This window comes from Helianthus annuus, chromosome 17 (assembly GCF_002127325.2).
Source record: "Helianthus annuus cultivar XRQ/B chromosome 17, HanXRQr2.0-SUNRISE, whole genome shotgun sequence".
NCBI lineage: Eukaryota > Viridiplantae > Streptophyta > Magnoliopsida > Asterales > Asteraceae > Helianthus > Helianthus annuus.
Genome location: NC_035449.2, coordinates 148462499 through 148534587, shown reverse-complemented (window position 1 = coordinate 148534587; position 72089 = coordinate 148462499). Strand labels below are relative to the sequence as shown.

At 36.3% G+C, this 72089-nt stretch overlaps 1 protein-coding gene and 4 long non-coding RNA genes across 8 annotated transcripts; 3 read left to right on the top strand and 2 right to left on the bottom strand.

The window, feature by feature from the left end:
* Positions 1–30444: 30444 nt before the first annotated feature.
* On the bottom strand, positions 30445–43167 carry LOC110920963. Of its 3 annotated transcripts, none has more exons than XR_004886782.1 (4): positions 43002–43167; positions 42080–42145; positions 41314–41507; positions 30445–30501 (listed from the first exon to the last, which is right to left on the bottom strand). It is a non-coding gene; the product is annotated as an uncharacterized LOC110920963 (long non-coding RNA). The 3 variants fall into 3 exon arrangements; XR_002582044.2 differs by lacking the exon at positions 30445–30501 and adding an exon at positions 32042–32235 and having other exon boundaries at positions 43002–43165; XR_002582045.2 differs by lacking the exon at positions 30445–30501 and adding an exon at positions 35819–36240 and having other exon boundaries at positions 43002–43161.
* Positions 37181–39388, top strand: LOC110920962 (cytochrome P450 76T24). The gene is made up of 2 exons (XM_022165214.2): positions 37181–38173; positions 38668–39388. The coding sequence occupies exons 1-2, from the start codon at positions 37259–37261 to the stop codon at positions 39274–39276; spliced, it is 1524 nt and encodes a 507-aa protein (XP_022020906.1). The 5' UTR covers positions 37181–37258; the 3' UTR covers positions 39277–39388.
* LOC110920964 lies at positions 40229–42187 on the top strand. Of its 2 annotated transcripts, XR_002582047.2 has the most exons (3): positions 40229–40495; positions 41322–41651; positions 41812–42187. It is a non-coding gene; the product is annotated as an uncharacterized LOC110920964 (long non-coding RNA). The 2 variants fall into 2 exon arrangements; XR_002582046.2 differs by lacking the exon at positions 41812–42187 and having other exon boundaries at positions 41322–41696.
* A 1931-nt stretch (positions 43168–45098) lies between the features above and the next one.
* Positions 45099–45538, bottom strand: LOC110923195. The gene is made up of 3 exons (XR_002583825.2): positions 45446–45538; positions 45312–45359; positions 45099–45196 (listed from the first exon to the last, which is right to left on the bottom strand). It is a non-coding gene; the product is annotated as an uncharacterized LOC110923195 (long non-coding RNA).
* Positions 45539–49156: 3618 nt separating this feature from the next.
* Positions 49157–50768, top strand: LOC118489211. The gene is made up of 3 exons (XR_004886781.1): positions 49157–49438; positions 50125–50205; positions 50689–50768. It is a non-coding gene; the product is annotated as an uncharacterized LOC118489211 (long non-coding RNA).
* Positions 50769–72089: the final 21321 nt, after the last annotated feature.

Here is a 72089-nt window from a genome sequence, read left to right as displayed (position 1 = left end):
ATCTCTTGACCCTGAAGTACCCTGATCCGGATAATCCACCTTGGCTTTCTTTTTGGCCTCTCTATCCCTTTTTACACAAGCAAGTGCTTCTGCAAATGCATTTGTCGTCACATCAATTTTCTTAGTGCCATCTGGCAAAGGAATCTGTTTGGTCATATTTGAATTTTCTGGTGCGAGGTAGAGACCATCTGTTATTCCTTTTCTTCTCCATTCCTGAAGTTTCTCCCCCGTTTTGGCATTATCTTCGGGGAGTTGATCAATGAAGAATACTGGTGGAGAAGCAGTGCCAGTGGAGTGCAAGATCTGAGTTTTGAGAGCCTTTAGATCGGCCTGAGTGTCTTTGAACCTTGACTCCATTGCATTTCTCAGCTGTTGAACATGTTTTTCATGTTGCTGATCTGCTAGTTGTGCCTGATGATGGAGATAAGGTTGAAAGAGATTCCAGAGCTCATTTGTAGCAGGTGCTTGTTGTAGTGCATGTGCTTGAGGTGGAACAGCAGTGGATTGTAACTTTTGTACCTGTAACAACTGCTGGAGCATATTTTTGAGCTCTGTAACAGAGTTATCAAGTTTCTCAACACGATCCGTCAATTTCTGGTACTTTAAATCATCACCCAATTTAATGGGATCATCTGATTTCCCACTAACAGTGGTTTTATCAGTGGTAGATGTGGGGAGTTTACTCCAAACACTAACCACTGATGCCCCTTTTTCTTGGTACTGGGGTCTTCTTCCTTCAACACTTGACAACCTTTTGATGTTGCCAGTTGGATAAATAAATCCACTGGTGGTTGGCAGAGGTGCTATGTAAGGAATTGCCTCCAAGGAAGTCTTATTAATGAAACCACTGCCCAACTGTAAACCAGTGGGTTCAACGGTTGTAGTGGTTGCTTCACTTGGAATACCACAAAGAGTTACTTGTAACTCAATGGGTGTAACCTCCTCAGGTTTTGTTGTTGGGTTAGCAAAGGATGATACAGCAGGCTCAGTCATTTGTTGAGGCATATTCTCATTGACAGGTGATTGAGAAGGACTGGAAAATGCCTGGTTCAAGTCAATTGCATCCAACAGTAGTTGTGTTTTTGGTGGAATTGAGGATGTGATGGTGGGTTTAGAAGGCGGAGTTGCTCCGGGCATTGAGCTGTGGATGATGGAGACGAGTGTATCCAGAGCATCATGATGTGGTGGCCCTTTGTGTACAACCTGTCCTTTTTGTGAAGAAGCAGGAGGAGTTATGGTTATGGGTTGAGATATTTGGACCAACTGTTGTGAGGAAGAAGCAACAGTGGTTTCATGTGACATTTGTGTTGTCACAGGCATTAACTCTGGTATCTCATCTGCCAGAGTTGCCTTTTTGATTGGTTTGGAGGGTTTTTGATTTTTCTTTCTGGGTGGCCTTTTTGGTTTGATAGGTGTGGGTTTCAAAACAGTTGTTCTGCTGCTTTGATCACCTAGAGCAGTAGGCTCAGCAGCAGATGCCTGAGGAGCAGTGGTAGCTGCTAAAGTCTGCTCAGGCACCTCTACTTGTGTTTTGCAAGGTGTCAACATTCTTGAAAATGTTTCAGCAGTTAAGCTATTTATTTGAGAATATTCACCTTGGTTTATTACTGCAATATCATCCTTACTGAACTCTTTCTCAAAATAATAACTTAAAAATCTTGGGAACAGTAAGAATGATTTTGTTTCAACATTTTTAACCAAATCATTGAAAATTGCCTTGGAGTAGTTAAGGTTTTCTCCCTGTAAAATAGCATACCCCAAGTTTTGAATTTTCAATGGTATTTCATTAAAGGAATTGGTTTTGTTTGAAACACACATGAGAAGGGTATGAAATAAAAATCTGGTTGCAGAAGGAAAGAAACCTTTTTCTAAGGTATCTTTCGTCATCATTGTGTCTGCATACCCTCTCTCAATGAAGTCAATTTTTAACTCGTTTTTAGGGAAAGAATCTTTACCTTGCAGATCATTGAGTTGAAAGACTTCAGATATTGATTGCGGTGTTATTTGGACTGCTTTCTTCTGCAGAGTTGAGTTAATGGCTATTACAACTTTTCCTTGTTTTTCAAGGGTGCAGTTTTTCCAAAACTCTCTCTGAGTTTGCAGATAGATCGGTGCATCAGCGGTTAACAAAGTTTTGTACTTTGAGGCGTTAAGCATATCAAGGATGGAGTCAAATGTATCGATGTTGCTGGGTTTTGTGAGAAGACCCAGTAGATTGTGTGATTTTTTGAATGGAATTTCAGTGAAGATTGCCTCTTTGGAGGCTGTTTTCGATGATTTTGATGTGGGTTTTGAAGATGACTTCGATTTTGTTATTTTTGAAACGAACGATCGAAGGAATTTGTGATAGATGAGAAGAAAAACTGCTTTGAGAAGAGAATTTTTTATGAATTCAATTCGACAGTAAAACCCTGTTTGGATGGTGAGTGGGGAGTTTTATAGGAAAGAGAGTGAATGCTGACGTGGCAGCCGTTACAAAAAGTCTGACAACTATGTACTGCCCACGTGACAACCACTGGTGAAGATGGAGGACAGTACTTTGGATGAAAGCAACTGATGAAAGCAGTGGAAAGGGGACAGTGGAAGATTTTCACTATCAGTGGATAGCATATCAGTGGATAGGATACTGCTTTTGAACAACAGTGGTTATCAAGAACTGAGAGAACAGATGTTGCCTTTCAGCAGTGGGCAGCTGTTGTAGCAGTAGAGCAGACTTTTGAACAATCAGTGGTTATGGCAGACTTTTAAGGATTTTAATGACATTTTTATTTTTAGCTATTTTTAAGGATGAATTTTTGATTTTCTGAAAACATTTTGTTGCTTTTATTCATAGAAAAACAAGATGTTACTTGTTATTCCATGTTTAGCATCCCAATCCTAGAGACCAGACTTTCAAAAGTGGCTGTATCAAGTGCTTTTGTGAGCACATCTGCCAGCTGGTCTTTAGTTGGGACATGATGCAGAGAAATCAAACCTTTTTCATAGCAATCCCTCACAAAGTGATGTCTGATGTCGATGTGTTTGGTGGTAGAATGGGAAACTGGATTTTTGATGATATTTCAGCTACTTGACATCCCTGCATAAAAGAAGTCTTTTGAGCAATTTATATCAAAATCAAATAACATAATTTGGCATTACAATCGGTTGGACTTTTCAGCAACAACAGCAGCATCATAATATTCTTCAATCAATGTTGTGGAAACATCTGCTACATGTGTACAGTCAAATCACTAAGCTTATTGCCTAGGAATTGATATCCCCCTGATGTAATCTTTTCACACTCTTGGTGTCTGTACTTGTTTAAGTATGATTAATCTTGACAATCATGCTCCTAGTATATGCAATGTTCTTTGAGGACCAACTTTTTGCCAAAAGGATTCTCATCATTTGGCTGTGGCACAAGTTTTTCAATCTTGTTATCACTGAACTGCTGAAGCTCTTCTTAGAAGACAACTACCCAACTTTTTGTCTTTCAGTGCATTATGGCATTTTGACTTGTTGATGGAGTGGTAGAGAGTCAGCAAGAAGACACATGTTTTAGGATAGCCTTTTTGAAAGAATCCTTTTCATTGATGTTGCCAAGAAAATGGTGAAATGTTTGAGTTTTAAAGAAGATAGATGTTTTTAACAGGTGGAGCTGCAGATGTGAATCATCTGAGCTAACCACTGCTGGTGACTTTGATGATCCATGTAACACCTCGAAAAATTTCGTCCAATAATGTATTGACACGTGTCATAAGGTTCCGGTATGTGAAAACAAACTTTAGCGGGACTAAAAGTGACAAACAGTGAAAACTATGGAACGTAAGGGTTCAAAGTGTCAACAATGGATAAATAGACTCTATGATAACCCTACATAATGTTCATAACCTTTAACGGATGGTTCATGGATCATACGACGCGGAAATTGCACAAAAGTGAGGAATTACAAACTATAGGGGCCAAAAGTGTCAACATGTTTAATTTATACCTCTGATTGAACTTTTGGCAGACCCGAAGATTTTTAATGCTAAAATATACTCAATAGAATATGTGGTTAAAATTTCATGAAGTTTCGTCAACGTATGAGAAAGTTATGGCCAAAACCGTACTTGAGGGACTAAAAGTGTCAACGTCGAATTTCATGGCTTTTCGGTTGAGCGCAAAGTTATCCGGGGACATTACCATGTTGGTAAATGTCCCAAGGTTCTTAAAACCAAGTTTGGGGGTTTACGGGTCAAGATAAGCATCAAAACATCGCGTACGAAGGTCAGGGGCCATTTCTGCCAACAATTGAAACTTGCTGATCTGACCAGGTCCCTTGCGGACCGTATGGGAGGGACCTTACGGTCCGTAAAGGTTGCCCAGTACCACAGTTTCGCGAATTCAGCTGATTTGGCCTGAATTTTTAGTTGATACCAGCTCATAGCACCTCCAAAAGCTCCAATTAAATCCCATGCATGCCTAGTGCAACAGTGTGCTACCTCCAACCTCTGAATTCATCTTTAAATCTGATCAAAAACGCATTTCCTTGGCATTTGCATTGTGATCAAGAAACACTCAAATTGCAAGAACACTCTCAAGACTTTCTGGAGCAAATCTGAACGACAAGGCCACCCCTAAGTGTTAACTAAGCTTCAATAGGACCTTTGTAAGCTTCTATTTCAGTCTCTAATTCGTTCTTGCATTGATTATTAGTAAAAGTCAAAACCGTTGTTCTTGTAGTTTGACTTTTCGATTAAACGAGTTTTACTCAGTCATTTCTCAAATTGAAACCACCTATATGTTGGTATTTATGTGGGAAACAAACCCTCAAAAGGGTGTTCTCTGATTCTCGCTTTATGCATGCTAATTGTCGAGTCAAACTTGTTTCTAAAAAGTCAACAGAAGTTGTTTTTGCAAAAATAAGCTTAAATGGTAATGTAGATGACATGCAATCCGTTTGATCATCAAAAATAACTTATAATGGATATAAGAATGTGTTTTATCATCATCAACTCGACAATCTTTAGTATAAATACGAATCGGAACCGAAAGTCTTGTAAAACGACTTTTTCGTAGACTATCGATTCGGATTCGTACATGCATGTTTGAGATCTGTATTAGAGAGTATTTTTGACTATTTTTATTTTAGTTAAACTCTCTGGAATTTTGTTGCTTGAGTCTATGCTTAGCCGATTCATTTGCATGTTTCCGATTTATGCTTAAAAGTTGACTATTTTGCCCTTTTTGATATAAAACATGATTTTTGGAAAAGTGAAAGAGTAGAAATCTTTATTTCTAATATATAAACTTGCACCGAAAATTTGAGACCAGTTGGTGGTCCAGATTTTGAGTTATGGCCAATAGCGTAAAACTATATCTTATTATTACATAATCGGCGCATTTCGCGTATAACCCATTTCAGGCCACGTTTTGATATCAAACTTTTTACCAAATGATGTAATATAATATTTTGGGATTTTTGATGATTTTTATTTAATTTTTGGCTGATCGGATCATAGATCGCTAAGTCGATTCGGTTTATGCCGGTTTTGACCGTTTAAGCCATAAAATGAGTTTTATACATTCTTTTCACCCGAAACCTTTTTCTACTGATTTTATATGTTAAATAAAATATTTTGAGCCTGCTGGAAATATAAAAATCTCAGCTTTCCTTTGAAAACCCGGAAACGGCTCTAAATCGCATTTTAGCGTTTTAAGCGCATAGTAAGCGTTATACTCGTTTTAAACATATAAGACTCATACCTACTGATGTAATTAGTATGTTTTCATATAATAACAGTAAGTATAAGTATATGAACTCAGATTTCCAGTTTTGGCATTTTTAGCCCTTGTGAATTTACTAAAATACCCCTACGGTGCATAGTTTGATTTTAAATGTTAAGTTTGGTACATGGGTCATACCCTACTGTTATAATAAGTTAAATGAAGTATATTTACTGTATAAACCAGACCCGAAACTCAGATTTCTAAATTGACTCTTTTATAATCTTTTAAATGACCAAAATGCACTTATAAGGCATAAATTGAGTTTTAAATTATTCCGGGCAATATAGGACTTAACTTACTGATATTATATCATATTTAAAGCATATTATCTCAGGGAACTTGCATTTGACTCATTTGCCTACCCGTAACGCCCTTTTTGCGTTCGGTTCGGTTTACGTAACTAGTTTGCGTAAATTGACCGAAACGGGTCAAACGTTATCGTTTTTATCTCAAAATCCAGAATGTATTTAGTATACCCATATTATACAAGTATTCAAACTTGTCGGGTCTAAATCACATTCTATCCGGTCTTTCGCTTAATCGTGCGCTTGTACCATATCCTCCTTAAAACTAACCGGTCAAAGCTTAGGCTTAAATAAAAGACCCGTTAGGAATCTAATAGGTTATTATAAACCTTTGTTCCAGATTAGGAGGCCCAGTAAAAGCTACCACACTTACCGTTTGTGATTCATACTTGCTCAGGTAAATACATTTTGACTTATTTTCCCTATACGGGCTTGGGGTACGGTATATAGTATACCGCTTGATCGAGCGCACAATTCCTGCGCCCTATGGGTGTACAGTCTTGAATAGTTTGTGTGACTCGTTTAAACAGTCTTGTCTTACTTTAGGCTTTGGGGGGTTATTGACCGTGTCCCGGATATCCTTGGCATTATCTTACGAGATGGCCACGACCAGAGCACGGGGTGTAGGCGTACACTCGGCGTGTATAACTCTTTAATGTGGTGTGTCATTTAATATTTAGCCCGGACAGCAGATCCCGGGCCACCAAATGTACGAGTGCATGTAAATCGTTCACAAATTTATATTGCATAAATATCCCAAGTTAATAAAAATATTTATGCCTTGTGCATTTAAATAAATTTTCAATCATTTTTAAAATGAGTCAGTCGATTTGTATTTACCAGTGTAAACTGACGTATTTTTCCCAAAAGGTTAAGTGCAGGTACTATACGAACTAGGCTGGCTGTTTCCTAAGAGCGTCCACTATAGTCTCGCAAGCTCGGACGACAAAATAAACTGTTGAACAAATTTTATCTTATTTTTATTTGATCCGCCTGTGGATCCGTTTCAACTACTTATGATGTTATTATGTCATTTTAATTAAAGTTGAAATGAATCTATTCTGCTTCCGCTGTGCATTATTATATTGTGTTGTTTGTCTATGACGACGCCAACTACGTCACTGTACCCCACACCGGGCCCACCGGTGACACGTGGAGGTCGGGGTGTGACAGGTTGGTATCAGAGCCAACGCTGAGTGAATTAAAAACTAGTCCTTTGTGTTTAATCTCAGTTACACAATTGCACATTCCTCGATTTTCGAGTCTAGACAAAGAACTTAGGAAATGTTCAACATTTCGTTTAATTTATGTTTTTATTTATTATTAGCTTTGTCTCATATATTTTGTTGTGCAAACTTGTTTGATTTTTGACAGGATCATCATGCCGCCACGTATGCGAGGACGAGGAGGATTCGCCACGTCTCATGACCACGAGGCAGGACCCTCACACAGGCGAGCCCCATCAGCTTCGCACAACACTGCAGCCAATGATCTTTGGAGATCATTCGCCGAGCCGGCCAGGCACTCGGTATCTTTGAGCACTTCGCCATCCATACCCCACTCATATGGGCCCCACTCTGAAAATGGGCCCCATGATTCCCATGGATCTTTCATACCTCTTCATCAGTCACCTCACCAATACCCAGCACCAGTTTATCAGGGTCTGTATAACCCTGATGCTTTCTTGGATGAACCAGTGAGTCATAACCCACTAGGACCGGAAGACCACTTCTCTGGTGGTCACGAGATGGAGGTCGACGAGGACACGGACCCTTCACTGCCACCGTCCGGCACCCCCAACCATCCCATTGAGATATCGGATGGGTCACCATTTAGGGGATCACCCTACAATGGTGTTGACAGCTATGAGGAGAGGTTCAGGCAGCACGATTGGTATTACACCCCCAGCCACCACAACTCTCCGATGCACCAGTCTTACCATGGTTCGCCAGTGCACTCGCAGCACCACTCTCAGCAGCAGCAGCTTCAGCAGCCGCCTCTGCAGCAGGACCTATCTGAGGCCTTCTGGCGCGACGTGATCACTCCGTCGCCACCACCACCTCCAGTTTTGCCTCCTCCGCCTCAGAGGCCAAGGAGGAACGCGCGTATGTCTACGCGCGGAGGGATTCGCATTGGCACCCCTCCACATGTTGGTAGCAGCCGCTACTCGCCTCTTCACGAGGAGTCCGAGATGGGAGAGTCTCCGCATCCCGTCTCAGAGGTTACTTCGGCACCTATTCCGCCTCTGCCGCCGCAGAACTATGGAGAGCCGATTCCGGCTTACGCTAGCGCAGCGCAGTTCAACCCGTTTGAGCAGATTTACCCTCAGGGCTATGACTACACAGGAGACCCTTATTGGCAAGCTGCAAACTACAGCTCTCTCCCGCCTGAAGTCCCATTTGGAGGCACTTGGGCCGCTGGGCAGTCTACTTTTGGATTCCCGCCTCAGGGATATCAGCAGCCGCAGCCGTCTCAGCCGCAGCAGTATCAGCCACCACCGCCGGCGCCAATGATGTCGCCGCCGCAGGTCCAAGAAATTCTGCAAGAAATAAACAACGTGCGGCGTGAGTTGCAACATGAGATGCGAGCTGATCGCCGACACAACAGTGGTATGTTCAAGAAGATGTTTGACTTGCTCAAGGGTAAGAGTAAGAAGGATCATTAAATCCTTTTGATTGTTATCTCATTTACTCATGTCCCTGCGTGGACATTTATCCCTGTATTCTACCCCTGCGTGGGTATATTCCTCTTGTTCTACCCCTGCGTGGGTATGTTGTTCTGTTAACCCCTGCGTGGGTTTGTTTTGCTTGTTTGTTGTTGTTATTTTTAGCCCCTGCGTGGGCATGTTATTCATATTGTTTGAATTAAAGTCCCGTTTAGGGCAAAGATGTACTAGTTACTTTATTTAAATTTAAAATGGTTAATTTGAATTTCTCATTTTATTTATGTGCATGAATTTAATATTCAAATAATGGAAAATATCAAATTTTATTTGATTTGCCATTTAATGAGAATCTTAGTAAGGTAGAACCTAGCTTGAATGTCTTATTAACAGACCTGGCCAATATGGTAAAACCTGGTTGAAAAGATTCAATTCTCTGTTAACATCTGCAAACATGTTAACATTCCTGGCTAAGCGTGATCTGAAAAATCACACAAGCCACCCTTTTTAATAAATTATCTACAGATTATATTTGTATACAAGTCTATTAATGACTTGATACCTACGGGTTATGACTATGTCATATAGTGGCAGTTGTGGTTTATGACTCTCTGCCTAGTAAAGGATTATTTGTTTAATTATACAATGCTAATCCTATAAAAATCTAAATTTATAATTTAGTAGCTGTCCGTAGTGACTAGGCCTATGGTGCCAATATATATATTCCATTCCATGATATAGTTGCTATTAAAAGTGCTGAATGAAATTTATTAAATTAACTGCTAAGGTTCTTGATACCATGGTTAATGAATCGTCTAGAACGATAATACTGTTAGGTTTCTAAATAAGACCTTGTCCTTTATGTAGCTTAGAGCTACATGGCTAAATCGGAGGAAACCAACAGTCATACTGGGGAGCACCCAGATAATACCAGGATTCACGTAACTGGTGAAGAATTGCAAGCGCTGATAGATAACGCTGTTGCCAAGGCTATGGATAGGCAGTTCAGGGAATCTAGCGGTACTCAGAGTAGGACCCGAACAGTATCGCACGTCAAGCCTAAGACTCATTCAGGGGCTCATAGTAAGCCGCCTTCTAAAAAGAGTGAGCCGAGAAAGGACGATGAGGATAATCACTCCTCCAACCACAGCAGCATCCCAAAGCAAGAAGTCAAACTGAAGCATGATACGTACAGCAAGTCCTGTACGTACAAATATTTCGTATCTTGCAAACCCAGAGATTTCACTGGGGAGAAGGGAGCCGTCGATTGTATGACGTGGATTGATGAAATGGATACTGTGGTTGATATCAGCGGGTGTGCTGATAGGGACGTTGTGAAGTACGCATCCCAGTCGTTCAAGGGAGATGCGTTAGCATGGTGGAAGTCACTCCTACAAGCTGCCGGTAAGGCCACACTGTACGGTATGTCGTGGGAACAGTTTGTGGCCCTGATAAAGGAAAATTTCTGTCCGCAGCACGAAGTCGAAAGGATCGAATCGGATTTCGTATCTCTGGTTATGAAGAACCTCGATTGTCAAGAGTATCTTACTACATTCAACACCTTATCCCGATTAGTGCCTTATCTGGTGACCCCGGAGCCGAGAAGGATTGCTCGATTTATTGGGGGTCTGGCACCGGAGATAAAGGCAAGCGTCAAGGCTTCAAGGCCTACGACATTTAGATCCGTAGCTGATCTATCCCTCTCCCTCACTCAAGATGTGGTCAGATTGAGAGCTATTAAGAGCTCCGAGGAAAACAAAAGGGAACGTGAGGATGACACCTCACGAAGATCTGAGAAACAACACAGAGGGAACAACGACCATAGGAAAGGGTCGGGATCCAAGAAAGGGGATCATCAGTCGGGTGAGAGACCCAGATGCAAGATCTGCAAGAGACACCATTTTGGGAGGTGTCGTTTAGAAGCAAAATCCCAGTCTTTCGAGAAGCGATGTGGAATCTGCAAGTCCACAGACCATAAGGCAGTGGATTGCAAAAAGATGAAGGATGCAACTTGTTTTGGTTGCAACGAGAAAGGGCATATCCGGCCAAACTGCCCAAAGAATACGAAGAAAGCCGAGGAAGGAAAGAAGACTAATGCGAGAGTCTTCAGGATGGACGCAAAGGAAGCAGTCCTTGACGATAACGTCATTACAGGTACTTTTCTTGTAAATGATGTTTTTGCTAGAGTCCTATTTGATTCAGGAGCTGATAAATCCTTTGTAGATGATAAGTTTTGTAAATTGTTAAACCTTCCTGTTAAAACCTTAAGTGTGAAATATGAGGTGGAACTAGCCGATGGAACCATAGAAACCGCCTCGACTGTTCTAGATGGATGTGTTATATCCATTAGGAATCATTCCTTCCCGTTATCCTTGCTTCCCTTTAAGCTAGCTGGATTCGATATAGTGATAGGCATGGATTGGTTGTCAAGTAACCAAGCCCAGATTTTGTGCAGCAGGAAGCAAGTGATAGTGAAGACTCCGTCAGGTGAGTCACTCACTATCCAAGGAGATACCCAGCATGGATTGCCTGAGAAAGTGTCCATGCTCAAGGCATCCAGATGCATGCAGAAGGGATGTGTCATTTATATGGCACAAGTTGCCATTGATGAGCCGAAGCCGAAGATTGAGGATATCCCTGTTATTTCATAATATCCTGAAGTGTTTCCTGAAGAACTACCCGGTTTGCCACCGGATAGGCAAGTGGAGTTTCGGATAGACATCATCCCAGGTGCAGCACCTGTAGCCAGAGCACCATATAGGTTGGTACCAACGGAGATGAAGGAGTTGAGAACGCAGTTGGATGATTTATTAGCTAAAGGTTTTATTAGACCTAGCTCATCTCCTTGGGGAGCGCCAATCTTGTTCGTTAAAAAGAAGGATGGATCGATGCGTCTGTGCATCGATTACCGTGAGCTTAACAAGGTCACTATCAAGAATAGGTACCCATTACCCAGGATCGACGATCTGTTCGATCAGTTGCAAGGAGCAAGCTATTTCTCTAAGATCGACCTCAGGTCAGGTTATCATCAGTTGAAGGTCAAAGACGAAGATGTGCACAAGACAGCATTTAGGACTCGATATGGTCATTACGAGTTCCTAGTGATGCCTTTTGGACTCACTAACGCACCAGCCGCATTCATGGATCTCATGAATCGCGTCTGCAAGCCTTATTTAGATAAATTCGTCATCGTCTTTATTGACGACATCCTTATCTATTCGAAAAGCCAAGCTGACCATGAGAAACACCTTCGTTGTATTCTCAAACTTTTGCATCAGGAGAAACTTTATGCCAAATTTTCAAAGTGTGAATTTTGGCTTCGAGAAGTCCAGTTCCTTGGACATGTAGTAAGCGAGCGTGGTATCCAAGTAGATCCCGCTAAAGTAGAAGCAGTCATGAATTGGCAGGAGCCGAAGACTCCTACTGAGATTCGCAGTTTCCTCGGATTGGCAGGATATTATAGGCGATTTATCGAGAACTTCTCAAGAATTATTGCGCCCCTAACTTCGTTGACTCGTAAGAAGATTAAGTTCGATTGGGGCCCTAAGCAGCAGGAATCCTTCGACATCCTGAAGAAGAAGTTGAGCAATGCGCCAGTGTTGACATTGCCCGATGGCATAGAGGAATTTGTGGTATATTGTGATGCATCACATACTGGCATGGGCTGTGTACTCATGCAGAGAGGCAAAGTCATTGCCTACGCTTCTCGACAATTAAAGGTACATGAGAAGAACTACACCACCCACGATTTGGAATTGGGTGCGGTTGTATTTGCTTTAAAGCTATGGAGACATTACTTGTATGGAACCAAGTGTATAATTTATTCGGATCACAAGAGTCTTCAGCACTTGTTCAATCAGAAGGAATTGAACATGCGTCAGAGGCGATGGATGGAAACTCTAAATGATTATGACTGTGAGATAAGATACCATCCAGGCAAGGCAAATGTGGTTGCCGACGCCTTAAGCAGGAAAGAAAGAGTAAAACCGATCAGAATCAATGCCAATCGCATTGAGATAAGAAATAATTTGAACGAAAGGGTGTTAGCTGCACAGAAGGAAGCTGTGTTGGAAGCAAACTATCCTGAAGAAAAGTTAGGAGTAACTGAGGAGCAGTTATCCTACGACAAAGATGGAATGCTACGCCTAAACGGACGAATATGGGTTCCAGTTTATGGAGGACTTCGGGATGTTATCCTCCAGGAAGCCCACAGCTCTAAATACTCAGTTCATCCTGGAGCAGATAAGATGTACCAGGATTTGAAGTCAAACTACTGGTGGATTGGTTTGAAAAAGTCAGTAGCTGAGCATGTAGCAAAATGTTTGACTTGTGCGCAAGTCAAAGCTGAGCATCAGAAGCCGTCAGTTTTGCTTCAGCAACCTGAAATTCCCACATGGAAATGGGAAATGGTGACGATGGATTTCATCACCAAATTGCCAAAGACGAAAAAGGGAAATGATACCATATGGGTCATAGTAGATAGACTGACTAAGTCAGCTCATTTCCTACCCATCAAAGAAACGTATAGCTCACATATGTTAGCCCAATTATACGTCGATAAGATTGTAGCGCTACATGGTATACCTGTATCTATTATCTCCGATAGAGATACTAGATATACGTCGCATTTTTGGAAGAGTTTCCAACAATCGTTGGGCACTCGTTTGAATTTTAGTACGGCTTATCATCCTCAGACTGATGGTCAGAGTGAGCGTACTATTCAAACTTTGGAAGACATGCTTCGTGCATGTGCGATCGACTTGGGTGGTAGTTGGGATAAGAACCTACCACTGATTGAATTCTCCTACAACAATAGCTACCATTCCAGCATAAAAGCTACGCCTTTGAGGCCCTATACGGTAGAAAGTGTAGATCGCCCATATGTTGGGCAGAAGTTGGAGATGTCCAATTGTCAGGACCTGATATCGTTTTTGAAACGACAGACAAAATCGTGCAGATTCGCGATCGTTTGAAAGCTGCCAGGGACAGGCAGAAAAGTTATGCGGATCCTAAGCGTAAGGATTTTCACTTCGATGTAGGTGATAAGGTATTGCTTAAAGTATCACCCTGGAAGGGTGTGATGCGATTTGGAAAGAAAGGCAAGCTAAGCCCGAGATATATAGGACCTTTCGAGATCATCGAACGTGTCGGGACAGTTGCTTATAAGTTAAACTTGCCTGAAGAACTTAGCGCCATTCATAATGTGTTCCACATCTGTAACTTGAAGAAGTGTTTCGCTGACGATTCACTGGTTATACCGCATACAGATATACACATAGACGAAATTCTGAAGTTTGTGGAAAAACCTTTGTCGATTGAGGATCGACAGGTAAAGAAGCTTCGAAGGAAGCACGTGCCTATTGTTAAGGTCAAATGGGATGCCCGTAGAGGTCCCGAATACACGTGGGAAGTGGAATCCACGATGAAAGAGAAATACCGTCATTTGTTTCAGTAAATCTCGGGGTCGAGATTTCTTTTAAGGGGGTGAGGATGTAACACCTCGAAAAATTTCGTCCAATAATGTATTGACACGTGTCATAAGGTTCCGGTATGTGAAAACAAACTTTAGAGGGACTAAAAGTGACAAACAGTGAAAACTATGGAACGTAAGGGTTCAAAGTGTCAACAATGGATAAATAGACTCTATGATAACCCTACATAATGTTCATAACCTTTAACGGATGGTTCATGGATCATACGACGTGGAAATTGCACAAAAGTGAGGAATTACAAACTATAGGGGCCAAAAGTGTCAACATGTTTAATTTATACCTCTGAGTGAACTTTTGGCAGACCCGAAGCTTTTTAATGCTAAAATATACTCACTAGAATATGTGGTTAAAATTTCATGAAGTTTCGTCAACGTATGAGAAAATTATGGCCAAAACCGTACTTGAGGGACTAAAAGCGTCAACGTCGAATTTCATGGCTTTTCGGTTGAGCGCAAAGTTATCCGGGGACATTACCATGTTGGTAAAAGTCCCAAGGTTCTTAAAACCAAGTTTGGGGGTTTACGGGTCAAGATAAACATCAAAACATCGCGTACGAAGGTCAGGGGCCATTTCTGCCAACAATTGAAACTTGCTGATCTGACCAGGTCCCTTGCGGACCGTATGGGAGGGACTTTACGGTCCGTAAAGGTTGCCCAGTACCACAGTTTCACGAATTCAGCTGATTTGGCCCGAATTTTTAGTTGATACCAGCTCATAGCACCTCCAAAAGCTCCAATTAAATCCCATGCATGCCTAGTGCAACAGTGTGCTACCTCCAACCTCTGAATTCATCTTTAAATCTGATCAAAAACCCATTTCCTTGGCATTTGCATTGTGATCAAGAAACACTCAAATTGCAAGAACACTCTCAAGACTTTCTGGAGCAAATCTGAACGACAAGGCCACCCCTAAGTGTTAACTAAGCTTCAATAGGACCTTTGTAAGCTTCTATTTCAGTCTCTAATTCGTTCTTGCATTGATTATTAGTAAAAGTCAAAACCGTTGTTCTTGTAGTTTGAATTTTCGATTAAACGAGTTTTACTCAGTCATTTCTCAAATTGAAACCACCTATATGTTGGTATTTATGTGGGAAACAAACCCTCAAAAGGGTGTTCTCTGATTCCCGCTTTATGCATGCTAATTGTCGAGTCAAACTTGTTTCTAAAAAGTCAACAGAAGTTGTTTTTGCAAAAATAAGCTTAAATGGTAATGTAGATGACATGCAATCCGTTTGATCATCAAAAATAACTTATAATGGATATAAGAATGTGTTTTATCATCATCAACTCGACAATCTTTAGTATAAATACGAATCGGAACCGAAAGTCTTGTAAAACGACTTTTTCGTAGACTATCGATTCGGATTCGTACATGCATGTTTGAGATCTGTATTAGAGAGTATTTTTGACTATTTTTATTTTAGTTAAACTCTCTGGAATTTTGTTGCTTGAGTCTATGCTTAGCCGATTCATTTGCATGTTTCCGATTTATGCTTAAAAGTTGACTATTTTGCCCTTTTTGATATAAAACGTGATTTTTGGAAAAGTGAAAGAGTAGAAATCTTTATTTCTAATATATAAACTTGCACCGAAAATTTGAGACCAGTTGGTGGTCCAGATTTTGAGTTATGGCCAATAGCGTAAAACTATATCTTATTATTACATAATCGGCGCATTTCGCGTATAACCCATTTCAGGCCACGTTTTGATATCAAACTTTTTACCAACTGATGTAATATAATATTTTGGGATTTTTGATGATTTTTATTTAATTTTTGGCTGATCGGATCATAGATCGCTAAGTCGATTCGGTTTATGCCGGTTTTGACCGTTTAAGCCATAAAATGAGTTTTATACATTCTTTTCACCCGAAACCTTTTTCTACTGATTTTATATGTTAAATAAAGTATTTTTAGCCTGCTGGAAATATAAAAATCTCAGCTTTCCTTTGAAAACCCGGAAACGGCTCTAAATCGCATTTTAGCGTTTTAAGCGCATAGTAAGCGTTATACTCATTTTAAACATATAAGACTCATACCTACTGATGTAATTAGTATGTTTTCATATAATAACAGTAAGTATAAGTATATGAACTCAGATTTCCAGTTTTGGCATTTTTAGCCCTTGTGAATTTACTAAAATACCCCTACGGTGCATAGTTTGATTTTAAATGTTAAGTTTGGTACATGGGTCATACCCTACTGTTATAATAAGTTAAATGAAGTATATTTACTGTATAAACCAGACCCAAAACTCAGATTTCTAAATTGACTCTTTTATAATCTTTTAAATGACCAAAATGCCCTTATAAGGCATAAATTGAGTTTTAAATTATTCCGGGCAATATAGGACTTAACTTACTGATATTATATCATATTTAAAGCATATTATCTCAGGGAACTTGCATTTGACTCATTTGCCTACCCGTAATGCCCTTTTTGCGTTCGGTTCGGTTTACGTAACTAGTTTGCGTAAATTGACCGAAACGGGTCAAACGTTATCGTTTTTATCTCAAAATCCAGAATGTATTTAGTATACCCATATTATACAAGTATTCAAACTTGTCGGGTCTAAATCACATTCTATCCGGTCTTTCGCTTAATCGTGCGCTTGTACCGTATCGTCCTTAAAACTAACCGGTCAAAGCTTAGGCTTAAATAAAAGACCCGTTAGGAATCTAATAGGTTATTATAAACCTTTGTTCCAGATTAGGAGGCCCAGTAAAAGCTACCACACTTACCGTTTGTGATTCATACTTGCTCAGGTAAATACATTTTGACTTATTTTCCCTATACGGGCTTGGGGTACGGTATATAGTATACCGCTTGATCGAGCGCACAATTCCTGCGCCCTATGGGTGTACAATCTTGAATAGTTTGTGTGACTCGTTTAAACAGTCTTGTCTTACTTTAGGCTTTGGGGGGTTATTGACCGTGTCCCGGATATCCTTGGCATTATCTTACGAGATGGCCACGACCAGAGCACGGGGTGTAGGCGTACACTCGGCGTGTATAACTCTTTAATGTGGTGTGTCATTTAATCTTTAGCCCGGACAGCAGATCCCGGGCCACCAAATGTACGAGTGCATGTAAATCGTTCACAAGTTTATATTGCATAAATATCCCAAGTTAATAAAAATATTTATGCCTTGTGCATTTAAATAAATTTTCAATCATTTTTAAAATGAGTCAGTCGATTTGTATTTACCAGTGTAAACTGACGTATTTTTCCCAAAAGGTTAAGTGCAGGTACTATACGAACTAGGCTGGCTGTTTCCTAAGAGCGTCCACTATAGTCTCGCAAGCTCGGACGACAAAATAAACTGTTGAACAAATTTTATCTTATTTTTATTTGATCCGCCTGTGGATCCGTTTCAACTACTTATGATGTTATTATGTCATTTTAATTAAAGTTGAAATGAATCTATTCTACTTCCGCTGTGCATTATTATATTGTGTTGTTTGTCTATGACGACGCCAACTACGTCACTGTACCCCACACCGGGCCCACCGGTGACACGTGGAGGTCGGGGTGTGACAATCCAGCACTGGCTTGAAATGGATCTGAAAGGATTTTAAGGAGGGGTTTGACACACTGATGATTTTTTATCCATTTTTGATGAATATTTATCAACAGTGGTTTGGTGACGTGGTGGTAGAGAGTTAGAAAGCAACTTTGATCAAACACTATTTGTACATCAGTGGATGAGCTTTAACAGCTGTTTTGTACATCTGCTGCTCTGATGATGGAACCGATTTTGGTATTATGTCCAAGATCTGTTGATGATGAATGTGGGTCACCTGCAGAACCAAATACTTGACAAACACATTTTAAATGCAAGTTTATCAGAATTAATCAAAACAGCAGGGTTTACAGGGATTTTTAATGCAGCAAAATCGCTTGTTTTCAGCATTCAAGGTTTTACCACATGTTTATCTATTTCAAGTTTTGAACACTTTTATAAATTCCTGACAGTGGTTTAGTACCCCATATGATGGAAACCTTTTTACTATGGCTACTCATTTTGTGTCATTAGAACATAAGCATACAAGTATTTTAAGGTCTGTTAGCAAACAATCTTTGGTCAGTGTTAAAACAAACTTGAGTTTGACATGACCTTGACACTTGCACCATTTCCTTTTGATCTATTTTCAAGGATAGTATCACCAAAAAAATAAGGGTCTACATCCTGATAGGTGTTTGAACTTTTGCTATCAAAAACAAGTAAGAGTACAAAATATACCATTCTTAAAGAAAAATAAAGAATGATATATCCTGTTTTATTTGGAGAAAACTTTACAAAGAAAAAGAGTAAAAGTTTTCTGAAAATAAAATCAATTAGATCTGGTGTGTCTCAAGAGTTAAAATAACTTTAAATAAGGTCAAAATCACTTCATTCTCAAGCTTAGGACAATGGTCAGTGGTTTGAACCAAAATCCTGTAACCACTGTTTGGTACCATTTCCTTGTCAGTTGATTGTTACCATGAGGAGCCAGTTCATAGAGGTTTTGAAAGTTCTTTGTGAACCTTATTACCATGTGAATAATTTCTGAAAAATTTGGCCTATTCCTTTTTATTGATAGATATCTGGAGATACTCTTGTTACCTGAACTTCCCTGAAACAATGATTGTGCATGGATGATTGATGACAAATGTTTGACCAAAAATGCAGATCTATTTTTGGTTTTCCTTTTGTAGGATTAACCTGTGAACTCTTAAGTGTTTTGGGTTTATACTCTTTTCTTTTGAATTCAAAGGTTTTGAGATAAACACACTTTTGAGTTTTTGTAATTTTTCTTCTTTCCCTTCTTACCCTTTCCATAGAAGAATATTGAAAATTTTACTGGAAGGTTTTTAAGGAAAGAATACTTAATCCAAAATCATTTTCAGCAATGTTTTGAGAGATTTGGACATTTTTGCACTTGCTTATGCCAAATTCCACATTACGCATGATCTGGATATTTTGACTGCTGATTTTCTTAATGCATTCTTAACATAGTTGATTTTTGGTCCTTTTTAGAGGATTTTCAACCTGTTTTTCAATACATAAGATCTAAATAGCTAAAGTTTTAATTTCCCTCTTTTTATGCTTAACAAAAACACTAATGTTATCATCTGAACATAGATTTTTGTTGACATGAGGTAAATACCTTAGCAGTAGTCATGATAAGAACATCACAACTTTCATAAAAACAATTGAAATCAATTTGTAAAATAAATAGATTATACCATAGTTATCAGACATATTTCCAGATCTGAGTACTATAGGTGTTTATGCATGATATCACTTGTTATGTGAAGTTTGTGTGTCATATGACATCTTGGTTGTTTTACAGAGTACGTGAATAGTCATTTTGAACATGATTTCTTATTGCTCTGTTTTTCAACTAACTGCGACCAACCTTAGTATCAATGAATTGTGAGCTGAACTGTTATGTCAAATTGATTGTTTGATCGAATTTGACTGTCCAAGCTCTGATACCAATTGTTAGGATCTGAGGCTGTCATGATTTGTGTTTGTTTGCATAAAATGATGCAAGTGCAACGGAAATGAGTGGCAAACTTTGTAAACACAAACAAAGGGAAATAGTTTTTCATAAACAATTGATTCTCATTAGTCGAAGGATTCAAATCAAAAGATTACATACATGTTTACATACTAAACTCCCCCTCAGCCTGATACTCCCTGGTTGATCGTACAAGATGAAAGGAGATGAGCGAAAGCTCTAAGCTCAAATAGAACAGTACAGGTACTGCTATATTTATAGTGCAGATCAAACCACTGAGAATCAAAGATGACGTCACCATGAAAGTGACATCTAACCTCCTAACAAACTCTAACCTCTGATCTATACAGACACTGCCTGTGTTAACTACTGCTATTACATTCTATTACATAACAGACTTTAGAACAACTGCTGCAACCTTCTACTGCTGTGAACCCAGCAGCACTTGTCGGGGATCAGCAGTGCTTGACTCAAGGCAGTGGATTGAATCAACAGATCTTTAGTCTTCATCAGATCTTTAGTTGAGCAATAGTTATTGATCAGCAGTTAGTAGGATCAGCAGATAGGAGGTCATCAGATGTTGCAATCACTTTCAAGGGGAGAGATATGTATATCAGCATCTGCTTATTCAGAATCCATTGAGCTGATCCAGTTTTGGCTTTACATTATCTGTTCCTCTGATAGGGTTCAATCCCAACACATCTTGTGCAACCAACCTTGGGGTATTAGGCTGAGGGGGAGCTTAGTTCTGTAAACATGCTGCAATCATTTGCTTTGTATCTAAATCATTCAACTTAATGAAAAGTATTTGTTTATCAAACTATTTTCCTCTTTGGTTGTGTTTACAAAGTTTGTATCCATTTCCGTTGCACTTTACATCATTTCATATATTTTGAATGTTCAATTTATACAAATATACACAATCATGAGAGCCTCAGATCCTAACAATTGGTATCAGAGCCTGGACAGTCAAATTCGATCTAACAATCAATTTGACAAAACAGTTCAGCTCAAAATTCATTGATACTAAGGTTGGTCGTATTTAGTTGAAAAACAGAGTAACGAGAAATCATGTTCAAAGTGATAACTCAAATGCTCTGTAAAACAACCAAGATGTCATAAGATTCACAAATTTTATACAGCTGGTGATGTCATGCACAAATCATTCATAGTTTCCAGATCTAGAAACTTATCTGGCAACTATGGTGTGCTCATCTTCATTCAAAATTGATTTCAACTGTTTTTATGAAACTTGTGATGTTTTCATTTTTTTTTCACTAAAGTATGCACCACAGATCAGCAAAATCTATGTTCACGTAAACACTAGTACTGCTGACATAGAAAGAGGGAAATAAAGCTTTAGTCAAAATTTCTTATGTGCTCAAAGGCAGGTTGAGAATCCTCAAAAGGACCAAATCAACTTTGTCAAAACACATTGAGAAAATAAGGTATCAAAACAGTCCAAATCATATGTAATGTGAGATCTGGTAATAAAACATGTGCAAATGTGGCTAGATCTCTCAAAACATTACTTCAAAATGATTCTAGACTGAACTTCTTCAAAATAACATTTCCTAGTGAGTATTTCTGCACTTGTATATGGGAAGGGTAAAAAGGGAAAAAGAAAATGAACAAATTCCATAGTGTGGCTATCTCAAAACTTTTGAAATCAAAAGAAAAGAGTATAAGCATAAAACACTTTTGAGGTTAAAGTTGGGTAAAACAATGGAATCATGCAACTGTGTGCATTCATCAATACAGGAATTGTTCAGGTAAAAAATTGGCATCCCCAGTGGTTGACCTTAAAAGAAGAATTTACAATCAATTGACAAGAAGAATGACACCAAACAATGGTCAAAATAACTTGAGAATGATATGATCATGAATTTATTTGAAAAGTTGTCAGATCCTTTTGATGATTTTCAAAATTCCTTTAATTTTTTTAAGGTGTTTTTCTAAATAAAACCAGATATATATTACTTCTTATAAAATATATTTTGTACTAGTAAAAGTTCATCTCTGGTCAGGGTGTAATTTCCTTATTTTTGTGAGAAATTATTATCCTTAAATCTGATCAAAAGGAAATGACACACATATCAAGGTCATGATTAAGCTCAAATTTGGTTATCACAGATCAAAAATTGATTGTAAATTGATTTTGAACTACTGAGATACTCATGTTCTAGTTCAAGTAATTAGACACAAAATGAGTAGCTGTAGTAGAAATGTCTTCATCATCTGGGATGCTAAACCACTGTCTGGAATAATGGACATTTGGCAAAACCTTGAACAAAAATTTCTGCAGATGACTGCTGGCAATTTAATCTTAATAATATACATCTAAAATGTATTTTGTTAAGAATAGCATTTCTGGTGCTCAACAGATGTTAGATAAGATATTGTGCTTTCACAAGACAAAATCAATTCCTACATCTGGACAAGCAGATGCTAAAATTATTTGTCAAAAGTAAAAACACTGCTGCACAAACAGTTGTTATACAAATGATCCTCATTATTGTCTTTATCCACTGTTGTTCCTTAAATGCTGTTGTGTCTCAACATCTGCTCTCAAAAGTTTGTCCACTACTGATAGTCAACCTATGTTCCTTCAAAAACACTGATGTTTAAAATCACTGTTCTATCCACTGATACACCCACTGCTCCATTTCATTACCGTTGTAACTACGGATGCTTGATTCATCAGTGGTTGTCAAAACAACTGTCCTCCATTATTTACCATTTCATCAGGGGTTGGCACGTGGTCAGTTTTTAGCCGTCAGATCATTATAACCGCTGCCACATCAGCATTCACTTTTTCCCTAAAATAAAACCCTGATTAAACCCAAACAGGGGCTCACACTGTCGAATTGAATTCCAAATATTCTCTTCGCAAAACAGTTTTCCACTCTCCTTCACAAAAACCTTCTTCGATCTTCTTCATCAAAAATGACGAAATCAAAATCGAAACCAAAATCAAAACCATCTTCTTCATCATCCGCTCCTAAAGACGCCACTCAAACGGCTGTTGAACCAAGCGAAATACCATTCAAAGCTCCTCACAACTATTTGGGAATACTCACAAAACCCTCAACCGACAACACCTTCAACTCCATCATTGATACCCTATCTGCATCAAAGTATAAAACTTTGCTAACAGCAGATGCTCCCATTTATCTTCAAACCCAGAGAGAGTTCTGGAAAAATGTCGCCCTTGAAAAACAAGGAGACATCATCACAGCCATCAACTCCTCGATACAGGGTAAGAAGATTCAAATATCTCCAAAATCCATTTCAGAAACCTTTAAACTCGATGATTTGAAAGGTAAAAACTCATTTTCTAGAGACGAGTTGAAAAATGATTTCATAAACAGGAGCTATGCAGAGCAACCGAAAAGAGATACCTTACAAAAAGGTTATTTTTCTTCTGCACCCAGATTTTTATTTCACACACTATTAATGTGTGTTTCTAATAAAACAACGTCTTTTAATGAAATACCAACAAAAATCCAATGTCTGGGGTATGCAATTTTAAACAATGAAAACTATAATTACTCCCAGGAAATATTTGATGATTTGGTAAAAAAACGTTGATAATAAGGCATTTCTGCTCTTTCCAAGATTTTTAAGTTACTATTTTGAACAAAAATTTGAAAAGAAAGATGCAGATTTGCTCAAACAGGGCTCTCCTTTAAAAATAAACGGCTTAACACCTGAGACTTTCTCAAGGATGTTAGCCCCTGTCAAAACAAAAGCAGGGGTACCTGAGCAGAATTTAGCAGATGAAACTGCTCCTCAGGTATCTGCTGCTGAGCCCACTGCTCCAGGTGATCAAAGCAGCACACCCACTATTTTAAAACCAACACCTGCCACCACAAAAAGAACCAAAAAGAAAATACTCAGAAAGCCCACCAAACCCAAATCAAAGGCATCTCTGGAAGATGAGATCCCAGAGACAATGCCAGTGACAGCACAAAAGTCACAAATAACCACTGCTGCTACTTCCTCACAGCAGTTGGAAGAAAGATCTCAACCCCAGCCTCAAACTCCTCCTGCATTCTCACAAAAGGATCAGGTTGTATTCGCAGGGACACCACAATATGAAGCTCTAGACCCACTCGGATCCATCTTCCACAGTCCTGATCCCAAGGACATGTCTTTTTCAACCCCTTTACCATCACCCCAAATAATACCACCATCCACTAAACCTTTGTTGCATACAGATGCTATTACTCAGACACAAACCAGTTCCTCTCAATCACCTATCACTGAGAGTATATTCCCACAAGTGACTGGGTCTGATGTTAATATCTCTGTTATCCTAGCAACAATTGAGGAGGTTACACTGTAGGAATTACAAGTAATTCCTGTCAGTAGTTCAAGTGGAGCAGCCACTACAAGTGTTGAACTTACAGGTTTACACTTGGACAGTGGTTTCATTAGTAAGACTCCCTTGAAGGCAATTTCTTCTAAAGCACCTATGAGAGCCACCATTGAGTATGTTCTACTAACTGGTACCCTCCAAAGGCTATCAAGTGCTGAAGAGAGAAGTCCCCAGTACCAAGAACAAGGGGCATCAATGGATGACTTTTGGGACTCTGTTCCTAAGTCGCACATTGATAAAACCACTGCTGGTGGGGATTCAGATGATCCTGTTAATTCAGGTGATGATTCAAAGTATAAGGAATTGACGGCCAAGGTTGAAAACCTGGAAACCTCAGTTGCCGAAATTAAGGATATAGTGCAGCAGCTGTTAAAAGCTCAGAAAGCCCAATCCACTACTGCTCCAGCTCAAGCATCTGCTCAACAAGCACCTGCTGCAAATGAGTTATGGACCATGTTCCAACCACTGCTGGAAAGACAAAAGCAGATGGCAGATCAGCAGCATGCCATACATGTCCAAAAGCTGACCAATATGGTGGAATCACGATTCAAGGATACTCAGGCGGATATAAAAGCTATAAAGGCTCACATTCAAAGTACCTATGGAAAGGTTCCCTCCACTGTTCTCTTCATGAACGAACCCTTCTCAGATAATGCCAAAAAGGGGGAGAAGATCAAGTGGAAGAAAAGGGAATTGATGATGGTATGTATGTTGAGCCAGAAAAGAGTCAAACCAAAACTGCAGTATCAACACACACCACATCACCACACACCACCACAACTACTGTTCCACCACCATCTGTGTCTACAGCACAAAAACCACCATTACCATCTCAAACAGCCAAACCATTATCACCCCCTGCCAAAAATCAGAAGACAACAGATGTTACAACATCTGTTGTAATGGCAACAGTGGTTGAAACACCAGTTGTTTCAACTACTGTTAGTCAACCACTGATCACCACTCAAACAACTGCCATCATAACCCCTGCTCAAAAGCAGAAGACATCTGCTGATACGTCAGTAGTTGTAATGACAACAGCGGTTGAGACACAAGTTGTTTCAACAGCTGTTAGTCAACCACTCACCACTGTTCTCACCCTTCCTACATCACTACCCTTTCCTACATCACAACCAAAGCTCTTCAACAGAAAAAGAAAGCCAATCATTGCCGATGAGGGTATACATGATCCTAATGCTGCAAAATATCCACTGGAACTTGAAGCTATCAAAAATGAGATGCGGCAATTCTATACAGAAGAGGATCCTTCAAAAAGAAGATTCTCCTCACTCATAGGCTACATGGCACCAGAAGATATGGATGATTACCTCAAGATCAAGGCAAGGCAAGGCAAGCTAAAGTAAGAGCTAAGGTTGATAGTGAAAGTGAAGGTCTAAGTGACGAAGGCATTGCTAAAAGACTGGAGTTCTACTTCACAAAAGTAAAGCAGATAGAAGAGTTCGCACAAGAGCTAATCGAAGAAAAGCTTGATCAAAAGAAAAAGTTAAGAAAACGATATCTAGCCTACATCATGAAAGAAAAATTCTATCCTGCTGAAGAACAACAGTTTGAAGAATGGCCATTAGTTGTTCTAAAGCATGAGGCAGAAAGGATTCAAAGAATCAAGAATGATCCAACAAAGAAGAAGAATGCTCCAAACTGGAGCAAATACAAAAAGCTTATTGCTGACCTCACTGAAGAATATAAAGGGAAGAAAAGGGAACTGGTGGATGCAAAGATGGATACTGTTGAAGCCATATCAAAATGGTCCAGGCAGCAGACTGATGAAGCCTATGAAAGGCTAAAGAAAAGAAAGATAACTGTTTCAAGTGCTTCAAAGAAATGAGAACAAATGATGAAGCTTGAACAGCAAATTGAAAACCTCAAAACATTGTTCAAATCAGCAGACAATCCTTCTCTTGTGTCAAACCAAGAAGAAGGTAAACAGCTGACTGAAGAAGAGGTCAAAGAAAAGGAAACAGAGCATTTCAAGGACACCATCATGAAAAAGGGTCTAAAAGAAGACAGCTCAACAAAGCTTCAAAACCTTTTTAAGAAGGTATTAAACAAACCTGCATCACCAAACACTGCAACAGACATGTTAGAGATTGAAAGGCAAGAGCAAATTGAAAAAGAAACTGCAGAAGACATAGCTGCAGCAAACAAAGTCATTGAACAAGCCTTCAAAAGGATGTCTGAAAGTCTGCAAGTGTTCACAAGGCCATCATCCCCCAACTCATCAAAGAATAAATCTCTCCTAAGAAACCCATTAGGTTTAAAAATACTAAAGTGGATGTCTGATCAAAAGACCCACGTATTGACTCTGGTCAGAACCAATGGTGAAGTGAAGTACATATCAAGGAAAGAAGCACTTGGCCCGAGTGTTGAAGATTTGCAGGATCTCCTTGAACTTACACTGTGTAGGGATGAAGATGACCAGAGTGCCAAGGAATTTGAAGCTGAATTTAAGAAACAAGCTAAGGAACTCTTGATGAGTAATAAAGGTCCTGAATAATGAAGGGTTTTGGCATTATCTGTTCCAGGGGGAGATTGTTGGGATTGAACCCTACCAGAGGAACAGATAATGTAAAGCCAAAACTGGATCACATCAGAGGACTTCAATAAGCAGCAGTTTACACTTTGCTTTTCCCTTGACAGTGGTATTCTAACTGCTGATGAATCTTAAGTACTGCTCACCATAAACACTGATGAACCAAACACTGATGAGATCTTAAAGACTGCTGAAGACAAACACTGTTGCTCTATCTACTGCTGTTTCCTAAGTACTGCTGAAGACTCAAGCACTGCCCACTCAAAGACTGATCACCTTTTAAGAAAGCACTGAAGTTCAACATTAGTGCTCAGGCTACAACAGTGGAACGTGAAGCAGTAGTTATCTCTTGTCTTGTATTGTACTGATAATCAGATGTTGCATATCAGTAGTTTGTGTAGAACAGTGTTTATAGGTTGTTAGGTCGTTAGATGTCACTATCATGGTGACGTCAGCTGAGATGCTTCAGTGGTTTGGTTTTCGTTTGGTTTTCCTATAAATGGAGCAGTACCCTGTACTGTTACATTTGATTGACTGAGTGGATTCTTCTTCTTCAGTCCAATCCTTTCATCTTGTGCAACCAACCTTGGGGTATCAGGCTGAGGGGGAGCTTAGTTCTGTAAACATGCTGTAATCATTTGCTGTGTATCTAAATCATTCAGCTTAATGAAAAGCATTTGTTTATCAAACTATTTTCCTCTTTGGTTGTGTTTACAAAGTTTGTATCCATTTCCGCTGCACTTTACATCATTTCATATATTCTGAATGTTCAATTCATACAAACATACACAATCATGAGAGCCTCAGATCCTAACACTGTCTTTAGGTGACACATGGCTAGGTCTTGTCCTTTTTAGATTTTGCCATTTTATTATAATGGTAGATCTTATAATAGGAATGTTATTTTAATTCTAACCGTTCAATTAAAATTTAAACAAGTACATGGTTGCCCTAAACGAGACTCTAACTGAAATGACTTGCCCATGCAGGGGCTAATCAGAAAAAATAACGAAAGAAACAAATCAAGAACAAAAACGAATTAGGATTAATCCTATGTTCTTTGTCTAGACTCGAGGATGTGCAACTGTGTAACTGATATTAAACACAAAAGGCTAGTGTTTAATTCACTCAGTGTTGGCTCTGATACCAACCTATCACACCCCGATATTTCCACGTATTACCGGTGGGCCCGGTGGGGAGTATCGTGACGTAGTTGATATCATCATAGTCAAACAACACAAATCATAAATGCACAGCGGAAGCAAAAGATAGATTCATTTCAACTGAATAAATTGTAATATTAAGTATCCCAAAATAGTTGAAACTGATCCACAGGCGGATCGAATAAAAAGGAAAAATTTTTCAACAGACTTTAACATCTAAAGCTTGCGAGACTTGAGTAATGATGCCTAGAGTAGCCAGCCTATTACGTATAGTACCTGCACTTAGCCTTTTTGGAAAATACGTCAGTTTACACCGGTAAATACAACTTAACTGACTCATTTTGAAAACGTTTTTAAAAAAAATTGATTTGTATGCACTTAGGCAAAAAATATATTTTTATAACTTGGGACAATTATTAAAAATAATCTTGTATATAGTTTTACTTATTTGTCGTCCGTCAGAGCCGGTTTGTAGGGCCGGTCTAGATTAACTGACACGCCACAGGTATAATACCCACAAGGTTATTTCCTTTAAGTGGGCTACCAGTTTTTACATATGCATCTGTCAGGTGTACGCCTACACCCCGTGCTTAGGTCGTGGCCATTTCTACGAATTATGCCAAGGATATCCGGGACATGGTCATTTAACCCCCAAAGGCCATACACCAAATAATACAGAATAAAACAGGTTATGTAAATACATTAATCACAATACGATTTAAATGACTACATACCCGACCAAGCAGTATTATTATAATACCGTATCCCAAGCCCGTATTGGGAAAATAAGTTAAGAGTATTTACCTGAGCAAAGTACAAATCAAATACATCAAGTTCACGTAGCTTTTACTGGGCTCCTAATCTGGAACGAAGGTTTTTAATAACCTATTAGAATCCTAACGGGTCTTTAATTAAGCTTAGACTTAGACCGGTTAGTTTTCAAAAGGAAGACACGGTTCAAACGCATGATAAAGCGAAGACCGGTTTAGAATGTGGTCTTGACCCGACAATCTTGGATACTTGTTTAATATGGATAAACTAAACACATTCTGGATTTTGAGACAAAAACGATATGGTTTGACCCGTTTCGGCTAATATATGCAAACTAGTCACATAAGCCGATCCGAACGCGAAAATGCGTAATGGGTAACCAGCTGATTCATATGCAAGTTTCTTAAGTTAATATGCCTTAAATATGTTGTGACATCAGTAAGATATCTTCTATTATGCCCCAAATGAATTTAAACTCAAATTATGACTCGTAAGGGCATTTTGGTCATTTAAAAGGTTATAAAAGAGTTTAAATATAAATCTTAGTTTTGGGTCTGATGTAATCAGTAAAAATACTTAATTTACTAAGTTATATCAGTAGGGTATAACCTATATGTGAAATTTATCATTTCTAACCATACTATGCACCGAAGGGGCATTTTGGTAATTTCACCTAAGGTTTAAAGGTCAAATCTGGAAATCTGACTTCAAAAACTTTTACTTACTGTTGGAACATAAAAGTTTACTTAAAATACCAGTAGGTATCAAGTCTTACATGTCTAATATGGTTTTAATACATACTATGTGTTTAAAACGCTTAAAAAGGCGATTTTGAGCTATTTCCGGGTTCTTAAAGGAAAGCTGATATTTTTACTATTCCAGAAGGCTTAAAATATTCTATTTATCATATTAGATCAGTAGAAAAAGGTTTGGTATCAAAAGGTTTGGTAAAACTCATTTTATAGCCTAAAAGGGTAAAACCGACAACTACCGAATTAAGCTTAGAACTCTAGGTTATGCTCATCCTAAAAACAAATAAAAGTCTCCAAAAATCCCAAAATATTATTTTACATCAGTAGGAATAAAGTTTGGTATCAAAAATTGGGTTTAGATAGGCTATATGCTAATTACGCCATTTAATTACTAAAAACCTTATAATTACGCTATTGAGCGTAACTCTTAACCTAGACCTCAAACTGATGTCAAATTTTAGGTACAAGTTTATAAATCAGTAACTAAGGTTTCTACTCTTTTATATTATCAAAATTCATGTTTTAAGGTCATATGGGCATAATAGTCAACATTTAGGCATTTAACGGAAATATGCATATGAATCGGATAACTAATGAACCAAGTTGTATAATCACAGAGGGTTATATTTATATGAAACCTGGTCCTAAATAAGCTCTAAGGAATTTCTAAACTATGCTCTAATGGGTCAGAACTGAAAGTCAAAGCAAGAGTTTACTTTTGCGACTTTCGGTTCCGAACCGAGCTTAAACTGAAAATTGTCGAGTTGAACATGTTTAGACATGTTCTTACATTAATTACCAAGTTATATTAATAATAAAATAGGTTGCATAGCTTCTACATTGCTAATTATGCATTAATTTGAAAATAAGTTTTCTGTTGACTTTTTAAGATCAAGTTTGACTCGACAATTGACCTAGGTAGAGTGGGAATCAAAAGGTGCCCTTTTAAGGGTTTATTGCCCACATAATTACCAACTCATAGGTACTTTCAATTTGGAATTTGACTGGACAAATTAAGATTAATGACGAAGTCAAATCTTTATTACGACGGTTTGACTTTACGCTAAATAACTAAGCTAAACTGAATTAAGAAAGGTTAAGAATACTTACAATAGTCCTAAGCACGACTAATGATCACTTGGAAAGGTGTTTGAGCTCCAGGAACATCTAGAAATGAAGTTGTAAAGATATCAAGTGAATGTTCAAATGTTTGCAACATTGAAGCTCTTATATAGGAACTTTGATTGCACAAGATCATGACATACAAGTCTATGGAATGATTCCTGATCATTCCAAGTGTCCCTAGGCCCTTTAAAACCATCAAACCAGCCCCAGGTATCAAAAACAAGCTTTCTAAGTCGGTTAAACCGGCTGTACAGGCAGCTGTGATGTTTTTCAGCATCTGGGCACCTTAGGCGGCCCGCGTAAGAGTCCATAGGGACCTTACGTGCCCCGTGTGAATGTCCAGATCCGGTCAACAAGTTTGCAATATTGCAATTTTGGTCCCCTGGTCCTTCCAAACTTGATTTTTACATGGTTTCTTGCACTATTAACCACCAAACTTGACTTTTAAGGACCCCAAGTCATAAACCAATTTTTTTAAGTCCTCGGTTATTCATACGATCACCGAAAAGCCTTAAATTTCAACGTTGACGCTTTTAACCCCTCACATACGAATATTGTCATAACTTTCTCATACTTTATCGAAACCTTGTGAAATTTTTATCACATATTCTTGTGAGTATAATTAACCATTACAAAGCTTCGGGCTCGCTAAAAGGTCACTCAGAGGTATACTTTAAACATGTTGACACATTTAACCCTTGTAGTTTGTAATTCCTCACTTTCTTTCACAATTAGCTTCGTATGATCCATGATTTATTCGTTTAAGGGTATAAATATCATGTAGGGCTATTGTGAATTATATTTATCCATTGTTGACATTTTGAACCCTTATATTCACATACTTTCTCTGTTTGTCAACTTTAGTCCCACTAAAGTATTCTTTCACACATTCAAAGCTTATGACACGTGTTAATACATTATTGGACATGAATTATTGAGGTGTTAAAGAATCATGTGAACATCAAATTGTGTGCTATAAGGAAAACTGGTGGCACGAGAATATTTGCAATGGCATATGATTGATTATGAGGAGATGTATTCTCCAATGGTGGATGTATTAACTTTCTAGTATCTTATTAGTCTGGTAATATATAAAGAGAAAATTGATAGTCGTCTTATGAATGTTATGTATCACTTGATATTAAAAGCTTACATGAAAGTCCCTCGAGGATTGAGTTATCAAAATCATGAAAATAAGTTCTCGAAAACAATATGATCGTTGTATACAGATTCATATTTGTATGTGTTGAATATAATTGGAACTCCTGATAAGTATCCTAAAGCACTTGATATAGAAATCATGGTATAATACGGATTTTACAAATGAAGCATGATACAATATGAGTTTTACAAATGAAGCAAGTGTTCAAGATATCCTTGCATATGATATAGAAATCAATGAGGTTTATGTAAAAGAACTCCTAAAAAGTGTATGCACATACATTGTTGTTCAAAGTGGAAAGAAGTGTCACGGCCCCCGACCCCACCCTAGGAGCTGGTGTTGCGAGCCGGTCAAGTGGTACCGGTGTTTATCAAGTACGCAGCGTCAAAATTTTTCATCAGGATCGTAGTTAGGAAATAATTTCAGAGTTATAAAACACCAAATTTTAATATTAAATAAATGGGCTAAAACCCATATTCAATTGAATTGTTTTTATAGGGATAAACCAAAATAAATAAAATATAGATTTCTTCTTTTATGCAGGTAGTTATAGCAACTTTATTTAAGCCTTTAGTGCTCCATAGCGGGCTTCTGTTAACTTTACATCAAATTACCTGAAACGTGTTTTGAAAACATTTTATCAGTAATAAATACTGGCGAGTTAATTCCATTTTTATAAAAATACATTTTTATACTTTTACAACATTAAGGGTTTTTATATTTGTTTATATTTACACAAAACTCAATCAGTATTTGTCACATGCTGGCATTTCCGATGTGACAGTGGTCATATTACTCAGTGGCTTACTTTCGTCCAATAGTGAAGTTTATCAAGTAATTATATCTTACTATTATTCAAAGGTATCTGTCATTAGGCAATTCCTGTGACGATGGTCATATCACTGTTGATCATTCTTTCAACTAGTGACTGTGGTCGTATCACTGTTGATCAGTTTTTCAACTAGTGACTCTGGTCATATCACTGTGGATCATTCTCTCAACTAGTGACTCTGGTCATATCACTGTTGATCATTCTCTCAACTAGTAATTCTGGTCATATCACTGTTGATCATTCTTTCAACTAGTGATGCTTATCAAATAATGTATACCAAATTTCGCATATCGAAAGTAATTGTTGAATACATAACCCAACTATACACGTATAGTAATAGATTACTATATAATAAATAGAATATAATGTATTACATGTATTTCATTTGTCTATTAAAATATTATTGTACATTATAATATTTAATGTTACAATTTAATTACATATAATATAAATATATTTTATTATAATGTTATAACACATATAATATATTATGTTTAGCACACCATCCAGAAGCCTTATTCTTTATGTTTTGTCCCTATAACAGTAACAAACTAAACTTAGACACTTTATTAACTAATCTTTAAATTTGAAACTTTTATTTTACTTTACTATTAACAAAGTTCATTAATCACGCTTTTCATTTAAAATTCTCTTTTATTTATATTAATATTAATAATTAATAATTAATAAGTGAATCAAATGAACAGTAAACTATAAATATAATAAAATATTATATACATTTTTTATAGTTTTATTATCTTAATATTATAATAATTGTTATATTTTTACTTTTTAAGTCTGATAAGTTTGGTATTAACCAGTACTTGTATCGAAAATATCGGTTCGTTATCGGTACATGAAGGTAAAAACCAACACCAGCCTGGTACATAAAATGCCAAAAGTCGGTACCGGATTGAGTTTCATAATCTTTTAGTTCGAGAAATTTGGTACTGCTACCCAGTACCATTTGCTCATCCCTGATCACGGGTACCGTACGAACACCAACGGTATCGTACAACTTCTTTTTAGTTTCAGGAGTAGGGATGAGCTCGGTGCCAACTGATACCGAATCGGTATTGGTACCGAAAATACCGGTTACAGTATCGGTATATGAAGGTAAAAAATGGTAGCGAACCGGTACTAGGAACGCCAAACGTCAGTACCGAACTGGTACTTAGGACTTTCGGTTCAGGAAATTTGGTACCGGTACCCATTACTATTTGCTCATCTCTGACTACGGGCTTCTACGGAACAACATCATTACTATACAACTTTTTTAGCTGATTTTCTTTCGGTTTTTTTTAGCGTTTTTTTCTACATTTTCTTTTTATTCTTGTCAGCGATTCCATGTGCAACGCGCTCGTAGTGATTTCAAACACATATTAAATAACAAAAAAAGTTGCCGCAACGCGGCGACAGTTTTATAACTAGTTATTTTAAATGTTGCATACATAAATGCGATTTGGACATGATACTATATAATAGAAATAGTTATATTATAATATATCTTAACATAATCTTATATACCTTATGAGCCAATTTTTTTAATAATGATTCTCTAATATAACTAACAATCCCGTGTATTTTAATATGTTTATTTATTATATTTCTTTTAATATAACTAATATATTTTAATAATGATTAATAAAACTCTATTTTATATACACACCATTTAGATTTATTTCAATCATATATTAAATTTATTAATAATTTAATATAGTAATGTAAAAATAATATTAGTTATAGGTTATGGCTACTGTGGCACAATTCCCCCGTGCTTATGGTCATGTTACTATTGGCTAACTTTTTGGCCAATAGTAACGAGTGTCAAGTAATGTATACAAAACCCCATATACTCCCAGCTATTGCAGAATATAAAAACTTAATCATTGTAAGTATAATTGATAAACATTTAGGGTTTTGTAAAGTATTTTTAAATATAACTGTATCACAAAAAGGTGATAAAAAGGAGAATGATTCACTTTGTAACTTTAGGGTTCAACTAAAAGCCTTCTGGTATTATCTTGGGTATAACTCCTGAGCTATTTAATAAAATATATAATGCTCTCGCGTTAAGTATAGTAACCCAAATTCAACTTTATCAATATGTCACGAGACAGAACCTCAACCTACTTAATCGGGCAGAGCCTTGACATGCGTTGGTGGGCTCCAGATCAATCGGACAGGGTATCGACTCAATGATCAGGAATTAAAACATTTAAAATGGGGCAGCGCTTTAGTGTTATTATAAGTGAAAAAAATATATGTTAGAAAAAGGAAGGCAGCGAGAGAGAAGCAGAGACTGAGTAATTTTTAAATGTTGAACAAGTAGTGTTATTTTTATATTGAAATGGTAACTTGTAGATCACGTTCAAAGAAAAGATTCCCTTCTGAAAATTGACCATGCTGCTAACTTCTCAATTCATATGTTAAGTATTGTTATTATTATATTATTTTATTTTTAAAAATTAATTCGGCTGCTTCACTTATTTGATACGTATAACTTTTAAAATATGACGTTTTACAAAACAATAAATATGTTATTAGAACGAGAATATTTTTGTCTACATTTTGATCCAAGTTTCATTAAAAATAGAGTAAGTTTAAATATAATGTATTTTTATAATTTAATTATTAAACGGATTCTATGTTTGTCTAAATATCTCATTTTTCTAATAGTCGACTTACACGTAATCTACCCGTTTATTAATATAAGTTTTTATATACTTTATTTTAATATAACAAAAAAATTGAGATGTTACAAGAAGTACCGTGAATTATTGTAAATGCCTGAAAACCTCTTGAATGTATCTTTATACAGTTAAAAAGATAGTATAGACTAAAATAGTCGAGTTGAGTAGTGTACAACTCATGAGATATTCTGATAAAGAGCAATATAAGTTTGATAATATTATCCATCTTTCTCAAAAGTCTTCTCCTAAAAGTTCATTATAATCATTGTTTATAGTGGTGATGTCCCGCATCATCGAGAGAAACTATCGAGCATTTAGAGGGAGACTTATTGAATGACATTGACACATTGTAATTATTACTCGACATGCAATTCGAGTATATGCGTAATCAATCAAACTATATCTATAAGGAGGTTGAAGCGTTTTATCATGGATAAACCTTATCCTTTGAGTACGTTAAAGGTTATTCAATTACTTGATATAGAAAATGACTATTATAGTCTCCTATGAAAGAAATTGAAATTTATGGTCTAGAAGTACCATGTTTAAGTGCAATTGTGCATTAGTATTTCTTGCTATCTATTCATGGTTTTATATATCTAAGGTTGTAAGATATGAATTTATATTTTACTAACCTATCGAAACAAGTTTGGTTAGTTTTGTAAATGCAGGAAATGTAACAAAACACAGTTGTACATCTTATGATATTTGTTTACAAGAAGAGACGCTACAAGGCTCATGTGAAGAACATACAACATTGCGAACATAAAAGATTGCACATTAAGGGATTATAAGTAGCAAATCATTGGCTACAAAAGCTTTAAGCAACTTTTAAGGAAGCTGGACACGAGTCACTTAAAGGATAAATATTAAAATGAGAGGGAGATTTATTCAAGTTACACTCTTTTTCTCTTCACTAAGTTTTGTCCCATTAGGGTTTTCTTAGCAAGGTTTTTAATGAGGCAACATACTTGATCCAGAAGTAATCAGAGAAGAAAATACGCACTTCACTCTTTTTTCCATAGCTGAAGTTTTGTCCCATTGGGTTTTCCTGGCAAGGTTTTTAACGAGCCAACAACTCCAAGCGTATGAAACTGATAACCAATGGGGAGTGTTATAAACATATATTATTATTATGGTTATCAACACAAAAAAAGATTAACTTTCTCTTCAGGTTTTGTACTCCTATATACCGCTATTGTAACTCATTGTAAATCATACCTGTCAATGAAATATTAGTTCTGTTCTCCCTATCATTCTTCTTATATTCCTATGTTAATAGGCTAGTTTCACAACCAGGGCCGGCTCTATACGCTTTCCAACCTAGGCACAGGCCTAGGGCCACAAAAAAATAAAGGTCTCCAGGTTTTTAAGAAGTTTTTTTTAAATAGTATATGTATTAGGCCCAAATAATAAATACTTGTATTTTAAAACTAAACTGGTTTTTGATTGAAGGAACCCCAAATAAATATTGTTTTGCAAAAAAAGACCAAGTTTCAAAACCCATTTCACCTTGATTTCCAACTATTACAACACAACAAACACTGACCTAATCATCAATATTTAGCAGCCTAAAGCCCCTAAATACAACCGTAATCATCGTTCCCATTTCCCATCGCAACCTACTTTTAATTTCTAGGTTATCGGCTATCACTAGATGAAAGTCGGGATTGGAGAAGACCCATGGCGTCAGGATTAGAGGAGAGTTTATCAGTGAAATTAGGGCCCCCTCTTTATAAGCTCCAAAAACTTAAGAACGGCCTGTTACAACACTCATAATATTTAATTAAAACGAGAAAGTTCTAATAGATTTTGCATCTAAGTTACAAGACTAACATCAATATTCACTTTTATGAATAGTCAATTAATGATACATAATATTTTACTAGATTTTACTTGTTAATATCATATACTTTTACTTGTTAATAAAATAGTAGATATACCACGTGTTTTGATATTCATAGTCAATATATGACTCGGTCTTATTGTTGATTTCACAAAGCCTAACTTTCAACCCTTTGAATTTTCTAATTCCCATCCATTGACTCCAACTAAACCACTAATAAAAATAAACACCATGACCACACACACTTTACTCACAGAAATTAAGTAATGGACTACACGACCATCTTCATCTTTCTCTCAATCTTCATATCTTTTTATACCTTCATCACCAAATCCGGCCACCGAAAGTCCACGGTGGCCGCTCCACCCCCACCGCCACCAGGCCCATACCCGCTTCCAATCATTGGAAACATCTTTAAACTCGGGGACAAACCACACCACTCATTAGCGGCCTTAAGCAAAACATACGGGCCGCTAATGTCCCTTAAGCTCGGTAGCACCACCATGACCGTTATTTCGTCCCACAAAACAGCTCAAGAGTTCTTTTTAAAGCATGATATGTCTTTCTCGAGTAGATCAATCCCCCACGCTGCCACCGCACACAACCGCCATGAAATCTCCATGGTCTGGCTGCCCGTCGGCGATCAATGGCGAAGACTACGAAGAATATCTAAAGAACACTTGTTTTCCGTACGTCAACTTGATGCTAGCCAAAACCTTCGCAAGAAAAAGGTTCATGAGCTTCTTGATTATGTGCATGGATGTTTGGAAAGTGCTAAACCGGTCAACGTTGGTCAAACTGCAACTACTACAACTCTCAACATACTTTCAAACTTCATTTTCTCCACTGATATAGCTCAGTATGATTCACTTTCTTCTCAAGATTTTAAGGATCTTGTATGGGGTTTGATGGAGGTTGGTGGGACACCGAATTTAGCCGATTTCTTCCCGGTTCTTCGCCCATTTGATCCACAAGGATTGCGAAAACAGGCTTGTTATTATACCGGGAAGCTAATGGCGATATTCGATCAGCATATAAGTGCGCGAATAGAAGCGAGAACAAAAGGTTTAGTTGATCATGGTGAAGGCTCATCAAGCAAGGATCTTACGGATTTGTTATTGGACATCAGCCAAAATGAAGAATCATCGATTAGCATCGATGACATACGGAGCTTGCTCTTTGTAAGTAATCACTAATCTTGTTTGTTCTTGATGTTTTGGAACAATAGTGTGTTTTTGGAAAACAATTTGGCAACTTTAGATCAATAGATCAAATTAGTTCTGTTGTTGAGTTGACTTAGAAAAAGCAAAGTAGGAATTCTCAACCCCAACTTTAGGCTATAAATCACTTTTTATAAATGAGTGGACACCATTGAGTTTAACATTTTTTATATCTAATGTTAATTTTCAAACTATCTTCCCCATGTGAAGTTGGACTTGAGAACCCATCTTTAACTTATAATAGCATGGGTTAGTTAGAAAATTGTAAATTTACTACATAATCCCACGCTGGAGGGCGGACCTAGGTAGAGGGTTGAGTGGGCGGGCGTACTTCTTGAAAGAAAAATCAGTGTATTTTATAAGGCAAATTCCCGATCACACCCTTCAAAATTTTGGTTAAACCCCTCCTTCGCACCCCACAGAAAATAATTCTTAGGTCCGCCATTGTTTGGCAGGATATGTTTCTTGCAGGAACCGACACAACATCGAGCACATTGGAATGGGCAATGGCTGAGCTAATCCATAACCCTGCGAAAATGTCGAAAGCCCGATCCGAGCTCATGGAAATATTAGGAGACGAAAACAAAAGTGTCGAAGAATCAGACATCCCGAGACTCCCTTATTTACAAGCAATTGTTAAGGAAACACTTCGTTTGCACCCTCCGGTTACCTTTCTAGTTCCTCATAAAGCCATAACCGACGTCGAGATCCAAGGCTACATGGTACGCAAAGACTCACAGGTCTTGTGTAACCTGTGGGTCATGGGGCAAGATCCCAATGTATGGTCGAACCCACAAAGGTTCGACCCAGAGCGATTTCTTGAAACCGGAATCGACTATAAAGGTCATGATTTTGAGTTGATACCGTTTGGTGCTGGAAGAAGGATATGTCCAGGATTGCCTCTTGCTCATAGATTGTTGCATGTGATGTTGGGGTCTTTGATTTACAAGTTTGAGTGGAAAATTGACGGAGGACTGAGTCCACAAGATATGGACATGAGTGATAAGTTTGGGTTTACTTTACACAAAAACCTGCCCCTAATGGCAATCCCAGTCAAAGTTTGATTTTTGTCAACAATTTTATTGAAAAGAAAGTTCAGTTATGTCGTGACAAGTTTAATATTATGTGTATCGATATAGTTTTGTTGAAAATCGAAAGATCAGTCAATTACTGTTATTTTTTTCTTTAATATGATAAATCGAACAAATATCATTCAAACAACACGAGTACTCTGACCTAGTATTCTTATTTATACTTTTCTCAGTGCTCGAGTATAATTTCATTAAAAACGAAATTGTATGCATAATAAGTATTTTTATGGTATCCTATGCTATATCAAGTGTCAGTTTCGTATTAGTTGCTTGACAAATTTGATGAACTGAACCAATACTATATATCCAGACAACAACGATATTAGCACCGGTATCCGTTTTTATAGTATTCAATCAATATAAAACGTGTGTTAATTTCAATTACGAATGCCGGTATCATATCAATATTGTACCGAATTGAATCGGTATTTTTCAAAACCCGTCGCGCAACACAGGATACTCCATTAGTTTGATTAAAAAGACAAAATTACTTAATTTTGGGAGTTTAAAAAACATCTTTCATGTATCAACACAATATATTATGTAATATTATATATTGCACAATTGATATAATAAATATTGTTGTATATAAATATGATAATAAAACTAAATAAAATTATCTTATATAGAACTATAATCATAAGTATAATTACATAAATAAAAAATAGGTTAAGGATCAACTTGATAGTTTTATATATCTTCCTAGGAAGATTAGGAAGTAATGTTCTAGGAAGATTAGGAAGTAATGTTATCCTTACACCTGATTAAGTAAAAAATATGAAGGGAGGGGCACTTTGGTCTACTACAATTATATAAAACTCTAATTTACAACAATTCTAAGCATTAAGTGTTGTACCTTATGCTTAAGTTATTTATCTTGCATTATAAGTTGTACTCTTTGCATTTAGTTGTTGCACAACGGTTTTCTACAAACCCTAAATCCATTGTCGCTGCCTGTCTACTCTCCAGATATCTCGATCCATGAAATTGATTTCACCACTCGATTATTTCTCAATTTCTGATTCGCAACTGATCTCCATGGATATACCAATTTGATTTTGCATTCATGATACGTAATCCGTATGTTTCTTCGCCTTGAATTTTAAGGATTTTTCGGTTATCATGTCGTCAATTGTAGCAAGAACGCATTGTCATCTTCAGCGTTACGAGAACAATCTTCGCTTCTGTTAGGGTATTTCTTCATCATAACTGAATTCAATTTTTTCCACGTCACAGACTTGTATGGTTTTACTTCTTTTGTTATTTTGTTGGTTTTGTGGCTTTTAATCTTTACTGTTCGTCTTTGTTTATTTGATACTATAATTTGTGAATGTGACATGAATGCTATAGTCATTATTTGGTGGGTTTTGCTTAACCTGCTATTTGGTTTGTCCTGTTTATGGCATTTCAGTTGTAATCCTTTATATTCTTCTTGTAGTCTAATTATGTTGACCAAAATTAATGTTGCAGAATCTTGAAACTCAATAGTATGATTTTAAGTAAAGTATTGTACCTAAATTAATTTCAATATCGTTCTGTATTTCGTGTTTTGCTGCATATGATGGAGACTGGCCAATTTGAGATAAATCGTGAAAGAAGCTCAAAATTATTTAGTATTAATGAAGCTAATAGATTCTAATTTCAATATGGTTAATTAAAGGTTCATGTGATTTTATCAGCTATAGATAACTTTATTGGTTTGAAGATTATAGATAATCCACAACTCACATTAACAGTAACTAATTTTTTGCTAATCTAACTTATGCAAACTTTAAATTCGTCAGATGTTTTTTTTATTAAACTAGCAGAAGACAAATGCAATCAATCTATTTAAAAGATAACCGTTAATGCTTGCGGCTTAAACTAATGTGGTCCAGTGGTCCGCACTACTTTCTCTTGATATTGATTAAAGCCTCACCACTCAAGATGTTTTTTTTCTTCAACTTATGTCTTTTCAAGTTTGAGAAAGGTATTCATATACGCAAACTGAATTTACTAATAAGTAATAACCTGTGCAGGGCCTTTGTATGCGTTATAGCTGGTGATTGGATGTATACAACAGAGGAGGTGTAATTGGAACCCTGTGCTTCATATGCAGAATTACTTTTCTTTGACCAAGGTGTTGTATGAGTTGCAACTGGTGACATGGAGGCGTCAACGACAGAATTGTGGTGGATAGTAGGATCCGGTGACGAGTGGAGTGTCTGAGAAAAAAAGTGTAAGAGATCTGGTGGTGTTGGGTCCAAATGGGTCAGAATTCAACTATTGCCAAATGGGCTAGCAAGTTGTTAAAGAATGAAATATTAGATTATGATGAAAAAGATGTCACCCTTGTAAGTGTAACACTGGTATGATATGAGTGGCAATATTTAATCATATTTCTTTTTACCAAATGGGGCCTTAGTTTTTCTTTGATGTTGCTGCATCTATCATGCATTCACGACATGTTATATATTATTTTGTTTATTGATTTGAGAGTTATAGCTCAGTCATCATATGTTGTTTCAGGCTATTTGAAGGTGGACTAGCTTAAGTTGGAACTGATGTTGCAAAATGCACTCTGGTCATTTTCTTTATGAACCTTTAGTGACCGAGACGGAACCAAGGGGGGGTCAAGAGGGTCACTAGAATTCATCAGACTGATTTACTGAGTTTTTTTTTCAAGAAAAAAACGAATTTGACCCCCTAGTTATAGTCGGTAGATAAGAAAAACTTGTCACAACCCACGACCAACAAGTTTAGGTACAGACACTAATAGTAGATTGTAATGAGATACCTCAAGCCTGATAGGAGTTTGATTTGAATCATCAACGGCCATGGCATTTCCAGAATTCATATTTAGCTGCAGAATTTCAAAGAGATATTGTTTCCCTTTAGGATCAAGTCTTAGAGTGGGAAATGACATAATTCATATTTATTAAATTAATGTTGTCTATCAACTTTTGCTATTAAAAAATCTACTGGATGATTCAAAGAAACTATCCGAAAGGTTGTTTATTTTTGCAGTTAGCGAAAGCAGAAAAATTACTCCTTACAAACCACTTTAATGTTTGTTCACACATCAATGTTGAACAACTTTCCACCCATTTTCTCCTCTCAAATTCCATTTCAAATTAACACATTTTAGCATCGATGTTTCATTCACCTTAGCTTTATTCAGACACGTTTTCGCTTGTTGCAAAATTCTATTTGAACACATCTTTAAAACAATATGATTTATTTCAACTCTTGCTGTTAGATTCCAATTACTTTTGAGTCATATTTAAAAGTCTTTTTAAGAAACAGAGGGTGAGGGTGTGATAGTTGACCTTTAAAGACTAAATATTTAAGTAATCAGCTAAAAGATTCAGTTCTAAGTTAATCCTAATTCCAAAGAAACTCTTTGCAATAAGATCTCAGTAATAACTATTTAAAACTAGTCCCAAGTTGAGCAAAACCAGTTATTTTGATCTCAAAACTTCAAAAAATTCTCAGAAACATAATGGCAATTCAACTTAAAAGGTCAAAACAATTTTCAGAAACATCATGGTAATCTAAAAGATAACAAAAGGTTGTGAGATGAAGTCAATGAAAAAATGGAAAAACATAATAATTTGATTTTCAGGTGCCAAGGGCAGTAGAAAGTGAATTATGCTTGTCTGTACATAAAAAAATGAAAAAAAAAAAAAACAACAACAACAACAAGAACCTGAACTTACATATGTCTAGGAGGCCAGAGACGCCAGTGTCTCTGCTGCAAAATCCTCCAAATTTTAAGCTACAAATGTATGATAAAATGCAGATATGTATGTAGAGTTGTAGATGATAATATATACATACATACAAAGAAATTTGATGTATGCATTGAAGGAGATTAGGTGTAATTGCACATAATAGGCCCTTTTCCATGTTTGTAAGCGACTTTTAATATTTAAAAATCAAGCAACATGTAATTGTTTATATTTTTCTGTTTTTGGAAAGAATCTAAGCAATCAATATAGGGAAAATTACCAAATTAGCCAAGAATAAACTTTGACCAAGAAATTAGCCATTTGATGCCTCCTTGGAGCAGGGCATCACGTATTCAAATGTGCGGGATGCCTCTTTCAATGTGGAAGTGACACGTGTCTCAATGATTAGGTAGACTCCTCCAATGCCCCTCAACAGACTCATCCAATGCCTCAGCAGACTCTTCCAATGCCCCTCAGCAGACTCTTCCAATGCCTCAGGCATGAGTTAAAATTTTATGTGGGACCTACCACCCACTTCATCTTCACCACCGCCACCACCACCGCCACCGCCACCGTCACCGCCACCGCCGCCGCCGCCGCCGCCACCACCACCATAAAATATACTACTAATCTTCCTTCAGATTCATTTCTTTCTATCCCCTGTTGACTTGGTGAACACAGATCGATCATCATGTCTTCCTTTGAAAGAGGCATCTCCCCTGTTGGAGCTCATGAAGGATCTTGAAGATGAAGTGGCGGTGGCGGTGGCGGTGGCGGTGGTGAAGATGAAGTAGGTGGTAGGTCCCACATAAAATTTTAACTCATACGGCATTGGAAGAGTCTGCTGAGGCATTGGATGAGTCTGCTGAGGGGCATTGGAGGAGTCTATCTAATCATTGAGACACGTGTCACTTCCATATTTAAAGAGGCATGAGGGGTCTTGAAAGAGGCATCCCGCACATTTGAATCCGTGATGCCCTGCTCCAAGGAGGCATCAAATGGCTAATTTGGTGGTCAAAGTTTATTCTTGGCTAATTTGGTAAATTCCCCATCAATATATCTGAGAGATTATGATATCGAGTCAATGCAACACTTTAAACTTCTACTCGAACCGAAAAACGACCACGGTTAAAAGGCACAAACATAAAATTAACATAACCTTGGCTATGAGTGAAGTTAAGGAGTGGACGAAAAGGTCTCGACGAGTCGGCTCACTTGGCGGACAACCATACAAGATTTGGCCTAACTGTCGAACTGAATTCCATTTTCTTGGACTCAAGATTTTCCTCCAGTTTTCACTCTACCTCATATTAGGTTGGTGAATCTCCCACTTTAGTTTTTTCACAACCATTCATCGAGTATAATTTGAGATATTTATTAAAAAAAAAAGAAAAAAAAAGACAGTTATTGAGTAAGGAAATGTAGTTAATGGCCCACTAGTCGGTTTCAAAAAGTGGATGACGAAATAATGTATTAAAAATATAAAATTCATATATAATTAATTTAGAAAAATATTACTTTATTTTTTAGTGGGGTTAATGTAACAAAATATCTAATTTATAAGAGAAAAATGCCCGGATAGTCTCTGTGGTTTCGCATTTTTTCATCTATAGTCCCCAACTTTCTAAAATTACCTGAATAGTCCCCAACTTTTCATTTTTTGTTCCCGGATAGTCCCTGGGTCTAACTTCAGTTTGTTTTCTCTGTTAAGTGAGTGTGAAATGACCAATTTACCCTTTCCTTTAAAAGGCCAAACCACAGGGACTATCCGGGCATCTTCTACATTTTCAAAGAAAAACCCCACCACCACACTTCATCTTCAACCTCCACCCACCATCACCCTCCTCCACCCTCCACCATCACCTTGTTCTCTGTAATTTTCTTTGAAGAAACCGTAAAACACCCAAGTCACCTCACACCCCCTCATCACCTCTGTCTCTCTCTGATGATTACCAACGGCGATGATGCCGGCCCGGCCACCGTCGTGGCCTCGTTTTTTGGCGACAAGCACAAACCCACAAACCCAGCTCTCTCTATCTTTCTCCGGTGACAAGACCAACGTTTAATTAAGCAACGTCTATCTTTCTCCGGCGGAGATATTAGATATATGAAATCCAAACAATCTTGACCTGATTGGAGACATCAGAATGGTCTCTGCGAGTCATCCCCTCACCAATAGCACTCTGCAATCGTAACGCTTAATTAAACCAAATCCCTTCTATTTGCATTCTTAATTGTCAACTAACAAAATGCAAGTGACAAGCTACATCCAAATCAATTAGAGATCTGGGGGCTTACCTTCATCAATCGAGATAGTGATGGAAGCATATTGATCGGAGGGTAAATCTGTCAAGTTTCATCATATAAACACTTCTCAGTTTATGTGTTTTAACATATTATAAATGACCAATCAACCATCATTTTTATCCAACCTGTCTGTTGTGGAGCTGCCTGTCGATATATATCTGTCCTTCAGTAATATAGCCCGTAAGATCAGGAGTGGGATGTGTGATATCTGATCAATCAATGCGTAAAGGTTGGACACTAATTAGTAACAGAAAGTACATAAGTTCTCTGAAAATGTAGAAGATGCCAGGATAGTCCCTGTGGTTTGGCCTTTTAAAGGAAAGGGTAAATTGGTCATTTCACACCCACTTAACAGAGAAAACAAACTGAAGTTAGACCCAGGGACTATCCGGGAACAAAAAATGAAAAGTTAGGGACTATTCAGGTAATTTTAGAAAGTTGGGGACTATAGGTGAAAAAATGCGAAACCACAAGGACTATCCGGGCATTTTTCTCAATTTATAATAACAAACAGTTTCAAATAATGCCATATTTCACCACAACAAATAATATAATCTAACTTATAATGTAATATACATTACATAATAATTACATAATAAGGATTAGATTTAAGTTATTAGTTTTAATGTCATGTTTCATCACAACAAATAATATAATCTAACTTATAATGTAATATAAAGTGTAGAATCAAATAAAAAGTTTATTTTATTTAAATAAGAAGGAATCTTAACATTTATTTTTCAAATTATTTGTTAAAATGAAAATGTAAGAAAAAAAGGATGGTAAAATCATATTTAGTGGCGTTCTCTCTCTACATGCAAACGCATGTTTCACCCCTATTTTTTAAACGTTCATAACTTTTTTATATGACATTATTTTTTCATAAAAATTTCACCATAAAATTGAGCGTCTTTTTATCTTTAATTTGAGTACCATATTGCTATATAAAATATGACGACTAAAAAAAGACACAAAATATGTTGTATTTCTATGTTGTATATCATTTTTTATGCTAAATTTTTGTACTATATTTTTGCGCTGATTTTTTTTGTCTTAATTTTTTTTTCTCAATTTTTTGTGTGCTATATTTTTATACTATATTTTTTGTGCTAAATTTTTTCGTGCTATATTTTTGTGTACTAGATTTTTTGTACTATATTTTTTTGGAATTGATTTTTTATACTAGATTTTTAATGGATTTTTTTGTTGTATTTTTTACAAAACAAAAGAGATGTCACATGTCATTTTTACACCCATATTTATAAGACCATGTGTAGTGGTAAAGGAAAATAATGCCCCACCCTTAGGCATGATCCATCATGTGCTGGTCCAGTCAACAATGGGGCATTTGTTTAAAATGGGTGTAGTGGTATGATGCCCAACAATGCCCATCCAATGATTACCCAATTATTATTTTTATTTAATTAAGAACTGAGTTGGCAACGACATGATTGGCTCAATATATTTCGACCCGGCGTTTAATTTGGAATGCCCCAACCCATTTTTTCTTGAAAAACGCCTATGGGGGCAGTGGAATGGCATTATGGGGCTTTTTTTTGGGAAAAAAAGCCAAAGACCCCCACTACGGGTGGTCTAAGAACCAAAATATTTTAGTACCAAAATGTCCTTCCTTTGCATTTATAAAGAGTGTCACATGTCATCATCACAATCATTCTTATGCTACTTAGGCAAAATCCACTTTTTAGTGGATCCTTCCCCTATAATATAATAAGGATTAGATTTGATCTAATAGTTTTATAAGTAATATTATCTTTTAATTAAGGGTAAGTTACACTTTTCATCCTTTATGTTTGTATCGTATTGCAATGGATAACATTTAACTTCAATAATTACAGTCACAATCCTTTGTTTGAAAAACCCATTACACCCTACGTCCTTTAGCACTAACAAGGTTCAAGATTTTCAGTTTAATTCAGTCATGTGCATTGCACATGAGGGTAAAGTCGTCTTTTTACTATGTTAAGGACTATTTGTGCAACAAACATGTTTTGGTCTTTAATCTATTCCTTCATCCTCTCTCTCTCTCTCTCTCTATATATATATATATATATATATATATATATATATGGGGAAGGTTCAAATGAAAACCACTAGTTATTGTGAAAACTCGAAAACTAATTAAAAAAGCCAAAAAAACATACCAATTTTTTTTTTTTTGCATAATAATTTTCGATACTTTTAGTATATAAAAAAAATTTCAAAAAAAACAAAATTCTGAAGTGCACATGTCTAATACTACACATGTGTAGTACACATACACATGTGTATTATTACACATGTGTAATACAAAAATTTTTTTTTTTTTGAAAAAAAGTTTTTTTTATATACAAAAACCTGTTATTTTTTATAAAAAATTGAAAAAAAAAATTTGGTGTGTTTTTTAGACTTTTTTTAGTTAGTTTTCGAGTTTTCACAATAAAAATGGTTTTCATTTGAACCATCCCCATATATATATATATATATATCGGGAGAGGATCATGAGAAAACTAACTAAAAAAGCCTAAAAAAAGCTAAAAACATACCAAGAATTTTTATTTTTTTTTACATTTTTTATAAAAAATCGCTATTTTTATGTATATAAAAAAATTTTCAAAAAGAATAAAAAAAAATTATTGTACTGCAAATGTGCATTATATGTGTACTACACATGTGCACTATATCCGTAATAGTGCACATGTGTACTACAACAAAAAAAAATTACTTTTTTTTGAAAAAATTTTTCCATGCATAAAATATAGCGATTTTTTATAAAAAATGTAAAAAAAATTGGTATGCTTTTATGTTTTTTAGGCTTTTTTAGTTAGTTTATTAGTTTTCTCATGATCCATCCCATATATATATATATATATATATATATATATATATATATATAAATTATCTGCAATAGAAAAGAAACCCATCCAAATCTGCCACACACCACCGCCACTAACTGTACCACCACCAACAACCGCCAACGTTGTCGTCCTGAACTAACCCTACCTCTACCACCGTCCCCCGCCCCTCTTTCCACCTCAACTGTAACATCCGTCAAAAACGGATATCCAAAATCTGACCCGTTTTGATATTCGAATCCTAATCCTTGAAACTCGAAAATTGTTCGCGAATTAAATGAACGTCGAAAGATTTTTTTTTTTAATATAATTATCAATACGGTTATTTATTTATTAGTTTAATAAATTAAATTAATTAAATTTACAATTAAAAGTTTAATTCTTTTATTTTTATAAACAAACAAGTTAGTCCCGTTAAATTTCAAGTTAGTTTAAGGTTATTGGAGTTAACCCAATTAATTAGTTAAGTTAGTTCAGTTAAGAATTATGGAGGGGGCCGGTTGTAATTAGTGGTAACTTTAAAACAAAATAGGAAACAAAAAATGTGAACCGCGGTTCTCGAACCCAGGTTCACCCACTTAACAAACAACAACTTAACCGCTCCTTCACAAATTTCGTTTGTTAACAACAGCAACCCTTAATCTTATATGCGCGGAATGAACGGAATTTCCTTTTTGAACATTTGCCGCCCAACTGTTACGCGTACAGGCTTCCTTTCCAAAACAGAAGCATGACAGCCTTGTTTCCTTTTGTTTCCCTTCTAAGTTCTCGCTGATTTATCGGAAATTGACATCGATTCCGCGTTTCCATATGCAAGACAATCATGAACCGGGACTCGTAACTATTATTTTATTATATTCCTCTTTCGGAACTACGACACCCTCCATTATCATTTCGCTAATTGTTCGGTGATTGATTACGTTTCCACTTTGCTTCTCAATCAAGAACCTAACTTCATACCTTCATGTAACCATATATATATTCGGACTTAGACAACCTATCTCGACACCACTCAACCCACACAACTCACCTCTCACCCTCTCTTTCGATTAACTTTACACTTGTCGGAGAACCCCAAGGTCGCCGGAAAACCTCGAAGAGCCGAGCGGAGATCGACGGAATCTTCTCGACTCGTTTCGTGAGGGTTCGTTGGGGTTATTAACGAAGAACCATAGCCTTGCCGGAGATCGACGGCGACGATGGAGACAACCGAAGCTCACCGGAGCCGCCCGTAATACGCGACTGAGTTTCGCTCCTTTACTTTCGGTATACTTCTTCTGTTGTTCAAAGCATTATTGAATTTCATTGTTTTGTTTGATATAATAAACCACCATCAATTTAATAATCTAAAGTAAAAATAAATCAATGGGTTTTGACCTTTTTTTTTTTAACTGTTCGACTGTTGCTCCTTTGAAATGAAGAAAAAGATGATTTCTTTAATAAGTGCTTAAGAGATGTAAAAACCAAACATCATCAGACCCTGTTTCTTTGATATTTTTCTTTCTTTTACTTTTATTTTTTTTTTCTATTAACCCCACATATGAAACCTTAAGTTTAACCCAATCTTTCAAGAAATAAACTCCTTCGAAACACACATTAAGCTTTTAATCTAAAAAAAAAATAATAATCAACTTTAATAGTTTACACCTTTTAAAACAAAAGAAAAGGTAATTTAATTTGATACCTGTAGTTAACTTTTTTTTATTTCTTTAAATTATTTCTTTCCTTTTAAACACTTTTATTATTTAAACTTACTTCCTTTTATAATGTAGTTTTAAAATCAAATAATAACACTAATACATGATTTGATTCCTTATAGTTCTTTCATAACTTTAAAGGGCTAATAATTTAACGAGTTAAAATGCCTAATTTTTTTGTAAATCTTAAACATTAGGAATCATATTTAACTTATAAATATTAACGGGATCCTTATGCGATATTTGAATATTTAGGATATCCGTTTCGTTCATTCTGTTGGATTTTTCTCAATCTTTACTCGTGCTTCGCTTACAAGAAATCGCAACGCAACCAATGTGAGTATACATGACCCATTTTCTATTTTCCACTTTTGGGTGCAATATGTATTCTATATCAAACATCACAATCACATCAAACATTTTATGCACACTCTATCCTTACTCTATGTGATACATTTTAATCATGTTATACATGTTATGCTAATGTAAACATTTATGACTATGTGTTCATTAACTTCGTACAAGCCTCCCCTAACAATGGTAGCGCTATAGGTTGAGAAACGCCCCTCTCGTTATATTAACGAGTATTGTTAGGTTAAACTATGTTAAAACCACCCGTACACTTTTGGGTTGGACACTTTAATTGCGTTAAACTTTGGTTTGGACACGTAAAGTAACATTGTTTCGAGTATACTGTTAACATGGTATTGTATTCACATTTGGATATGAGCAACATTTTAAACACGTACTATGCTATGTATGAAAACTTGTATACTCGCCAACATGCTTTTGTTGACTTTATTTTAATACATATTGCAGGTTGATTTATCAAGATAAAAGAAAGCAAGCTAGGATGGTCCAGAAACTCATTTTAGAAATAAACTATTGTTATATTTGGATGTTTGAAACTTTGTATTATCCTTTAGAATCTAATAAAATGATTTAATTTATATTGTCACATTTAGTGTTATGTTGTTTTGAGCAATTTGTTCGTCTCATCCCGATGTTTCCGCCATCGGTTAGGGTGTGACATCAACTAACTCCAAACTCATCTCAAACCCTAAACAACAACAATTCAACCTATCGGAACTCGATCGGATCAACCGTCTTCGGCAGCGGCACTGTCAACAAAGTCCTCCACATCCCTACCGGCCGGTTATTCGTCTTAAAAGTCATCTACGGCAACCACAAAGACGATGTACGCCGTCAGATCTTCCGCGAAAGCAAGATCCTCCGTGACGTTGATAACCTCAACGTCATTGGTAACCTATTTTTTCAAACACATATTTTGTTATGGTATGATTTTTTTAAATATATAATATTATTTGTACTTCAATGAAATTCTATAGCGTTTCATTGTCTCTATTTCCTAAAAAAGTATCTATATCAAAGTAAGTATTTATTGTTTCATTAATATACAAACTAGAATTTAATTATAATTTATTCACCACAACCTCATAACCTACAATTTATTTTTAAAAACACTTACAGTCTTATTATAGTTATTTTTAGTTTTTAGTTTTTAGGGAGAGATTAGGAGTGGCTAGTATAACGGATAAGATTAGGGAGGGGAGATTGAGATGGTTTGGGCATGTGAAGCGGAGGAAAACGACAGCACCAGTTAGAGTAGTGGAAACCCTTACTGTGGAGGGGAGGAGAGGAAGAGGCAGACCCAAACTGACATGGGAAGAGCAGATTAGGCATGATTTACTAGAGTTGCATCTTTCTGAGGACATGGTCCAAGATAGGACTTCGGGGAGGCGTAGGATTAGGGTTAAGGACTTCTAGAGGATTTTGCAGTAAGGTCCTAGGTGTATTTTAGGGTCATATGTTTTTCTTATTCTCTAAATGACTTTACCGGTGATTGACTTCTTGTGTATATGCCTGAATGATGTTGTATGCCATTATACATGATGTACATTATACTGTGTCGCTCGGATCTCTCTCTTGGTATAGGTGACTTCTATTTTCTATATTCTTTGACTTGATGTGTTAGTTTGTTGTCCGTTTTGGAGCCGAGGGTCTCTTCTGGAAGCAGCCTCTCTATCCCTAGGGATAGAGGCAAGGTCTGTCTACATCCCACCCTCCCCAGACCCTATGAGTAGCTTTGCTATTTGTGGGATTTACTGGGTATGGTTGTTGTTGTTGTTGTAGTGTTATTGTTTTACAGTCGTAAATAATAAGATGGATTATAGTAACTCAAGAGAAAGGTAAAACCTTAGAAAATTTTATTTGATAGATGAAAATGTAAATTTTTCATTTTGTTTTATTATTTTATGTAATAGAGTAAAATGTCAAAATCGTCCATGAGGTTTGGTCCCTTTTGCCGCTTCAGTCCAATAATGAAAGTTTTTCTTGTCATTTTCATCTAAATTACTAACTCAGTTAAAAAATGTATCGTTAACTCATGCACTATTATGGCACTTTATTCATTTATTCTTTTATTTTTAGTTTTCCTTTTTATCTTTAAATAAAAGTAACAAAAAATTAATTATAAATATAATATATATAAATAAATACACACACATTTGTATATATGCACTTATTTTTTTAATTTTCTTTTTTACCTTTAAAATAAAAACTAATAACCATAATATAAATACATATACACACACATTTATAATTTTCTATATATACACAAATTGGCGAATCTTTATTGAGGCCAGGGGTAGCAAAGCCATCGCTGATTTTTCATTCGTAGAGATAATTTTACCTAAAATTTCTGATTTTTGTAGTGTAAAATATAGGATCTTTTAAGAGTCCGGCCCCCACAGATTTGGATTTTGAGAGTCCGACCACAACTGATTTTTCGTTCAAGCTCCCCCAATGTCTACACGCACCATACACACTCTTTCTTTTCTATCTAACGTGTGTGTGAAAACACATTGTGTTTAGTATAGTGTTGTATATGTTTTAGTCGTTTAACGAGTCGTTTTGAGATCTATATGTTATGCTTATTGTGTGTTGGGTTGTATTGACTTGACAAGGGCTAAACAAGGTAAAATGGAGCATCCGAGATGAAAAACAGGCCCGACGGGTCAACACAGGACCCACAGCAAGTGTGCTGGAAAAGTGTTTCTCCGCGCCACACGGGGGAGTGGGTTAAGCCTCCCGCGACGCGCGGAAGGAGGCAGTTTAGTGGAGCCTGATTGGCATTTAAGCGCCACGCAGAGGAAACAACAGACTCTCCCGCGACACGCGGGAGAGTGCCGTTTTGGGAAAGTTTAGGTTTTTATTTAAACGCGTAAATTATAACACCATTCATCATTCAGCTGTCCAGAATGAATATAGAGCTCCCGAGAGGTGATTTTCTGAGTCCTGACACCCGGTTCAGCTTGTTTCTTCATGCAAAATCAATACGAATCAAGAAATGAAGCTGTGATGACTACCATGCGAGGCTAACCACCTTGTGACTTCCCCCGGATGATCAATTGCTATGTTTTGCACAATTACTTTGTTTCTGATTCTTATTAACGGTAACTTTAACCACTTGTGTTGATCTTTGTGAGACGTTTATTATATTTAAATTTTTTGTCGTTTATCAAGCGTATTAGTGATTTTCTCGCATCGTTAGCGGGTTGGTAAATTGCTGGGTAATTGGTATAATTAAATAGATTATTAGGTTGTTATAGTTTATTTAAAAATTGTCCTTAATAATTAATCAATGTCATTAATTCCAAGACCATGTTGTTGGACCCAGTATGGCCTTAACAACTTCTTTTTACATAATATGGCAAGTGATTTCAGTATATGTGAAAAAGATGTGCGGAAATGGAAATCAGACTTTCAAGAAACAAGACCTACAGAATTATCAAGTTTATATCACTTTTAAAAAAATTAGTTTAACAAGGTGATTGTAAGATTATTATCTAATACAAATGAATCTTGATTTCTGTGGGTGAGAAGAGCAGTGGAGTTTGGGTGTTTGTATATGAATGCTAAGCTTCAAACTCAAGTATCTTCTGCCTCTCGAGCCTTCTATTTATAGACGGCTGTGGACATGAATAAACAATTGTTTATTCATGCAATAAGTCCTGCGTAAAGTAGCAATTTGACATATTCATTGAATCCATCGTTCAAGTTGCATTTGTAATCATGATAACCAATAATGTCATGCTTCGGTCATGGGTGGCAGGATAGATTGTGATTTTTAGACAAGTGGGTCTTTCATTAGAATTTCTGATAAACCACTTCATCAGAAATTCTGGTGAACAAATCATCAGAAAGTCTGATGATCAGAATTGTCAGAAACTGATGATATTTCATCAGAAATATCATCAGATCCATCAGAAATGACCTTCTCTGATAATCCAAATCAACTCTTGATCAACTTGTGATTCTTTGTAGTAGATACTTTGTTTTTCGGTTGTCCTATCTGATTTTCTTCATCTTGCTGTGATCTTCTAGACTGTTATCTTCTTCAGAGATCCAGTTGATTGAGATTTTCTTCAATACTTACAAATAAAGTTTCCTAACAGTTTCCCCCTAAGTATTGTAAGAAAATGAACTACCTCTATGTCCAAATGTAAACAACTTTTAACTAATTCTTGAATAAGAAAGATCAAGTGACTATGTCTCACAGACATAAAGCATAAAACATAAAACTTAAAACATAAACCATCCAACCATTGTTCAAAAACAGAAAAACAAATTCTAAATATTGTTCAAAAACAGCAATATCTCACAATTCATTTAATTGATCTTCACTCCACCTCTGTGTTTGTCTCCTGGTTTCAGCTTTTTCTTGTGATCAATTATCTTTTGAGTTGCCTTGTACATTGATTTGTACCATTCTCTTACTTCCATCCAATTTTCAATACAATCTTCAATTTTCTTTCTCAGTTGTTCATTGTTCTTTCCTTTCTTTTTGAGTTGCTCTTGTTTGTCATTTATGCTTTTTCTTGTGATCAATTATCTTTTGAGTTGCCTTGTACATTGATTTGTACCATTCTCTTACTTCCATCCAATTTTCAATACAATCTTCAATTTTCTTTCTCAGTTGTTCATTGTTCTTTCCTTTCTTTTTGAGTTGCTCTTGTTTGTCATTTATGCAGTTTCTTATATATTTTAAAGTTTGGTTTGAATACCTGCAAATTTCACTGATTCTGAATAGAGCTTTCTCTTCATGGGCATCATTGAAGACTGCACATATTTCTGGTGTGTCAAAGATTGCTCCAGTTCTTGCTAACTTTGAAGGGATTTCAGCTGGAATCATTGTGTTGGGTGGAGGTATTAACACTTTCGTGCTATACTCGAAATTGATACATAGATCAAAGTCTGCTAGTGCTGCTCTTTTGTATAATTTCGCTCCTGCACTTTTAAGACTGTCAAGGGCTCTCCTGATCACTACGGAACCACCTTTCCATTCATCAATGATGTTCTTCATCTTGACTATGTCCATTGGATGAATCTTATCAGCCAGGTCTACATCAGTAACCTTTTGAACATCTTTGTCTTTTCTGATCAGGGTGTACTTGTTTTGACTTTCATTTCCTAATATGCCTCCTCCAGTAGTCAAAGTATCAACTCTTTCAATTGATACTATTGGATTGGTCAAGTTATTATGCAATATTACCCAGCTGCCATTATTTCTTTCTTCAAGAATACCTTTACTCATTGGTGAGAGCGGCCTTGTTGGGTTGTCTTCTGGACCTTTCCAATAGTAGTGCTTCGGATGTTCTTCTGGATACATGATTGTGTATAGATCACCTTCCAGCACTTCTGATTCTATGATGTTGCCTTCTGAATCTTCTCTTATTATTTTTCTTGGCCTTTTTTAGGAGGTCACTTCATGTTCCATTCTTCTCTTCTCTTTTGTGTCCATCCTTATGCTAAATTATGTTTCTCCAGTGATGGTTGTAGAAGATGGTTGAGCTGGAGTATATTCTTTATGTTGGATTCTTGAAGTGTCTGGTTTTGGCATGTTTGGTGGAGGACCCATGGGTAACTTTTGTTTATCTGGTGGTGGACCCATGGTCTGCTTCTGTTTTTGAGCTGTTAAGGTTTCTGTTTGCTTGATTTGTTCTTGTTGGATGGTTTCTGGTTGATGTTGAGGATTTTCTGACTCTGTTGCTTGTCTTTCTTGTGGAATTGGAGTCTTTAGTGTATGAAGATCAACTTTTGCCAGTGTGGCAACATTGTACTGCAATCTTTTTACTAGCAAGTGAATGTTAGTAAGAGCTTGAGTGTTTGTTTCTTCTTGCTTCTTTATCTTCTGAAACTCCTAATTTTCTTTATTTCTTTGTTCACTTAATTCCAGTATCAACTTCTCAAAAGCCTCAGTCAAGCTGCTGCTGTTGGCTCTGAGAAGTTGTATTTCTTCAAGAAGCCTTCCTGAACTTGAACTTTCTCCTGCAGTTGCAATCTCAGTCATCTTTTTCTTGATATCATGTAGTTCTTTAAGAGCCTTCTCCATTTCTGATGAACTTCCTTTGTTTTCTGATGACTTTTGTATTTCTTTGAGAGCTGCATTATTTTCTTCTGTTTGTTTCTGCACAGTTTTGACAGTTTCTGATAGAACTTTGATTTCTGATTTTTGATTTCTGATTTCTTCCAGTATCAGATCAAGTTTTTCCTCCATTATTGTTTTCTCAGTAGCAGCTTTATCTTCAAGTTCTTTATGAAGTTGTTTAGGGGACATAGATGGTTGTCCTTGGGAAATAGGAGAAACAACAGATGTTTCTCTTCTAACACCACCAGAAAACACATTTTCTGATGTTCTGAGGTTGAGAGGATTGGAAGTATCCAAATTCTCTGTTCCCTCACCAGAAAATTGAAACAAATTCAAGTCCTGGTTTTCCTCATATCCTTGAACCCTTTCAGGTTCTCCATGAGTTGTTGAGAAACATTTATTTTTCTCATCCAGGTTTCCTTGATCAGTAGACTAATCTCCACCTGTTGTCACCACATTTTCCTCCTCAGAGTCTTACTCGGAAAATGAGTCTTTTGTTTCACTCAAATTTTGTTTTGTAAAAACAGTGCTTCTTTGTAAAATTTCATATTTTCCTTGAATTGATTCATCAGAATCACTTTCAGAAGTATAAAATATATTGAGTTTAGATTTTGTTGCACCTGTTGCTCCCATATGTGAGCCTTCTGCATGATGTTCTTCTGTTGCATCAGTCATATGCACATCTTTATCAGCTGGATGAGGATCAGATTCATCCTGCTGCTCTATTCTTGGTGTGCTTGATTCTTCTGCATCATGCTCCATGGGTGACACTTTTTCAAATCCTTCTTTTGTTTCTGCTTGTTTACTTAACATTCTCAGATGTTCTGCTCTGTATGATGAGTTTTCTGGTATCAGATCCATCATATTTTCTGGCAGAACAGGTACATCAAAATCTGACTTCCATGACCCTGCAGCACTCCAAGGTTTCATAATTTCTGATTTCCACATAAATTTTGATTTTGGAGTTTGTAGATTCCTTTCAGAAAAAGCATCAGAACTTATGATGGAAAGAAATCTGGGGAATGGTAGATGTGAATCTATCTTTCCAGTTTTGGTCAGAATTGATCTTTTGATCAGTTTAAATATTTCTGTTCCAAAATCAATATTCAACCCAGTTATGAGGTTGAACATGATTGGTAGAATATTCATATTTATCTGATCTATACCTCCGATCTTGGATGATAAACACTTATTCAGTATCTCCATTAACACTTGCTAGAAGGCAGATAGTTTGTTCCTCTTGAACTCATTGATATTTGAAATCTTTGCCTTGCATCCCATTACAGCATCAAGTTGTTAAAACATGTCTTCTCTTTGTGGTGTTTCTTCATAGTCTTGATTTAAGGGTAGTTCCAAACATTCCCTTATTTTCTCCGGTGAGATTGTGATGAAGATATCTTCCCATACATGTGCTGTTAACTCCATACTTGTACTATGAGGTTCGAGAGTTTTTACAACTTGTTGTAGCAGTCTTTCTGGTACCTCTCTGGTCTTTGTAAGAGCATGATCTATTGGGCTTCTGATCAGAAATTCAATGAGAATTTGACACTTCACATCATATTGTTCGATGTTAGTATTCATTGCTTCATTGTTGTTCTTCAAAGGAAGATATTCAGCTTCAGTGATTAAGGGAACAGAGTGTTCAGCTGGAGGTGGACTGATGTTGGTGGCAGCCATTTAGGATTTGGGTTTTTGCTTTGAGAAGGGTTTTTAGGGTTTGAGAATGAAGATTGAAGATGGACGTCTCTGTTTTGGAGGGGATATTTATAGTGGGTTGAGACAGAGATTTTTGAGTGTTTTTCGTGGGTTGTTTGTATTCAAGGTGTTTTATGACACCTTAATGATGTTTTAATCTCTTAAAGAAGCAACCGTTTTTGAAAAACCTTTGGTTTATCTCTAATTTAATGTATATATCATTTAAAGATAATTAGAGATTCCAACGATTTTTAAAAGGATAAACACTAGTATCCAACTTGCACCTTTTTCTGTCATGTGGGACCCCTTTTGATTTCAGACATGGTCCAATCAAAAATCTTTTCTTCGATTAAGTGCTTTCCCATGTTGTCCTTTTAATGATATATATTGAAAAATCTCTAAATATTTCTTGGAGAGTTGAATTTCTCATATATCATCAGAAAACATTTGATTCATTTATAGAAGTCTGAATCAGTTCTTTTTTTTTAAAGATGAGAGGGAATGAGTGGAGTTTGAGAAATTTTCTTACCTTGATCTTGTGAACTCCACACCTTTGTTCTGGTGTGTCAGGAAGTCTTTCTCATATAGCTTGTTCCAGTCCTCAGAAAAAAAAAATTTGAAAGAAACTTATCTAAAAATAATCTAGATGTTTTTGTAAGTTTCTTTGTATCTGATCAAATTTATGTCAAAAAATTTTTTTAAGCAATCGAACCTTCCTGTTTGTAAAAAATTTGATGTTTTGCATCAATTTTTCAGTTTATCTGGTGATTTTGAATCAAATTCTGATGATTTAATGAAGTTTCTGATAAATTTTATCAGATTCTGATGATTTACTATATCCTATCAGATTTCATTTGATTCTTACCAGATTTTCCTTGTTTCCATCAGACAAGATTTCTTAGTTCCCCCTGGACCTATTGACATATATAACTAACATGTATTTAAGAAAAACTTAATATATTACTAAACAAAAGATGGTTAGAACACAGAAAAAAAAAATTAAAACAAGCAAAAACAAGATCAGATAAACCTAACTACTCATCCTCCTCATCCAACACGTTATACATGCACTTCACATATAACCAGAGACTGGTTATTCTTCCTGTATGATTGGTTGATGGAACCAGGGAAGCAACTCTTAAGTTTTCTTGAAGTGCCAGTTCAGCTCTTGTATAACAACTTCTCACACCTCCAAAGTCCAGCTAACTTGTGATTACCTTGGTTACAAAACGAGGGTAGATCAGAAAAGGATTACGGTCATGGACATTTCCTTCTAAGTCTCTCATGAGAAACTTAGCATAATTGTAAGGTTTTTTGTAACACCTCGTAAAAACACGTCCAATGATATATTGACACGTGTAATAAACCCTAATAAAGTCCAATGTTGAATTTAAGGGACTAATTTTTCGAAAAATCGAAAACTTTGAAAATAAAAGGACTGGAAGTGTTAGCATACCTAAAATAAGTTTCCAAACAACCTCTCACGATGTTTATATTCACAAATGTGCCACTTGATGAATAAGTGTAGACGTTTGCGTAATTAATTGAAAGTTTGCGCAATAAAGGGGTTAAAAGCGTCAACATGTTAATTCTTACCTCTGAGTGACCTTCTAACAAACCGGGAGCTTAATAATATTTAATTATACTCTCGGGAATGCCAAATAATGGCCATCTAAGGTTTTTATGCCTATAAGTATAGTTACGCGCAACTTTGCAAGTTAGAGGGGCTAAAAGTGTCAATATGTTTAATTATACCTCTGAATGACCTTTTGGCGGACCCGAAGCATCGTGATGCTTAATAATACTTTCAAGAATGTCTAATATGGATTAGATGAGGCTTCAATGCTATTAAATGTTGTAATGCGCAAGTTTGCGCAATAGAGGGGCCTAAAGCGTCAACTTTTGAATCTACGCCATTCGGTGACCTTTGAAGCAAGCGAGAGCGTAGTAATATTTAAGTATATGATTGGTAAGGGTAAATATGGGTCATGGAAGGCTTGAATAACATTAAACGGCATTTCGCGCTACTTTGCGCAATTTAAGGACTATTTGCGTCAAACTGTAAAAGTGTGTCGATTCGTATGGTAACGGACCTTCCGGAAAGTGTCCATGAGTTAAACATGACCTAATTATCATTTCTATAGCTTATATATAGGCTTAGAGGTGTTCGGTGCGCAAAAATAAACTTTTATGTCATTCAGGGACTAAAAGTGTCAAAAAGGGCACAAGTTTGCACTTTCGCGCGTATCTCACATTCTGAATATCCCCGGACACCCAAAAATTTATATATATTATGATTTAGCATCAGCAATAAGAGGGCACATTATCGGCAGTAGGTTGCAAACATTGATTCATTGGTTGAAATAGTGCTCTTATTCGGTTAACCTAGAATTTAAGCATAAAGCACTATATATATATATATATTATGATTTAGCATCAGCAATAAGAGGGCACATTAAGGTTTCAAAGCCTGCTTACTATGAGCCCATTATGGATCCACCTCAGCAACTCATGTTATATAGATTAGGAAATAACCAGTCAAGCTGAGACTGCCCCGAAATTGTTAAAGATTTTATAGATAAGTTTAAAGGGATTAAGAATGGAGGCGTTAAACCCTCCTGATAAATGATTAGAGGCAGTTCGCATTAATAATGATATTAGATAAACCCCCCAATTGTGATTTAGTACTAAGAATTTCGTGTGGTTTCGGGTACTGATAGGTTTCTCATAAAAATCATAAGCTTGGCAAACTTTTAGAAAATATCCCGTAAGAACCCCAGATATTAAGTGTAAGGTAAAACTTACAAGCAATCGTAAGAGCCATTCTTCTGTTCCCATCAGAAACCTTCAGCCGTAAATTTTTGAAGTATCTTCTCTAGAGGAAGTGCGTCGGCATATACAGTTGATATCTCCTTGATCTCTATCGATTACGAATACCAGACAGTATGATAAAAGCGCCATATGAGGATTGATGTATCTTAATATGTTCCATAGATTGCTTCCATGCCTGATCAGTATGGAGGTTTAATGCATGGGACCCCAAGGATATTCCGATGGTCATATGGTACTAAAGTCAACTAATGGTCTTCAAAGAAGATATCCATAATGGAATTGTCCAAGTAAATGTCCCCGAATAAGTAATTCGTGGACTTGTAACATAAACGTGTCACTTATTTGACACGAGCAATGATGGATGAACTGGAGCCTGAGATTTGGAAAATCTTTGTAATCTCCTTGTATCTTGATTATCTTCTCCTAAGATTACCCTATTCACCTCCTGAGAGGCAAGTAGAGTTAAGATTTATATCCCATTTAGGGTTATCCTATTATGAAATCTCCAAGGTAGCTAGTACCATCATTGGAAGAATCGAAACCCTGATTAAGTAAGTTTTAAAATAAAGGATTCATATAGCCTAACTCGATATTCTGAAGAATTCGGTATTGTTAATTAAGAAAGATGGTTCATTTTGCTCATGCATTGAATACCGCAACCCAAGTTAGGCAACAATTAAGAATTTCCATCAGCTGCCCAGGATCGTCGATTGTTCGACTAACTGTGAGGATTAACTATCCCTTAAGATTAGTTTTAAGCAGTAATTGGCATAACCATCTCACCTTAAGATCGACTTTTCTATAATAGTTGTTATATAAGTATCAAGGCTGCTCCTTGAGAGACCTTGTATAGATGAGATGTTAACCATCTATTGTTAGACAGAAAATTGGTAAGTCCAATTATCAGGATCTGAAAGTTGCCTTGGAAACAACGAATAAGATCGAGCAAATCCATAACCATCTATAAGTTGCTAGTATTCGGCAGAGAATCAAGGATTCATGGAAATAGCAAACCTCCTAAGTTCTTGTTAAGAAATAAAGTTCAACAAAAGATATCACCCTGGAAAGGTGCGCCAATCTGTTAATTGTCAGGTTAGTAAGCTCCGAATATATGAAATCATTCGAAGTAATCGGATATATCGAGATAAAATAACTTATAAGCTAAAACCTATCTAAGGAGCTTGGTGGAGCTCGCAATGTATTACACCCTAAGGATTAAAGGATATGTTTCGCCAATAAGTCAAGAAGCTATCACATAACGGTTAGCAGACTTGTGATATAATGATAAACTTGTATCGAATGCGGATCGACAGGATAAGAAACCTCAAAAAGGATACATGAACCTATTATATAGAGGTCAAATTGGGAGCTTGGAGAGACTCCAGATGTGCTATAAAAGTTAAGTCCGTTATATGATAAAAGGTACTTCCAGCATTTTAGCAAATCTCGAGGTCGAGATTTCTTTTAAGGGGGTGAGGATGTAACACCTCGTAAAAACACGTCCAATGATATATTGACACGTGTAATAAACCCTAATAAAGTCCAATGTTGAATTTAAGGGACTAATTTTTCGAAAAATCGAAAACTTTGATAATAAAAGGACTGGAAGTGTTAGCATACCTAAAATAAGTTTCCAAACAACCTCTCATGATGTTTATATTCACAAATGTGCCACTTGATGAATAAGTGTAGACGTTTGCGTAATTAATTGAAAGTTGGCGCAATAAAGGGGTTAAAAGCGTCAACATGTTAATTCTTACCTCTGAGTGACCTTCTAACAAACCGGGAGCTTAATAATATTTAATTATACTCTCGGGAATGCCAAATAATGGCCATCTAAGGTTTTTATGCCTATAAGTATAGTTACGCGCAACTTTGCAAGTTAGAGGGGCTAAAAGTGTCAATATGTTTAATTATACCTCTGAATGACCTTTTGGCGGACCCGAAGCATCGTGATGCTTAATAATACTTTCAAGAATGTCTAATATGGATTAGATGAGGCTTCAATGCTATTAAATGTTGTAATGCGCAAGTTTGCGCAATAGAGGGGCCTAAAGCGTCAACTTTTGAATCTACGCCATTCGGTGACCTTTGAAGCAAGCGAGAGCGTAGTAATATTTAAGTATATGATTGGTAAGGGTAAATATGGGTCATGGAAGGCTTGAATAACATTAAACGGCATTTCGCGCTACTTTGCGCAATTTAAGGACTATTTGCGTCAAACTGTAAAAGTGTGTCGATTCGTATGGTAACGGACCTTCCGGAAAGTGTCCATGAGTTAAACATGACCTAATTATCATTTCTATAGCTTATATATAGGCTTAGAGGTGTTCGGTGCGCAAAAATAAACTTTTATGTCATTCAGGGACTAAAAGTGTCAAAAAGGGCACAAGTTTGCACTTTCGCGCGTATCTCACATTCTGAATATCCCCGGACACCCAAAAATTTATGTAAGCACTAAAATATTTTATTTTAGTGATCGCCATGATAAATTTCCTTTCGTCGCGTCGTTTGGTTCGTTTTTAGCGCCCGTCCGTGTTTCGTCGTAATTCGATGCATAACGTGACCGTACGGCCAAACGAACCGACATCCGACATGTTTTGAACATGTTTCAGGTCCCCTATGTTTAAACTTCATGATGGAGCCTTAAATTGAGGTTAACGGGCCTTAAACGTGCCTTAAATGACCTTAAAGACCTTCAGGGACCATTTCTGCCATTAAATAAACTATGCTTGCTGTTATACACCTGCAGGCGGCCCGCGTACAGGCCTGGATATTCTCAGGCGGGCCGCATGAGTTCAGCAGATGTGCAAACAGCTGGTAACAGCCTGTTTCTTGCTGTTTTTCATGAGCAACCTGATTCTAATACCACCAAATCGATACTAGGGGCTTGCCCACAGAATTATCAGGTCTCTTGACATCTGTTTTTGATCAGATTACCCCTTACGACAAGTGTCATGATCCTGCGGAGGCCTGAAAACTATATAAAGGAAGTAATTTTATTTGGTACTTCACTTACATTTACAATTCTGAAGATTCTGATCAAACTTAGGCTTTCTAATGATCCATAATCGTAATTAAGGCTGTTGTAAGTATTCCTAACCCTCTCTAATTCGTTCTAGCTTAGTTATTTAATCAAAAGTCAAACCACCGTGATTTAAGTTTGACTTTGAGATTAAACGGAAATTACTCAGTCATTTCTCGAATTGAAAGTACCTACATGTAGGTATTTATGTGGGTAACAAACCCTTAAAAAGATATTTTCAGATTCCCACTCTAAGCTTGATGATTGTCGAGTCAAAGCTTTTCCTAAAAAGTCAACAGAATGGGGTTTTGCAAAATTTAGCATAATTAACAGTGTAGATCACATGCAACCTGTTTGATCATCAAAATAACTTTGTAAATAATGTAAGATCATGTTTCATCATGATCAACTCGACAAATCTTCAGTTTGAACCCGGATCGGAACCGAAAGTCTCATAAAATGACTTTTTCTTTGACTCTCAATTCGGATCCATGCATGTATGTTTGAGATCTGCCTTAGAGCTTATTTTGGACCATTTTTATATATATGCAACTCTCTGAGATTTTACATCTTGGTTCAACACTTGTCCGATTCATATGCATGTTACCGGTTATGCTTAAATATGACTATTTTGCCCTTTTTGATATAAAACATGATTTTTGGAAAAGTGAAAGAGTAGAAACCTTTATTACTGATTTATAAACTTGCACCGAAAATTTGATATCAGTTGGAGGTCCAGATTTAGAGTTATGTCCGATATCGTAAATCTAAAGCTTTATGTTAAATAAACGGCGTAATTAGCGTATAACCTATTAAAGCCCACTTTTTGATACCAAACTTTTTACCAACTGATGTTATATAATATTTTGGGATTTTTGAAGATTTTTATTTAATTTTTGGCTGATCGTATCATAGGTCTCTAAGTTCGATTCGGTTAATACCGGTTTTGACCTTTTAAGCCATAAAATGAGTTTTATAAATCTTTTTGACCCCAAACCTTTTTCTACTGATTTTATTTGTTAAATAAATTATTTTGAGCATTCTGGAAATATAAAAATATCAGCTTTCTTTTGAAAACCCGGAAACGGCTCTAAATCGCCTTTTTAAGCGTTTTTAACGCATAATATGTACTATAACCATATTAAACATATAAGGATTATACCTACTGATGTATTTAGCATATTTTTATATAATAACAGTAAGTATAAGTTTTTGAACTCAGTTTTCCAGTTTTGACCGTTTAAGCCAATGTGAAATTATCAAAATACCCCTAAGGTGCATAGTTTGATTTTAAATGATAAGTTTTGTATATGGGTCATACCCTACTGATATAATATGTCAAATTAAGTATAATTACTGTATAAATCAGACCTGTAACTCAGATTTCCAACTTAGCTCTTTTATAATCTTTTAAATGACCAAAATGCCCTTATGAGGCGTAAATTCCGTATGAGGCAAAATATAAGTTATCTTACTGATATTATAGCATATTTAAAGCATATTATCTCAGGGAACTTGCATATGACTCTTATGGTTACCCGTAACGCTCTTTTAGCGTTCGGTTCGGTTTACGTAGCTAGTTTGCATAAATTGGCCGAAACGGGTCAAACATTATCATTTTTGTCTCAAAATCCAGAATGTATTTAGCATACCCATATTATACAAGTATACAAACTTGTCGGGTCTAAATCACGTTCTATCCGGTCTTCGCTTAATCGTGCGCTTGAACCGTATCGTCCTTAAAACTAACCGGTCTAAGCTTAGGCTTAAATAAAGACCCGTTAGAAATCTAATAGGTTATTATAAACCTTTGTTCCAGAATAGGAGACCCAGTAAAAGCTACCTTCACTTGCTAATTGTGATTCATACTTACCAAGGTAAATACTTTTTAACTTATTTTCCCTATACGGGCTTGGGGTACGGTATATAATATACCGCTTGGTCCGGCATTGAATTATTTAATCGATTAGTGGTTAAATTTATTGAGATGACCCTGTTTTGAAGGTGTTTTATTACTTGAAGCCTTTGGGGGGTTAATGACCATGTCCCGGATATCCTTGGCATCATCTTACGAGATGGCCACGACCTGAGCACGGGGTGTAGGCGTACACCCGTCAGTGTATAACTCTGTATTATGGTGTGTCTATTAATCTTTAACCCGGTCTACGGATCGGGCTACTGAACGCGGAGTAACATGTAAATCCCTTACAAGATTATATTGTTTAATTATCCCAAGTTATAAAAATATTTTATGCCATGTGCATTTAAATAAATTTTCAATCATTTTCAAAATGAGTCAGTTAAATTGTATTTACCAGTGTAAACTGACGTATTTTCCAAAAGGTTAAGTGCAGGTACTACACGTAATAGGCTGGCTGTCTTCTAGAGCGTCCACAATAAGTCTCGCAAGCTTGGATGACAATAAGTCTGTTGAACAATATCCTATTTTACTTTTGATCCGCCTGTGGATCCTTTACATGCCGTTTGTAATACTTGATATTACTTTATATCGGTTTGTAATATATTTATCTTTTGCTTCCGCTGTGCATTTAAATATTGTGTTGTTTGACTATGATAGGTCAACTACGTCACTATACTCCCCACCGGGCCCACCGGTGACACGTGGAAAATTGGGGTGTGACATTTTTCCTGTACAATAGCATGTGCCACTTCCATCATCCTGTAAGACAGCTCATTATACTGTCCAGTCTTTTTAGAAAAGCAAACACTTAGCTGTGTTACCAGATACTAGAAAGGTGGTATGAACCCAGATTTGCAAATTTGCCTTGACACATTGTTTGAATTGTAACCCATTTCAATCAAGGTTCGTTGCACCTCTGCCTTTTCCAGTATGCTGATCTTTCGATAATCACCCAATCTGAGGACATCTCTGAGTGTTTCCTCTTTTAGGGTGATCTTTACCCCCATAACCTCACTATTTATCCACATGGAAGTGCCACTCATAACGACTTGAGCATTCCACCAGAAATCTTGAAGAAGTTCTGGATATATAGTGACATGTGTTGACATAGCAAAGCCCAAGGGACTTCGCATGATCATATTGTATACAAACCTGCAGTCCTCCCATGCAGGCCCTTCTAAGTTGGATCTTAGTCTGAGATTATGATTTTCGTAAAGGTTGAGAGGGAATTGGTTGGATTCCATTGATTTTGGGTGACTCATTTGAAATAAGAGGTTTTCTGATGGTAGGCTTTTGAAGAGAAGATTTTGTTGTGAAGAATGTCTTTTTCAGATTGTTAATATTTATAGATGAAAGTGATAGTTCCATATTAACAAAAAAAATCTCTTCATTTAAGACGATATCTATTGCAGTGAATATGACAGTCTACTAAGCCCTTTGTGTGAGTAAGCATTCAATAGGTGGGCGGCTACTTTCATAGCTCCTAATGATATTGGTGCTTACGTGTTTCTGTTAAACTCCTTATGACCGAATGACGTTGCATGCTCAAAAAAATGATTTTTCTTTTGAGAAAAGACATTTGTGACGATTGAGTTCTTTGGATTTAACTTTTTCTTCATGTATGTCATCAATGTTTCCCCCTTTTTTTAAAAAAAATAAAAATAACAAAAATTGAATTAAAGAAAGCTATAAATTTATACAAATGGAATATGTATGAAGATATGGACTTTTGATGATATCATTATGTACATTTAAACAAAAGTTCCTGATGAATTTCAGAATTTCTGATAAAAATTTCATCAGATTTTCTGATATATTATCAGAATTTCTGATAAATCATCACATTTTATTGATGATTTATTAAACCTTCTGATTTTTCATCAGATAGATGAATTTCTCCATCAGAATTTTGTTTAATTGTCCTTTTATTCTCAGTATCTTGGTGATCATCAATTTGGTTTTCATTTTGTGTTGCTTTTATTTCTGAAACATTTTCATCTCTTAAGTTAACCATGCCAAGTTTGCTGATCAAAAAGTTATGTCTCTTTTCATCATGAGGTTTTATAAATATATCAGCAATTTGGTTTTCAGTTGGAACAAAATACATTTCAATGTTACATTTCTCCACATGATCTTTTATGAAGTGATATCTGACATCTATGTGTTTGGTTCTTGAGTGATGAACTGGATTCTCTGTTATTGCAATTGCACTCTTTGAATCACACAAAATTGGTATTTTTGTCAGATTTACTCCATAATCCTTCAGTTGAGTTTGCATCCACAACACTTGTGAACAGCAGCTTGCTGCTGCAACATATTCTGACTCTGCTGTTGATGTGGCAACACAGTTTTGCTTCTTGCTTGCCCAACATACCAATTTTTCCCCCAAGATTTGACAAGCACCAGATGTGCTTTTTCTGTCAATCTTACACCCTGCATAATCTGCATCTGTGTATGCAATTAATTCAAGGTTTGTATCCATTGGATACCAAAGACCAAGTTCTGAAGTGCCCTTTAGATATTTGAAAACCCTTTTTACAGCTTTTAAGTGGGATTCTTTAGGATCACATTGATATCTGGCCAGAAAGCATGTAGCAAACATAATGTCTGGTCTACTTGCAGTTAAATATAGAAATGACCCTATCATCCCCCTATAGGTTTTAATATCTACACTTATTCCATCTTTATCGGAATCTAATTTGTTCCCTGTTGCTATGGGAGTTTTTGAAACATAGCAGTTTTCAAGTGAATATTTTTGTAGAATTGTTTTAACATACTTTGATTAACTCAAAAATATTCCATCAATTCTTTGTTTGACTTGTAACCTTAAGAAAAAGGTTAATTCACCCATCATGCTCATTTCAAAGTGGCTGGTCATTAACTTTTGAAACTTTTTGCAAAATTTTTCATTTGTTGATCCAAATATAATGTCATCAACATATATCTGAACCAACAAGGTTTGACCTTTGTGTGTTTTGAGAAAAAGTGTGGTGTCAATAGTACCTTTGGTAAATCCAGAATTGATTAAGAAGTTTGATAAAGTTTCATACAAGGCTTTGTTTAATCTATAAACATGATTTTGAAATTTTGGATCAACAAAGCCTTCTGGTTGTTGCACATAAACTTCTTCTTCAATTTTACCATTTAGGAAAGCTGATTTTACATCCATTTGATAAACTTTGAAATCCTTGGATGCAGCATAAGCAAGAAAAATTCTTACAGCTTCTAATCTAGCTACTGGTGCAAAAGTTTCATCATAATCAATACCTTCTTGTTGACAGTAACCTTTGACCACTAACCTTGCTTTGTTCCTTGTGATTATGCCATTTTCATCAGATTTATTCCTGTATACCCATTTTGAGCCTATGACAGATTTGTCTTTAGGCCTAGGTACCAGATCCCATACCTTGCTCTTTTCGAATTGATCCAGCTCTTCCTACATAGCTTATCCAATCTGGGTCATTCAGAGCTTCTTTGGCAGATGTTGGTTCTATTGTGCTTAAGAACCCAGCATATGCACATTCATGTGCAGTTGTAGATCTTGTTCTCACACCATCAGCTGGATTGCCAATGATATCAGAATGAACATGCCCTTTGATCCATCTTAACCTGTTTTGAACAACTGTTGGTTCTGATGGATTTGAAGTTTCCCCCTGTTCAGTTACCTCTGTTTGATGTAAAGCACCAGAATTTTGATTTTCTGTTGTGCTATTTACTTGTTCTTCAGGGTTAGTACATGATATTTCTGATGATTAAATGTACAAGATTTATCATGTTCTAGAAAATCTTCTGATATCATTTCAAAGAGATGCTCATAATTTTCTTGTTTGTCAGAAAAGTTTATTTCTTTCATGTATTCATCAGAAACTTCAGTTTCTGATGAGTCATCAAATGAGACATATAAACTTTCTCTGATTGTCCTTGTGTTAAGAATAAAAATTCTATAAGCTTTTGAGGACAAAGAATATCCAAGAAAAATACCTTTTTCTGCTTTTCTGTCAAATTTTTCAAGGCTTTCAAAATCATTGAAGACAAAACATCTACAACCAAATGTGTGTAAAAGTTTTACACTTGGAATTCTATCATTTATAATGTTATAGGGTGTTTTGTTTAGCCTTTTGTTGATAAGAGTTCTGTTTTGAGTAAAACATGCATTTGCAATTGCTTCTGCCCAAAAGTGAGAGGGCATTTTGGCATATGCAAGCATTGTTCTGGCAGCTTCTACTAAGGTTCTATTTTTTCTTTCAACAACCCCATTTTGTTGAGGGGTTCTGGGAGCTGAAAAATCATGAGAGATTCCTTTGTTTACAAGAAAGCTTTCAATTTTTGAATTTTTGAATTCTGTCCCATTGTCTGATCTGATCCTTCTTACTGTAAGTTTTAACAGATTTTCAATTTTCTTGATAAAATTAATGATCAAATCAGGTGTTTCACTTTTCTTTCTCAAAAATTAAACCCATGTATATCTGGAAAAATCATCAACTATTACTACTATATATTTCTTTCCAGAAAAACTTTCTATTCCTATGGGTCCACACAAATCCATGTGTAAAAGTTCCAAATTTTGTGTAATTGAAGATTCAGAAATTGACTTGTGAGAGCTTCTTTTTGATTTTCCTATCTCACAAGCATCACAAATTTTATCCTTTTTAGAGGATATGAAAGGTAACCCTTTTACCAGACCTTTACTTGCTAATTTGCTTAGGTTTTTGAAATTTAAGTGAGCCAGTCTTTTATGCCACAACCAACTACTTCCTTTGTTGATTTTTGAAAATAAACATAGTTTAGGATGTTCATTTTCTTCTTTAAAGTCAAAGTAGTATATTGATTGTCTTATCCTTTTCCCACTCAAATATATTTTATTATCATCCATACCTATTAGCAAGCATTTTTCTGGTAAGAATGTTACCTGAAAACCTTTGTCACAGAATTGACCACAACTCAGCAAATTGTACTTTAAGCCCTCAACAAAGGCTACTCTTTCAATGGTCAAACATCCATATCTGATACATCCATATCCCATTATCCTTCCTTTCACTCCATTTCCAAAGTTCACCATTTTACCCAGCTTTGAGACAAAGTTGCTGAGTAAGCTCCTATCTCTAGTCATGTGCTTGGAGCTTCCTGAGTCGCAGTACCAGATCTGCTGCACATGATGGTCCTGAAATGAAATGATTAGAGGGTTTTAGGTACCCAGGCACGCTTGGGTACACTTTCTGATGATATTCTGGTTCTATTATTTCTTCTAAATGACTTTTCATCAGAATTTCTGTTAAATGCTAAGCCATTAAGAGAATTTTTCTTTTTCTTTTGGAGATGGTGTTGAACAAGCTTCAGTATTTCAACACACATACGGGAATCGTCAGAAATTTCTGATTTTCCTTCTTGTGATGGAATGAAGGGATAATTTTGAAAACATGAGTGAACTGCTTCTGGAGTTTTTACAAACTCTTGATTGTATTCACTTCTTTTTGGTTCAAAATTTGGCTTATCAAAGGAGTATTCAGAACATGTTGATTTGCAAGTTTCAGAATCAGATTCTGATAAGAATTTATCAGAAATCTGTTGAGTTGCTTTTACAAAGACAGTGGGTTTGTTATTATTTGTTCTCACATAACCCAAACCTTTTCCTTTGTTCTTTGGAGTGGACTCTATGAAATTTATAAATTCTTTTGCTTATTGAAAACCTCTTACATTAATTTCTTTATCATTGATTTTCTTGTAAAGATCTCTTCTTTCATTCTCATAGAACTCAATTTTAGCTCTTTGATCTAAACTTTGTTCTATAAGTAATTGGTTTTCAAGAATGATTTTATTCAAGGTCCTCTGCAACTCATCAGATTTTTTACCATCTGATTGATGTTTAACTTGCAAGTTTAAAAAATCTGACATGAGCTCATTTAGTTTTTGTTCAAGATCAAGATTGTCTAAACTTACCTGTTGTCCTAAAGTCTCTGGTATGTCATCAGAAAGTGCCATGAGACAGAAGTTGGCCATTTCTTCTTCTTCTCCTTCATCAGAAAGCCATGTAACTGTTCCAGCAATTAAGCTGACTTGATGTTGTTGCTTCTTAGCTTCCTCAAGCTTCTTTTCATAGTAAGCAACATCTTTCAGCTTCTTGGTCTTACACTCAGATGCATAATGACCTTTTTGCTTGCACTTGTAACACACCACCTCAGCCTTTCCTTTATCCTTAGATCTAACTTCTTCTTTAGATCTATCATCCATCCTCCTTCTATCACTCCTTTGGTACCTCTGGCCTCCTCCTCTCAACCTCTGCTCAAATGTTTTGGTGA

Coding starts and splice junctions, on each gene's coding strand:
- LOC110920962 (XM_022165214.2), top strand. CDS start 37,259: ATGGACTACACGACCATCTTCATCTTTCTCTCAATCTTCATATCTTTT. Junction 38,174..38,667: donor ACATACGGAGCTTGCTCTTT/GTAAGTAATCAC, acceptor ATTGTTTGGCAG/GATATGTTTCTTGCAGGAAC.